General features: G+C 50.7%; 2 protein-coding genes across 3 annotated transcripts in view; both read right to left on the bottom strand.

Annotated features, from left to right (window-relative positions):
• LOC116942568 (cytochrome P450 7A1-like) overlaps positions 1-5,950 on the bottom strand; it is a 7,579-nt gene extending 1,629 nt beyond the window's left edge. Inside the window, exons 1-6 of the mRNA XM_032954630.2 lie at positions 5,757-5,950; positions 3,339-3,579; positions 1,942-2,855; positions 1,686-1,807; positions 1,274-1,452; positions 1-544 (exon numbers count right to left, since the gene is read on the bottom strand). The exon at positions 1-544 is cut by the window's left edge and continues 1,629 nt beyond it. Coding sequence (XP_032810521.2) covers positions 227-544; positions 1,274-1,452; positions 1,686-1,807; positions 1,942-2,855; positions 3,339-3,579; positions 5,757-5,839 — 1,857 coding nt within the window. The 5' untranslated portion in view covers positions 5,840-5,950 and the 3' untranslated portion in view covers positions 1-226. The remainder of the gene's footprint in view (positions 545-1,273; positions 1,453-1,685; positions 1,808-1,941; positions 2,856-3,338; positions 3,580-5,756) is intronic.
• A 23,413-nt stretch (positions 5,951-29,363) lies between these two features.
• On the bottom strand, positions 29,364-49,407 carry LOC116942567 (deubiquitinating protein VCPIP1-like). Of its 2 annotated transcripts, XR_012941736.1 has the most exons (7): positions 49,290-49,407; positions 46,663-46,957; positions 40,748-41,114; positions 38,686-40,068; positions 37,322-37,408; positions 30,004-35,867; positions 29,364-29,633 (listed from the first exon to the last, which is right to left on the bottom strand). XR_012941736.1 is itself a non-coding variant. In XM_032954629.2 (6 exons), exons 2-6 carry the CDS (start codon positions 46,951-46,953, stop codon positions 35,593-35,595), a joined length of 2,403 nt encoding a protein of 800 aa, XP_032810520.2. In that variant the 5' UTR covers positions 46,954-46,957; positions 49,290-49,407; the 3' UTR covers positions 29,364-35,592. The 2 variants fall into 2 exon arrangements, 1 of the variants encoding a protein (XP_032810520.2); XM_032954629.2 differs by having other exon boundaries at positions 29,364-35,867.
• Positions 49,408-71,778: the final 22,371 nt, after the last annotated feature.

The following is a 71,778-nucleotide window of genomic DNA, read 5'->3' as shown; positions in this document are numbered from 1 at the left end:
GTGGTCGGGAAGTGGAACAGAAACGGGGGTGGGGGTGGAGGGGGGTTCCCTTCTTTTTCTCCCTTTTACTATTCTGCACATTATTAATAAATATGGTTAATTATTGGCCACAGCCTTTTCTTGGTAAAGCGCACAGTGCACTGGACTTCCACTCCTACACAGAGATAGAGCTTTATGGAAGAGTTGGGTAATAGTGTATTGTGAAGTGCGATCGTGGCTAGAAGGACTAGAGGTGGACGCTGCGAGACGTGGGTTTGATTCGGTAGCGGAAGGGAACATCTGTAGCGGGCTGCAGGATACCGAGCCCGACCCGGGCCTGGTCCAGGGTTGGCGGGACCTCCTCCGAGTCCAGCAGCTCCATGTCATACAGGCTCATGACCAGCAGCAGGAACTGCTTCATCTCGATCATGGCAAAGAAGCGTCCGGGGCACATGGTGATTCCGGAGCCGAAGGGCATGTAGTAGTACTTGAGCTTCCGCCCGTTCTTATAGAAGTTTGTCCTCTCTTGGCCGTTGTCGTCCAAAAACCGGTCGTGCTTGAATTTCTGTCGAAAGCAAACGCACCATCCATGTTAGCTGCTAAATTTAAACCGATTAAAATGTCAACCTTCGATTAAAATCAGGAACTTTTTTTTTATACCGATGTTTCGAAGCGGTCATAATTAAAATTGTATTCTGAGACGTGTGTACATATATATTGTGGCAGATTAATTTGGTTGTGTTGAACCATTACTGCGGAGATTGTGCACTCCTGGATGGCTGGGTGGTTGAGGGGATGTGTCAGATTTACTCTTAAGCCTTTCCAATTCCAAAACATCTGCAAATTGTAGGGTGTGGTTGTCCCGTTCACCTCTGAATCTCGGAATGCGCACGCGGCTCAGCATTAATTTTATTTACAGAGGCGTAGCGCCGTTGTTTTTAAAGACATCGTACTCCCCACAGAGAATCGTAGCGACACGACCTCCCGCATGGCCTTGTGGGAGCCTCGGTACTGAGAAGTTATTTTATTTTTCTTCCGGTTTCGTTGTGATGATGTACATGTACATTGTCGGAACGGAATCGGAAGAAAAACTAATAACGTACACGTACGTCATCGGAACGGGAAAGGATAACTTTTTACATGGAGAGATACACATAGGTAGGAGGAGCACTGCTTATTTATCTTGGTTTTTATTTACAGTTCATTCTACCGTAGCCCAAAACGTATTGCGCACGGACCGATTAACACGCGAGTGGGGGAATTTAAAGTCACGTTCACGGCTGCGCATATTTACCAGCGGATCGTGGAATATGTCGGGGTCGTAGTGCAGCAGCTGTGGGTACAGCGCGATGACGTCACCCTTGCGGACCCGGTACCCTCTGCTTGAGTCCAGGGCAAGCTCAAAGTCTTCCTTCACCACTCGGACGTTCATGGAGGCGCTGGAGAGCCGCATCGCCTCCTTGATCACGCTCTCTGCAGCAGCAGCAGCAAAAACAACGGACAGCGCATGAGACTCGTGTGGCGCACGCTTGTTTGAAAAAAGTGAGGGCGGTCTGAGGATCGTCCAAAACTGTGAAAAATACAGTTTCATAGCCAAGAGCAGTAATACCCAGATACTACAACACGATCACTTTATTTAAAACGTTGTGTTTGTGAACCGATTAACACCACGTGACAGCGAAGGTTGAGTAAAGGGCGATGTGTACCTAATATGACGAGCCTGTTCAGTTGCTCTTCGCTAAACTTGAGGAGCTCTCCCTCCTTCCAGTGGCAGTCCCCAATGACCTCCTTGATTTCCTTCCTGGCCGCCTGCATTGCCTCCGGAGACCTGGAGAGCAGCGGCGGAGCAAATTCATTTCACCGCTCCGAAGGGCGAGAGCGCTCACGCCACCAACACCCGAGAGTCGCGGCGAGTCGTGGGCGAGGAGGGCGCACACAGAGCTCGGGGAGCCTTCCACATACCTGAGGAGGTAGAAGAGGCTCCAGAAGGCGGCTGGAAGGGTGTTGGCCAGCGAGGCCCACAGCAGGGCCAGGTGGGTGCGTGCCTTGCCCATGTCGTCCATGCGAGACAGCGTGTCATTGAGTTGTATTCGGAGGGCGATGAGCGCCGACATGTTGTGCCGCTCGTACAGCTTCTCCTGCTTGAGCTCCTTGGCGAGCTTCTCGCGCGCGCTGTGCGCCCAGTAGAAGAGCTTGATGGGGAGGCCCGCGACCAGCGCAGGGAAGAAGCTGTCGAAGGTCTTGAAGTTGTTCTGCATGCTGTGGATGTTGGCTCGATGCTCCCTGGGACTGTTCTGCTGATGCAGCTCTTTCCCGAACATGGTCATGAAGCTCGCCTCGAACATGATGCTGTAGCAGAAGAGGTAGAGTCCATTCTGCTGCCAGGCAGTGGGCAGGCCCTGGTGTCCCAGCAGTGGCAATGGCTTGGATTGTGGTGGCCGAATTAGAGCGTCTGTCTGAGCACACCTGTGCCGCGTGATTTGCATGTCACTGGAGCTGCCAACTGATTCGCCCTTATTTGTATAAGCGGTAGTGTCCACATTGTCCCTGTCTGCCTGGCCTCTTGACTCAGATTTAATCAAATTGACACGATTTGGATCGGGGAGGAGATGCGCCGCATCCTCAGCGCAGGGGGGTTGCGCCGCCGAGTTGGGGCTGCGTCTGCGCTGCCTGGCCGCCTCGGGTGGTGACTCGTGCTCGGCTCCCAGCACCGGCTTGGAGCGATCGGAGTCGCGCAGCATGACGCTTTGCATGTTCTCCAGCATGCTCTCGGACATCCCCACCAGGCCCTCTCCCTGCAGCGTACGCAGGAACGTTTGGTGCAGATTCTCCGTGGTGTAGCCGGCGTCCGGGTCCATGCTGTGGTGGCCAAACAGCTACGCACCACAAAACAACATCGATTCACACAAACTATTGAACGAATTTTTTAAAAAAAATTTACCAGGTAAGGCCCGCTGAGTTGTACAGCTCTTTTTCAGAATTCGCTGCCAGCTGTACACGAGCACGTTCGTCGACCACCCGACAGAACAAATCGAACTGTCACCCGGGAAGATATTCCAATTGATTGTTTGTGGTTCATCAACAAACGGGGGCGGGGGGGGGAGAGACCGCTGAAAAGCCCAAGCGAAAACTTCGGCAAATTTTATACGCTGCAGATTACACCCAGCATTGTCGGGCGTTCACAGCGTTCTCGGCTCTGACGAGGAGGCCCTCCGGCGAAACGTCAAATACAATCGCCACCAACTTAGCTTGCCGTGAGTCTCACGACGACGACGAGGACAATGACCGTGGTCATCGTCAACGTTCAGGGGCTCCCGGGGAGGGAGAAGCGTCGGGCGTCCACCTTCACCGTCGCTTACCTTCGACGAGAGCTCGTAGGCGAACTTGTTCCAGTCGAGGTGGCGGCCTCGCCGTGCCACGGCGCTGTAGGAGAATGGGTCCGTGATGAAGTGGATGTATTTGCCGGCGATCCTGCACGTGAAGATGTCCCCGTGCCGCCGCTGGCGCTTGCGCAAGAACTCCAGCGGGTTGACCCCGAACTGCAGCGCGAGGCCGAGGAAGGGCAGCCAGCCATTCTCCAGCGGAGGCTCCCCGGGCGTCCTTCCAGGATACAGCAGCGGGGGGGGGGGGGGAGGCAATGAGCACCATGCGGCCCAAAAGGACTTTTCTGCAGTGGTCAAAAGAGTTCAAGTGATTTGCTGTTGAGTCAACGGTGGAAATTCCACATTCCTATGGCAGGGTGAGCAAGCCTATCCGTTTTCATAACGTAAATTGGATATAATGCGATTGATGTATTAGGGCAGACATTTTTTTCGTACAACGCGGATGCCAACTGGATGTAACGCGATTGAGTGAATGGAATAACATCGCGCGAGTAGGAATGAGCGGTTGTACGGCGGCGTCGGCGTAGCATCGCACGAGACATTGGGATGCTGCTGGATGCTTCTAGATGCTACGCACACGCCTCGGTCTTTGTTCAGCCTGCGTACGCATCGCACGTGTTACGTGACGTAACATCGAATTGTCAGTATTATGTTAATCATTTATTGTACTACAACACTTTTCAGTGTTATTAAACATGGGAACTTAACAGATTGGAAATTTGCCCAATTCTACTGAAGTCACTGAAGCAATAATATTCATATTTGATTTCTTCTGAGCGTACACTCTATGCAGAGGCGATATATGTTGTTTGCGACGAATTGCCATTTAGTGTAAGTGACTGTTATTGTTTGTCCACTTTCATTACGTTACGTTCAATAGTTTATCCTAACAATGTGCGCGTTACAACCTACCAACATATCTTATCGCACCATCTCGTGCACAACATTCCAAATAAACACGACAATGATCAAACAATAATTCTACTGTCGAATGCATGGCCTAACATTTGCTTTATCGTTGATGGAGGGGGTGAGGTGGCGTGGGTTGGGGTGGGGGGTTGCTTGACCAAAAGTTTCGCCGCGCTGCTGGGCACTGGTCGCTGGCGAAGGCTCCTGGCGCCGTTTGCCAGCGGCGTTCGCCGTGGTCGGGGTTCGACTCCAGGTTACGGGATCTGCCGCCACGGGGTGGCAGCAGGCCGTGGCTGGAAGTCAATCGCTCGTTACCTGCTCTGACTTCAGCGTCTGCACATTGGAGTTCGTTTTTTTGCAATCGCCTTGCGATTTTCGCAGCTTGTGCTTGTGTTGTCCTTGCATTCGTGTGCGCGGAAGCGTTTCATGCGGCACTCTTCACTCCAATGCCATCAAATGGCCGAGTCGTTGAAGTTATTAAGGAGATACGATGCAGTATTTGCATTGAGCACCGGGGGTTCCATAAACAAACAAAATCGTGGATGGGTTTTTTGCATCTCCAATGCCTTATTGGGACTCAGTGACATTTAAACCCCAGCATAGAATGCTTCCCCCCTACCCCCAACCACCAACTTTTTGAGGGGTCCAAAGAAATTAAAATTATTTTTTTTTGGTTTCTTGTATAATAGAGGGGGGGTTTTTTGGGTTATATCGCTTAAATATATGTCGTTAAAACCCGCCACCACCCGACACAGCCAACTAGTAAGGATTGTCACGTAAACAGAACGTGGCCAATTCGTCACTAGTACAGCACTAAGCGGTGTGGATGATTATGGATGATATTGGTCGCGAAAACCCTCCTGTTAAACTGACTTGTTTCTTGTAGTTACAAGCATGGACTCGGCTATCAGCGGTCACAAATTTCACCGTTCTAGCCCTTTCTAGGACATCGTCACGCACGGCTGTACCTCGTATTTGCCCAAGAGTTCAAACGTTAGAGGCCATCGGGGGAGATAGCAGAGAACCACGCGAAAACGGTGACGGCGCTTTTCGTGAACACCATTTGGCCACCGCTGTTCACCGAATACGCACCGTCCCAATTACAATGCAGAAATAAACAGGGTTTGTTGCGCGCACGCATAACGGACAAGCTTCTTCTCATTTCATCAACCCACGGTGTGTTTAGCTTCGTTTGAGAACGTCCCTGCTCTAGGACGGACTCGCACCCCTTTCCACAGCTTACGTTCTGGCGCATGGCTCTCGCGAGCCGAACGTGCAGTTGACAATGTACACTTTGGCAACGTTGATTATTTGGGGTACAAAAAAAACCCCAAGACATTTCATCAACATCTGCACTTAAACGTGCACCGCATCAAAAAGGTCACCATCGAAGAGCTCGCGATACGCAGGGGTCTTCCAGGACCACTCGCGTCTTGGTGTTGCCTGTTGCGAGGGCAGCGAGGCACCCGGGAGGGACCGGTTTACCTGCGCCGCAGGCTGAGCAGGATGCAGAGCAGCACGCAGGCGGAGAGCGCGGCGGCGATGGTGAGGGTCACCAGGAGAGGCATCGTCTTTGTCGGAGGCGCCGTCTGCTGTTGGGTCACGGTTGTTTGCTGGCCTGGGGGGGGTCGGGGATGTCTTGCCAGGTGGGGGACCAGGGTGGCGGAACGCAGCACACGGGCGGGCTGGTTAGCTGGGAGGTGCGCGCCGCTCGACTTTTATAAGCAAGGTTCACGCTGAGCGTCGGTGGGTGGGTGGGTGTGGGGGGTTATAATTGCCAATCGCTATCTCGTCGCCCTACTGCCTTCCCCAAACATTTCTCCCCCCCCCACCATCCCCCACCACCCCCACTCCTAATATCATCCCAACCCCAACTCAGTCCCGCTTCTCCTCTCCATCTCTTGCCCACCTCCCTTTGAAGTGATAGGCCAAGGTTATCTTAGTTTGCTAAGCAGCAGCAGCACATTTTTTTGCACGTTTGTGTACGAAGCACTCAACAAGTGAGAGCGGTGGTGCCGCTAGACGATGGCAGTCGAGGCTCACCCGTACGACACGCGCACACGAGTCCCGACAGCTCCGACAGATCGCTCCGTTACTACCCGCGCCTGTGGCGCGCGTTCCGCTGTTGCCCGCTCCTCCGTATGGATCGCATTGATCGTTGTTTTGATGCACCACGGATCTCTCTGGCAAACGAGCTGGGCAACCGGCTACAAGGGACTTTCCGTGCGACGAATGAACATTTATTGATTCATTGATTGTACATGGTGAGCACCATTTATTTATTTATACGCTTGCGAGACTAGGCACTAAGGAAGGCAGTCTTTGGTGGAGGCCAATGAGTTTCAAAGGCAATGCCATAAATTATCAGAGCATGTTTGTTCGGCATGTTGCCCGCAAGCACGTGTGGTTAAGGCAGACTTGATTCCTTGCAACTGGTTTTCTATTTGGTGTTTGAACATCTTAACACTGCCTCTTCCTTTGCCAGAGAGGGCAAAGACCCATTCAAATTTTTTCATAACTGTGATCCCGGCAAAAAAAGGTCCCATTCTGTAGTCCTAAGTTGGGGGTGTGTGGCCAACTCTATCGAAGAGCGTTCATAGCCGTGGGAGGACACCAAAGGACCCGGAGGATACCCACATTTACCGCGTGTCCAGCCTTTTCAAGGCATTTTGCCCGAAGATTTCCATCATAGAGGTTTTATTTGGGTTACATCGGTGTGTTGGAGCGTCACACCGGTGTGTTGGAGGGTCACACCGGTGTGTTGAAGTGGTCACACCGGTGTGTTGAAGTGGTCACACCGGTGTGTTGGAGTGGTCACACCGGTGTGTTGGAGTGGTCACACCGGTGTGTTGGAGGGTCACACCGGTGTGTTGGAGTGGTCACACCGGTGTGTTGAAGTGGTCACACCGGTGTGTTGGAGCGTCACACCGGTGTGTTGGAGTGGTCACACCGGTGTGTTGGAGTGGTCACACCGGTGTGTTGGAGGGTCACACCGGTGTGTTGGTGGGTCACACCGGTGTGTTGGAGCGTCACACCGGTGTGTTGAAGTGGTCACACCGGTGTGTTGGAGGGTCACACCGGTGTGTTGGAGCGTCACACCGGTATGTTGGAGCGTCACACCGGTGTGTTGGAGTGGTCACACCGGTGTGTTGAAGTGGTCACACCGGTGTGTTGAAGTGGTCACACCGGTGTGTTGGAGGGTCACACCGGTGTGTTGGAGCGTCACACCGGTGTGTTGGAGCGTCACACCGGTGTGTTGGAGTGGTCACACCGGGGTGTTGGAGTGTCACACCGGTGTGTTGGAGCGTCACACCGGTGTGTTGGAGTGGTCACACCGGTGTGTTGGAGCGTCACACCGGTGTGTTAGAGTGGTCACACCGGTGTGTTGGAGTAGTCACACCGGTGTGTTGGAGGGTCACACCGGTGTGTTGGAGTGGTCACACCGGTGTGTTGGAGTGGTCACATCGGTGTGTTGGAGCGTCACACCGGTGTGTTGGAGTGGTCACACCGGTGTGTTGAAGTGGTCACACCGGTGTGTTGGAGCGTCACACCGGTGTGTTGGAGCGTCACACCGGTGTGTTGGAGGGTCACACCGGTGTGTTGGAGGGTCACACCGGTGTGTTGGAGCGTCACACCGGTGTGTTGAAGTGGTCACACCGGTGTGTTGAAGTGGTCACACCGGTGTGTTGGAGCGTCACACCGGTGTGTTGGAGCGTCACACCGGTGTGTTGGAGCGTCACACCGGTGTGTTGGAGTGGTCACACCGGTGTGTTGAAGTGGTCACACCGGTATGTTGAAGTGGTCACACCGGTGTGTTGGAGGGTCACACCGGTGTGTTGGAGCGTCACACCGGTGTGTTGGAGCGTCACACCGGTGTGTTGGAGGGTCACACCGGTGTGTTGGAGCGTCACACCGGTGTGTTGGAGTGGTCACACCGGTGTGTTGAAGTGGTCACACCGGTGTGTTGAAGTGGTCACACCGGTGTGTTGGAGCATCACACCGGTGTGTTGGAGCGTCACACCGATGTGTTGAAGCGCTCACACCAGTGTGTTGGAGGGTCACACCGGTGTGTTGGAGCGTCACACCGGTGTGTTGAAGTGGTCACACCGGTGTGTTGGAGCGTCACACCAGTGTGTTGAAGTGGTCACACCGGTGTGTTGGAGTGGTCACACCGGTGTGTTGGAGCGTCACACCGGTGTGTTGGAGTTGTCACACCGGTGTGTTGAAGCGTCACACCGGTGTGTTGGAGCGTCACACTGGTGTGTTGGAGCGTCACACCGGTGTGTTGGAGCGTCACACCAGTGTGTTGGAGTGGTCACACTGGTTTGTTGGAGCGTCACACCGGTGTGTTGGTGTGGTCACACCGGTGTGCTGGAGCGTCACACCGGTGTGTTGGTGGGTCACACCGGTGTGTTGAAGTGGTCACACCGGTGTGTTAGAGGGTCACACCGGTGTGTTGGAGCGTCACACCGGTGTGTTGGAGTGGTCACACCGGTGTGTTGAAGCGTCACACCGGTGTGTTGGAGCGTCACACCGGTGTGTTGAAGTGGTCACACCGGTGAGTTGATGTGGTCACACCGGTGTGTTGGAGCGCTCACACCGGTGTGTTGGAGTGGTCACACCGGTGTGTTGGAGCGTCACACCGGTGTGTTGGAGTGGTCACACCGGTGTGTTAAAGCGTCACACCGGTGTGTTGGAGCGTCACACCGGTGTGTTGGTGTGGTCACACCGGTGTGCTGGAGCGTCACACCGGTGTGTTGGTGGGTCACACCGGTGTGTTGGAGCGTCACACCGGTGTGTTGAAGTGGTCACACCGGTGTGTTGGAGCGTCACACCGGTGTGTTGAAGTGGTCACACCGGTGTGTTGGAGGGTCACACCGGTGTGTTGGAGTGGTCACACCGGTGTGTTAGAGGGTCACACCGGTGTGTTGGAGCGTCGCACCGGTGTGTTGAAGTGGTCACACCGGTGTGTTAGAGGGTCACACCGGTGTGTTGGAGTGTCACACCGGTGTGTTGAAGTGGTCACACCAGTGTGTTGGAGCCTCACACCTGTGTGTTGGAGCGTCACACCGTTGTGTTGGAGTGGTCACACCGGTGTGTTGGAGGGTCACACCGGTGTTGGAGTTGTCACACCGGTGTGTTGGAGCGTCACACCGGTGTGTTGGAGTGGTCACACCGGTGTGTTGGAGTGGTCACACCGGTGTGTTGGAGCGTCACACCGGTGTGTTGGAGGGTCACACCGGTGTGTTGGAGTTGTCACACCGGTGTGTTGGAGCGTCACACCGGTGTGTTGGAGCGTCACACCGGTGTGTTGGAGTGGTCACACCGGTGTGTTGGAGCCTCACACCGGTGTGTTGGAGCCTCACACCGGTGTGTTGGAGTGGTCACACCGGTGTGTTGGAGGGTCACACCGGTGTGTTGGAGTTGTCACACCGGTGTGTTGGAGCGTCACACCGGTGTGTTGGAGCGTCACACCGGTGTGTTGGAGCGTCACACCAGTTTGTTGGAGGGTAAATCCACGGCTTTTACAATTCCACTGCCGTGTGATGTTTCGACGTTCTCTCTGCTGATTCTTGGTGCATGTTCCATGCCGTCCTGCATCCAGTGCTGCTTTACTGCACCCTCGCCCCCACCTGCTCAGCTTCATCACAGATTTTCAGACGCGCCCTTTCATTCCCCATCAACAGTCGTGGTGTATCCTCCGCAGCCTTGGCCTCATCAGGGCCCTGATAGTGAACTTCTGAGAAATGCCGCACAACGCTGCTGACGTTGGCAATATTACAGAGGGAGCCTACGAACCAGATGCGGTGTTTATGACCCTACCTGTGCAATACCCCAGCGACCTTGACTTGCGTGTGGCCTTGAACGATGAGTTCAATCATCTACAACAACAAAAAAAAGTTTATAAACTTCACCGTTAGGTTGCCACCCCCGTGCCGAGCGTGTGCGCGTGTGCGGTAGGGAGATATTAACTACCTCGCCTGGTATGGAGGAGGTTGTGGGTTTCATCCCAACCCTGATGTTTTCTGTATATTTTGAGTTTGTGTGTCTCTCTCCCCGTGGCCTCGTGAATTTTTCTCCAGATCCTCTGGTTTTTCCCTCCGCATTGAGACTCAACATGCGTTTAGAGTATATGGATGTTATACATTTCCACGTGATGAGCCACTGTCTATTGTTTGTGGCCAGGTTGCTTCTCAGAAAGAACTGTGTAGCTCAGTGGGCCTTTCCTGGTCAAATTCTAATTGTAAAAAAAAGATTTATAGATGGGAATTTGAAAATGTTTTCATCACAAACCGCAGGACGTATATTCATATCGTATTCTAATCAAAAGCATTACTCGGCCTCGTAGGTTTGCAAACGCCTGTGATCACCAACACACCAGTGGTGACACCAACACACCAGGAGTGACACCAACACACCAGCGGTGACACCAACACACCAGTGGTGACACCAACACACCAGCGGTGACACCAACACACCAGTAGTGACACCAACACACCAGTGGTGACACCAACACACCAGTGGTGACACCAACACACCAGTAGTGACACCAACACACCAGTGGTGACACCAACACACCAGTAGTGACACCAACACACCAGTAGTGACACCAACACACTAGTGGTGACACCAACACACCAGTGGTGACACCAACACACCAGTGGTGACACCAACACACCAGTAGTGACACCAACACACCAGTAGTGACACCAACACACCAGTGGTGACACCAACACACCAGGAGTGACACCAACACACCAGTAGTGACACTAACACACAGTGGTGACACCAACACACCAGTAGTGACACCAACACACCAGTGGTGACACCAACACACCAGGAGTGACACCAACACACCAGTGGTGACACTAACACACCAGTGGTGACACCAACACACCAGGAGTGACACTAACACACCCAGTAGTGACACCAACACACAGTGGTGACACCAACACACCAGTGGTGACACCAACACACCAGTAGTGACACCAACACACCAGTGGTGACACCAACACACCAGTAGTGACACCAACACACCAGTAGTGACACTAACACACAGTGGTGACACCAACACACCAGCGGTGACACCAACACACCAGTGGTGACACCAACACACCAGGAGTGACACTAACACACCCAGTAGTGACACCAACACACAGTGGTGACACCAACACACCAGTGGTGACACCAACACACCAGGAGTGACACCAACACACCAGTGGTGACACCAACACACCAGTGGTGACACCAACACACCAGTAGTGACACCAACACACCAGTAGTGACACTAACACACAGTGGTGACACCAACACACCAGTAGTGACACCAACACACCAGTGGTGACACCAACACACCAGCGGTGACACCAACACACCAGTGGTGACACCAACACACCAGTGGTGACACCAACACACCAGTGGTGACACCAACACACCAGTGGTGACACCAACACACCAGTGGTGACACCAACACACCAGTAGTGACACCAACACACCAGTGGTCACACCAACACACCAGTGGTGACACCAACACACCAGTAGTGACACCAACACACCAGTGGTGACACCAACACACCAGTGATGACACCAACACACCAGTAGTGACACCAACACACCAGTAGTGACACCAACACACCAGTGGTGACACCAACACACCAGTGGTCACACCAACACACCAGTAGTGACACTAACACACCAGTGATGACACCAACACACCAGTGGTCACACCAACACACCAGTGGTGACACCAACACACCAGTGATGACACCAACACACCAGTGGTGACACCAACACACCAGTGGTCACACCAACACACCAGTGGTCACACCAACACACCAGTGGTCACACCAACACACTAGTGGTGACACCAACACACCAGAAGTGACTCCAACACACTAGTAGTGACACCAACACACCAGTGGTCACACCAACACACCAGTGGTGACACCAACACACCAGTGGTCACACCAACACACCAGTGGTGACACCAACACACTAGTGGTGACACCAACACACCAGGAGTGACACCAACACACCAGTAGTGACACCAACACACCAGTAGTGACACCAACACACCAGTAGTGACACCAACACACCAGTGGTCACACCAACACACCAGCGGTGACACCAACACACCAGTAGTGACACCAACACACCAGTGGTGACACCAACACACCAGCGGTGACATTCTGATTTTTAGGGGAGAGTGCGGTTACTTCAACGGGCATCACGCAATCACCCAACACACGTGGCGAGCGCGGGGTTCAAGGTGACAATTTGCCTCAGGTCGTAGTTCAAGGCTCAGAGCAGCACTGGTTATCACAAAGCATACACTTGTATTCTAGCGAGGGGGCATGACAGCACAGTGTGACGTACAACAGCGGTGTATAAAATGCGTTCAAGGGCATCAATCAAGGCCACCACACCAATCCTCTGCGGAGCTGATAACGACGCTTGGAGTTTTTATTTGCGCAGGTCATAATGAAATGTGATAACTTTGAAAAGTGGTTTTATTGTCACATTTTTGAAATATCATAAAGTCTCTTCTCCTATAACGCGGCGGTAGTTGCATTCCTGAATGACACCGCTTTTATGGGGAAAATATAGAGGGGTAACGCGCAGTTCGCGATAACACGTGAAATGCGTACGCAGGCTGAACAAAGACTGAGGAGCGTGCGTAGCATCTTGAAGCATCCAGCAGCATCCCAATATCTCGTGTGATGCTACGCCGAGGCCGCCGTACAACCGCTCATTCCTACTCGCGCGATGTAGTTCCGTTCACTCGATCGCGTTACATCCAATTCACATCTGTGTTATAAAACATGTGTTTCCTCATACATTCATCACGTTATGTACAATTAAAAATACCCTCACATTACTGATTTCACTTTGGTATGCTTTTTACTATTTGCAGCGCTGTTGTGGTTATACACATTGTCATAAAGTTTGGTAAAATGCAGTATAATATAATGTAATCCAATATAATTTTAGATGAATACACATTTCCATGTCATGCTACCTGAAATGGATTTCCGTGTGTCAATGTTACCATTGCAGGCGCTTGCCAACGCCTTGACAACTGGAGTCTCGAATGAATGCCGTAAGGCAGTGGCCACTTTTCTCACGCCATTCTGACACAGCAATCAGAGTTTGGAAATTCTGTATGTCGATGTCGAGGTCTGTCAGCCGTGATGGGAGAACTCCAGGAGAGTTTGCGTTGTTTTGCTATTGCTGCGTTCTATGAGCGCAGGTTCCTGTAGCTTACCGTGTGGTGCATAGTTGGGGTCGCATGGCCACAATCCCGCAGCCGCGGCTCGTATCTTTAATTCTCCATTCTGTGTCAGAATCTGTATTATAGAGAAATCCGATGAGCTGTGAAGCTCTTTTTCGCAGATGTCCAGTGGTTTTCATCACCAGGCCAATGCACACATTGGCACACGTTGCTCTGATGCGGTTGACGGTTTCCACTCAATGCCTTAGAGGAATCAACACATTTCCGTTCGTAAGAATGGAAGGAAAATCGTCCTCCTAAGTGTGCCAAGACTTACGTGTATGCAGATTGACTTGGCATATTGTTAATGTTCACGTGGCAATTACACCTAACTTGCTAAAGGGACTTCGACGTTCCGCAAAATATTGGAACACTGCGGGTGATGACTCTCGATGGGATCCCGGTATGCCGAGCTTGTCCTGTACGATGTTGGCACACGCGATGCACGTGATGTGTACGATACAGCGAAACTCCGTGGCGATGTATGCGTTTTTGTTTCATTTATTTCGCACCGTGCGTAGCCAACGGTGCTAATCGAATGTGCTCGATGTGTCGAGAATGAGAGAGGTAATCTGTAGAGGGAGAAGATCGCATCCTGTTATCTGCATGCGCCAGAGATGGTAGTGTATATCAACGCTCATTCACGTGGCTCGTCAAACATCCAAATGGAGGACCAAAGAGCTTGGGCAATTGTCGGCACCGCTTCTGGCTGCACTTCATGCTCGTCTCTGGCTTCTCCTCCGTGTGAAAACCACGTGCTTACGTTCTACTGCGGCGTTTCGAAATGCAATTTGCGTCTGTATGTACATATGTTGAACTTCTTTCGCACCGTGCGTATCCAGGCGTGCCAATCGGAGGTGCGTGAGCGACACCGCTGTATAAAGAATAAATATTGGTGTAAGTGGACTCCTGCAATCGGGGTGGTGGCGATATTGATGAGATTACGATCAAGACAACGATGCAGGAAGACCAGAGATAATGAATACGAATGGCGACGGAGATTACCATAAAGTTTTCTGGTGCTGAATAACAAGAACGTCGCCAGATTTCACGGATTTTAATCCAAAGATATTGAACGGAACAGCCACACACACAAAAATTAATCAACATTTAATTCGAATAAAGCTTCCCACGACTTGGCAGGTCCATGTAGATTCTACGCCCGGGTTTAAGTTTGCGAGCCACGTGATAAGTTTTGCGAGCAGCGCGACTGATCAACGCCGTCCAGTGCGCCAGAGAGCGGGCGTCGAAATTCAGCCGCCGTTCAGTGATGTGGCAAGGTGCGTGGTTTGGTTCAGGTGGCCGCAGTCACCACCGAGGGCTCGTCTGTGACGCCCCACGTGTGCACACTACGAGCGGTCGCTCGTCTCAAGCGGCTCGACGGAGAGTCCTGTTGATGTCGCGTGTGTGAATCTTTCCACTCGGGTGGCGGAGAAGAGACAAGGGGGTTCTGGGCTCCTCGTGCCGTGTCCCCGCGTCAGTTGGCCTGCAGGAGGCTCCTTATACGCCTCACGCTCGTGAAAAGCCTTGTGCGGGGATTTCACGACTTCGTCAACTTCGCCGGTGGCACGGAACCAAGGCACCCACGCTAACGACATAAATCAATACCGGCTAACGTAACGGGAGTCAACACGTTTCGAGTTTTGTGGAGCAGAGGAGCTTTGTGGAACTTCTCCCCGAATGCGCTCGCTGGCAGGCGATGCATTCCAGGCTTTGGGGGGCAGAGGCGGGGGGGGGGGCGCTCGTGGCCCACAAAAGCTCACGATCGATTCGCGCGGCTCAGAACAATGTGACCTTGACCGCTCTCCAGCGCTGTCGCGGCCGTGCGTGCGCGTGGTTGACGTTGCGCTCACACCTCTTGTGCAACGCGCGGCGGGGCACGAGATGCCGCGAGGCCGCAAGAGCTCGCGGGAGAAACGTTCCGCAGCCAGACCCAGACCCGTGGCCTGGGGTGCGGCGTTCGCCCCTGTCGTTGGATGCGCTGGAGTTCGGCGGCGAATCGTCGTTCGGAGATGCTGGAGTCTTGCAGGCGGCTCGTGTGTGTGTGTGAGTGTGTGTGCGCGCGCGTGTGTGTGTGTGAGTGCACGCACGTGTGTGTGCGTGTGTGTGTGTGCGCGCGTGTGTGTGTGTGTGCGCGCGCGTGTGTGTGTGTGTGTGAGTGCACGCGCGTGCACGTGTGTGTGTGCACGCGTGTGTGTGTGAGTGCACGCGCGCGTGTGTGTGTGCGCGCGTGTGTGTGTTTGTGAGTGCACGCGCGTGCACGTGTGTGTGTGCACGCGCGTGTGTGTGTGAGTGCACGCGCGTGTGTGTGTGTGTGCACACGCGTGCGCGTGTGTGTGTGAGTGCACGCGCGCGTGTGTGTGTGCGCGCGTGTGTGTGTGTGAGTGCACGCGCGTGCACGTGTGTGAGTGCACGCGCGTGTGTGTGTGTGTGCACACGCGTGCGTGTGTGTGTGTGAGTGCACGCGCGTGCACGTGTGTGTGTGCGCGCGTGTGTGTGTGAGTGCACGCGCGTGCACGTGTGTGTGTGCACACGTACGCGCGTGTGCGTGCGTGCGGTCATTCTGTACAGCTGCGGTCTGTACAGCGGTCAGCGCGCTGTGCTCTAAACCCGCCCACCTGAGTTTGATTCCCGCTCACGACAAATAAACAGCGGCGATTAACTGAACCGGTCCTGAGTCTCCTCTAGGTCGACTCAGCCTCAAATGAGTACATGGTGCGGTGCGTAAACATCGCCACTGTGGAGACAAAGGCGGTCGGGCGTGGTGCTGACCACCCACCCCCTCGTGAGCCGTGCCGACCTTCATAGGTGCTCGCTAACAGCACTTGCCCCTACAGTCTGTCAAGGCTGTACGGGGGATCTTTGTCTTCATCTGTAAAGCTGCACTGTGGCCGAGTTTGTTGCGAGAGACAGCACCGCACGGCAGAAACTGCGAGTTAATATCCGGGCCGTCCATAAATGACGTCACGCACCTGGGGTGGGGGGGTATGTCAGACATTTGTGACGATGTGTGACGAGGGGGGCGGGGGGTGTGAGAAATGTGATGTCACATCAAAATGCGCAACTTTAAATAAATATAGACAACACGTTCTACTTAATTAAATAGACTTTTTAATCAATGTTTTCTCCTACAATATCAGAGTGCAGCGCCACATTAAATACACACTACGATGAAATAGTTTAAAGCGATTTGAAGCATGTTTTAAATGGAAATATGGTTTTGGGGGGGGGGGCAGAGCTTTGTGACGTCATATTTGAGGGGGGGTCTGACTTTTTGTGACGCCGTGTGCCGAGGGTGTGGGAGGGTCAAAAATCGTCCAGAATCGCGTGACGTCATTTATGGACGGCCCCTAAGGGTTCAATGGTGCATGCGATGATATCGATTTAAAGCTTTCGTGACTGCAAGGATTCATCTTCTTGGCTCTGTCGGTAAAGTCACGTAGAATGAGAATAAAACAATAAAACAAAATAAGACAATAAAATTCTCACGACGTTTCGGCCACAACACAAGCAGCCCTCTTCAGGTCGTGAGAATTTTGTTGTCTTATTTTGTTTTATTGTCTTATTCTCATTACACGTGGTGACTTTACCGAAAGGACCAAGAAGATGATATTGATTCTTGAGGCTTGCTTTTTGCATTAAATCACACTGGTAAACATTCATGATCCTCAGCATCTGCAAATTATGTGCTCACTAGCTAGAGTCATTGCTGGACCGCAGACGTGGTGGAGGGAACGGGATCCATAACTCATGGACACCGGGGTGACATCTGTGACCACATCAGGCTAAACTCCTTTTTTTTAAAACACAAATTTCCAAGCAAAGGCCCAAAACATCAGATTGTGAACAACGAATAGCAACAAAGACTGTCAAAGGGGCCGTCCAAAAATGACGTCACGCACCTGGGGGGAGGGGGTTGCGAATGACGTCACATCAAAATGCGCAACTTTAAATAAATAGACAACACGTTCTACTTAATTAAATAGACTTTTTAATAAATGTTTTCTCCCACAACATCAGAGTGCAGCACCACATTAAATACGCACTACAATGACAATAGTTTAAAGCGATTTGAAATTGGGTTTTTTTTTTGGGGGGGGGGTGGGGGCAGAGCTTCGTGACGTCATATTTGAGGGGGGGTCTGACTTTTTGTGACGTCGTGTGCCGAGGGTGGGGGGGGGGTCAAAAATCGTCCAGAAGCGCGTGACGTCATTTATGGACGGTCCCAAAGGTCAACCGACTACACAAAAAGGCAGTTCTAAAGAAATTCGTTTTCTATCTGGATTATTTAAAATTTCGTAGCTCCAGTGGCTTCCTAATATCGGAAGGAAGAGCGTTCCAGACGGCAGCAGAAGCGCATCCAAAAAGCGCGCGATGCAGTGAGCGTGTTTGTTCGATGGGCGGCCTGTATGGGAGTGAGAGGGTGAGTGCGTGAGTGAGTGGGTGACTGTTTGTAGGCGAGTGCGTGAACTGCGGTGTGTGGGTTGAACGCAGCGTGGTGGAAGAGACGAAACGGTCAGCGTCTGGCAACCCGAGTCCTCAGCACGGGGTGGAGGAATCAAGTGAGTGAAGATCATGGGAAGGGTTACCACATTAGTAGCTATATAAGACTGATAAGCGATCTTTGCTGTGACTGTTCCACCTGAAGACGGAAGCTTGTGTTGCCTCCGAAACGTCGTGATTTAATTGTTTTCTTTTATTTTACCTACGTGACTTTACCGAAAAAACCAAAGAGCATGATAAGGTGATGCCTGATCTCCCACGAGTGACTGGAGTCAGTCAGTGCGCTTGATCATCAATTGACCCGACTGATTCACATTGAATCGCGTACATTAGAGCGAGTCAGACGATGAAGCGATTCTCCAGTTTCGAGGCCACAATTGATTTTGCCAGGTCAAAAGCCACAGTTGCCCGTCTGCCTCTCCAGCATCAAGCGGCTTTGTACGGCTGTGCACTCTGCTGCACGGTCCCCACACGAGAGCTCGCCGCGAACTCCAACGAGAAAACGTACGCCGGGCTCCAGATTTTACACCTGGACAATGCCTTTACCAACAATCCACGCGAATTCCAAACGATCCGGCTCAAGGGCCCGCAACGGGCTGCATGCAAACGGCGATTCGCGCGAGATCCGCATGAAGCGAGTGTAGTCACTGCGGGTGGTGACTTTTATTTTTATGTAATACTGGAGCGGATTCATTCGTTGAATTGGAGGCCCCTGGGAGCGCACTTTTTTCAGTACATTTGCACACAATAATTATTCGCGTCGTTGTGGATAATATATGCAGTGTACCTCGCCCGATTTTGTCCCTCCACGCAACGAATAATAATGGACACATTGGGTCGTTTTCACGCCACCCTGTCTTGGTTTGCTCAGGCAGTTGTAGTTCCCCTGGTCGAGCCTGTCTAGAGGTTCTACCTTGTTTGCTAATGATGATGGTACACTGGTTTGTTTTAAGGCAGTGTTAGTGACGAATGGGCGATTTGCAAGCTCGCTCCATTCCATCGGTTCCCTTTGCCACCTCAATCCAGCCCGCAGCTCTTGCTATCTGCGATACTTGTATACGGAATCCAAGGGGTTCAACTGGGAAATCACTTGGCGGCAGGGCGGCAAACACTTTGTGCTTCACAGCAAGACGTCCCTGGGTTCAATTCCTGACTCGGATGCCTCCCTGTGTGGAGTTTGTGTGTCCTTCCCTTGATCTGCAATGGGTTTCCTCTGGGTTCCCTTACAGCGAACTCGTATTGGCAAAAACATCCCAATGCAAAAAAAAACATTAATTATGATAAAATAGCAAAATGAGAACAAAATTTGGCTTTTGTGTGGATGATCTTCTCTGAACCACTGTGGATCCAGACCAGTCTGGTAATGAGCTGGAAATATACCTGCACTTCGGGGTATAAAATAAACCCTAAAAATGTAAATCCTCCCCTGAGTAGCTGCATCTCGAGCCTTCTGCCTTTACCCAGTTATTAAATGCAGAGAGCTTTGTCACATTCAATGTAGTGCATGTTGCATTAATACATTGCCAAAAATGTCAGGGCATCTCCAGATGCAGTACAGAAACAGTGGGACGGGGGGTAATCCTTGGAAATGGAGGCGTGTTATATTTAGAGAAACAAAAATACAATTCGTCAAGGCAGAGGAAAAGAGGAGGGTCTTGAGACCGGACTTGCAGGGATTTCACCACGTGGATGGCGAGAATGTGTCCCCTCCACTTTGGGCTTCTAGTAAGCCTTGGATCCTCGAGCGCAGTGCTTCTCAACCTTTTTTGGCGGCTGTGTACCCCTTGTTGAGTTTAGATTCCACTGACTAACCCCCTTGCTTGACCAAACATGGTTGAAGGAGGAGGTTGTGGGTTCGATCATGACCCTGACACCTGCTGTATATTTGAGTTAACGTGATCTCCCCATGGTCGCGTACATTTTTCTCCAGGTCTTCCGGGTTTTGCCTCCACATTTAGAAACGTGCGCTTAGAGTATTTGGATGCTGTACATTTTCACGTGATAAGCCACTTTCTTGAGCTACCGTTTGTGGCCAGATCGCTTCTGCGAAAGAGCCGCAGTCAACTCGGGATGTGATGGAGGCATCGGTGAGGATCTCGGCGTTAACTTGGGTAAAGGGCACGGCGGATGTGGGAGTTGTGTTGCACAGCGGAGATGTGAGTTCCTGCGTAATTGAGAGATGTGGAAAGAGGAGCGGCGAACGAGATGGACAACGGCTCCGATGCGGCGTTCGAGCGGAAGGCGGTCGCGCGCGTAACGACTCCGGTCCATGTTTGCCGTGCGTAGAGGAAGCTTCGCGCCGCCTCATCAACCTCCGCAGGCCGAAGCTGCGGGCAACCGCTCCCGTTAGCGCTCGATGAGTTCAGCAGCAGCGGTGCGGTCGTCGTTACCCACACGTCGCGAATCACGCTCGCCGCGAGCGCGTGCGGCCGCGTTTGCCGCGCGCGCCGAGAGGCCTCGCGGAGCGCGGGGGGGGGGAAGGGGAGAAGGAGCTGCACGCGTCCTCGTGGCGACAGCGATCTCGCTCGCCGGTGCACGCTGGGAGAGGGCGACGTTGGGACGGCCGACGGGGGGACGGGGAGCCGACGCCACGGAGCCCCCGGGGCGCCGAGCCGGCAGCGCCTTTGCGAAGTGCGAACCGTGGAGTGGCTCCACGAAGCGCGAAGCCGTTGGGGTTTTGGTTCGGTTGGACGCGCGCGTGCGTCGTGGGGAGAGGATCGTATGCCGGAGTTACGACAGGATGCCTACGCCACAGCCCTTTCTTAGGCTTAGCCGCCATCTGCTGCACAAATATGGGGTCCACCTATTTTCCGCACAAAAGCAGAGTCTAAGTATTGGTGGTCGGATGTCCCCGTGTGGGATTTCTGTGTGTGTGTTTTTTTTTCCCGATGGCAACATGCTCGTCTGCAACCTACATTTTTTTTTAGTCCGTTCATGTTTCTGTAACTTTATTGTACTATGAACAGTTTGGTGGTCCAGGTGACTCTTGCCCATGAAATGATGTTGGTCTCTTGCGTGTTCACCTGGTTAAGTTCTCACTAAATGGACTTGACAATGAGCTGGTATTGTGAACCTTTCTACTCACAGGCAAAGCGACTCCCAGCTCAAACCAACATTGAGGCGTTGTACATCTCCTGCTAACAGCCAGTGGTGGAAATCCCACATTCCAATTGTTGACTTCCCAATAAAGTGGTACTCGTTTTGTCGACCCTGGAGGGGTGAAGGGCTGAGTCAATCCCCAACCAAGATGTGAACTTTACATCCTGATTGCGAGCCCGTCGCTCTACCACTGAGTGACTTGGCAAATACTTTTTGGGCACTACGGTGGCAAGATATTAACTACCTCGCCTGGTATGCAGGAAGTTGTGGGTTCGATTCCGACGCGTATGCCTGTATATGGTCGCGTGGATTTTAATCCAGGCCCTCCTGTTTTTCCCTACACATTTAGAAACGTGCGTTTAGAGGATATGGATGCTGTACATTTTCACGTGATAAGCCACTTTCTTGAGCTATCATTTGTGGCCAGGTCGCTTCTGAAAAGGAGCTATATAGCTCAGTGGGCTTTAGCTAAGTCATATCACTTCCTGAGATATTGGCAGGGCTACGTTTGTAATTCCTGATCGGAGAGGTTCGTCGTTGGTGAGAATACATAGGGGCGAAGCAAATCACCGATTGCCATTGTGATAGAGAGGTCAATTCAAGCCAATCAGTCAATCTTTATTTTACGTGTCAATATCACCCTCAATAAAGTAGGCATCAGTGCACATGACAGCAGAACAGGAAAGGTCCCGGGGGCATACAGCAACAGGAATGAAAAAAAACAACTGAGCAAAGTAAATTGGAACTGGACACAAAATAAAGTGCAACCGTACGCAACGAATAGCATAAGCAATATACATAGTAAATAAAATAAATAATAAGTAAATACACTTTTTGGTTTCCTTCTAAAAACTTTAGATGTTCTGTGAAGGCAAGTCTGAATAGACGCGTCTTGTTCTGCACAGACCATGGAATTGAGCGACACTTCGACGCGTTTCGGATGTCTGGCGGCAGGCGAGGGTATTCCACATTTTTGAGGCTGCCCTCGAGAAGGCCTCGTCCATCCCAGCGTTGGGTGAACATTCCTGGGCTGGGCAAATCTCGCCGTTCCCGTGGAGTGGAGTGTATAGAATGTTTCCATGAAGATTGGAGGGAGAGGATGTTTTGCAGGTAGATAGGGGGCCAAGACACGCAGTGCTTTGTAGGTTAGGAGAGCAACCTTTTCATTGGATGTGGGAGCGGATCAGATGCCGGTGCAAGCTGCGGTGGGAAGGCGTGATGGGTTCAAGCGGCTAACCCACCGGATCATCTGGGCAGCTGCATTTTGCACTAACTGGAGCCTCTGCACCAATCTCAGTGGTCGCGCTGCATTGAGAGCATTCCCATAACTCAGGCGTGTTGAGACAAAGACATGAATTCATGATTTCCAGGTCTGGGGCGGAGGCAGTAGAAACTGGCCCTGACCGTAGCTGCGACCTGCGAGTGTGCGGTCAAGCTCTGATGGACCAGCACGCTGAGGTTGGGTATGTTCTAGATTCAATGAATAACGAGAGCAGACAGCAGCGTCTGAGATCAGCAGCCAAGTTCACAAGCCCAGTTCAAAAGACATTCTCAAAGAGCGAATGACGTCGTGCCATGACGTCACGCTACAACGCAATGACGCAATCCCCACACCATGTGACTTGCCAACAGCATGCTTAGGACACAGGGAGAGGGCGAGCTCCGTTAACCAGTGAAGGAGTCGATCTGAGCCCTGCCCCGCTCTCAAACGCCGCTCCGAGCCGACAATCGTGCACTCTTTGTCTTGCCCGGGTTTAGCTTCAGCCAATTGTTGCTCCATCCAAACGACGATTTCAGACAAGCATTCGGATAGGGGAGAGATCGCGGCGTCTGGATTTGACATAAAAGAGATGTATACCTGAGTACTGTGTCATCAGAATATTGATGGCATTGAAAGACCATGTCTACGGATGAGATTACCTTATGGCCGAGCGTAAACATTGAACAGTACAAGGGGCGGGTTATATCGAACCCTGAGGTACTCCGAATAGAGTAGGACGAACAGGAGAGGTACAAGGCCCCATAACGACTTGTTGGGGTTTGTCCTGTAGGAAAGAGGAGAGCCAGCTTAATGCTGAGCCTCGAATTCCAGCGAGGGACTTGGGGCGTCGCAACAACACCTCAATGGTATCAATGGTATCAGCAGGCAGGTTGAGTGTGACAAAGGCAGACAGGCACCCATTATCCATAGCCTGAATGAGATCATCCGTGATGCAGACTAGAGCCGTCTCTGTCCCATGCAGATCTCTAAACCCGGCTTGGGTTGGGCTCAACAATCACGTCTGCTCCTGACAGAATTCCAGTTGGATTGCTACGACTTTTTTTAACACCTTCCCTACAAAAGGGAGGTTTGAGATTGGGCGGTAATTGGCCAGCTGGGCAACATTCAAACCTTTGGCTTCTTGAGTAATGGTGTGTTTTTTTTTTCAATCGGAGGGTGACTGCCCTCAAGGATGGAGGAGTTAATCCGCTCCGCTACCAATGGGACCATTGGACCAAACGCCTCTCGAAGGAGCCAAGAGCGCATCCCCCTGACAATCCGCTCGAAGTCGGGCAGTGGAGTGGACAGGAAGCGGTCGAGACCAAAATGGGGTTCTGTGGCAAAACACGGGGCAGCAGTTGCCACTGGAGTTAATGAATTTCAAGATGAGATCGATGTTTATGGCGAAAAAAGTTTTAAACTCCTTGCAGCGTTCCGTGCATGCGGCGATCTCGACAGAGAGCTTCCCGTCTGCTCTTTGCCAGTGAGATCTTTGAGGCGATATAGGATTTCCTTGTTTCAAAAACCGCCCTAACGTAAGCACGCTGGTAGGCACGGTAACGTACCAGGTTATCATCGTGGCCTCGAGCGCCTCCAGCACCCCTACTCTTTTTGTACCTGCGCACGCAGTGTGGGGGTCTTGTACTGTACGTTGAACTTCTTTCACGCCATACGTAGCCAACCGTGCTAATCGGAAGTGCGGAGGAAGGATAACAAACTCAATGCCAAAAAAAAATCAGTTCTAAAGAAATTAGTTTATAATTTAGGTTGAAAAGTGCACTGCCCCAGTGTAATCCGTTTATTCCAGATGGCTGCAAGACGCGCATCCAAAAGCGCGCAATGCGGTGAGCGTCATTTTTCGATGGCCAGCCAAAAGCCGTTGCGAGAATGAGCGGAGCTTGCATGATGGTCTATGCACCTTGACGAGATTAGGAAGATATTTGTAGTTCATTTTGTGGCAAGCACTTTACGTGTGTAATGAGCATGAAATTAGAATGTGTTCGTTCAGCAACCGAAAGCCAATTGAGCTTGGCGAGCACCGGGCGGACACGGGCGGATCTTGCAGTACCCGTCATGACAGCAGCTTGCTGATGTTATTTTTTGGCAGACGTCCTTTACAGTAGCGAGTTACAATAATAGAGCCTCGTCGATACTACGCTACACATCACCGTGTTGGCCACGTCATGACTCAATATTGGCCGCACGTGTCGCAGAGACCCTAACGTGGACGTTGCAGGAGATATTTTGCACGTGGTTCTCAAACGACATATTCTGGTCGAGTGCGGTGACGAAGCTCTTTAGACGGGTAGAAAACTGAATCCTGGAGTGTGCGACAGCCACAGTGTTCCTCGCCTGAGCCCGAGTCCCAACCAGCAGAACCTCCGATCTTCCTGGGTTAAGCAGCATCTCGTTTCATGCAAACCAAACGGACGGCGCTCGTGTGCAATCTTCCAGGCTCTCCATATCTAAGTTTTACTTTACTGCGGTGCACAATTGTGTATCATCAGTATATTGATGGAACTTGATCTCACGCGTTGACATTACATCGGCGATCTTCTGAGTACCGGGGGGGGGGGGGGGGGTGGGGGGGATTGGTGTTTTGCGAACGGCCACGTGATGAAAGGGTGTGACACTGTCGATGGCGGACCGGAGCACATCCAATCAATCATTGAACCATGGTGTGAGACACAGACGAGAGTGGACTGGAAAAGGCACAGCGTGCCCTCCAACCAATGGGTAGCTAAGAAGAGCAGGGGAATCGGTTAATTTCACAATTTCCTTCCGAGAGAATAATTTGTGGACGATTGCGGAAGGTCAGATGGGGAACCAGGGATGTCCTGAAGCTGCGATGATCGAGGCGCAGAAAACATGGTTTTACGAGTTGCACTCTGCCATCTCTTCCAGGTAGAATTTCTGGTGGAGTCTAATCAGAGACGACGCCAGCTTCGGCCAGCAGGAAATATCTGTGCAAGTCTAGAAAAGGCATGACATTTGGAGTAAGTCAACTACTGAATCTTCATTCAGGGAAGATTACGGTGCCAGATAAATTAGGATAGTATTAGTTGCATTGAGTCAGCAATTTACGTAAGGATTACCCTAAGACTGCAGAATATCTCCATCATCACCTGTTGCCAGTGGTTCCCGACCTTGCAGAGGCACCAGTGGTCTGTGAAACTGTTGCAGTCTATAATTTACAGCGGATTTAATGGCGAATAATGCGTCCCAAAAACATTCTGTGGGTTGACATTGGTCCGCGGGTCCAGAAGGTTTAGGAACTACGAATCTCTACTGAGTTTACCAAGCCAATGAAGGGAATCGGTAGAGGCTTCCTAATGGTTCCAGGTACCTCTTTTAATCATGTATTACATTAAGGGTCACCTGTGCCCCCAGGTGGTTACCTTCTGTTGGTCTCAAGACGAATGGGCATGAGCCAAGAACATGTCGAGGCGGGAGAGAGACGCTCGGGAGTGAAAGTCGTCTACTCGTGTGTTACGTTTGCACGGAGAGATACGAGTGGATATTTCGATAAATCGATATCGGGAGATTAGATGCATGCGGGTCAGCTTTGATACGATAACTTTCTAAAACCCCCAGGATTCCCTCTGCTTTACGCATCGTGACAACTAAAGGTTTTTATGACACCGCAAACAAACGCAGCGATAATGGGCAGCCCTGGCTGGTACCTTTTGCAAAAACCTTAGACAAGTCATACCCTTAGTGCATACATACAGCCACTGACAGATGAAAACACACGAGCCGACAGGAAAATACAAAACGCTCTCCAAAATCCCTCTCCATCCAGCGTTTTCTCAGGACCCACGGCTTAGGCAATCGCATGTTGGTGATGGCATTAGGCGACAATGATTGAGTTGATCAGATCCCACGTGGAATTGGCCAAGAGCCGGCCCTTAATGAACGCTGTCTGTGTGCCATAGATCATACTGGAGCTTCCTTAAATATAAACGCGTGCCACGGTGGTAGGATATGTTAACTACCTGGCCTGGTATACAGAAGGTCATGGATTCGATCCCGACCCTGATGAAATGTGTATTTGGACTTTTGAATGTTCTTCCTTCGGTCACGTGATTTTTTTTCCTCCGGGTCCTCCGGTTTTTCCCCCAACATTTATAAACATGCGTCGAGAGTATTTGGCTGCTTAAATTTCCACATTATAAGCCACTTCGTTGAGCTATCATTTGTGGCCAGGTCTCTTCTGAAAATAGAGCTACTGTATATAGCTCAGTGGGCCTTGTCTAGTAACATAAAATAGATTCCATTGAAAATAGTAAAACTGCTCAGTTTAACACGTAGGCTTTCACGACCAATGTCCATAAGAGGTTTTTTTCTTTCTCTCCTTCACGTTTGTCCCTCTATTTAAGACTTAAACAGGAAGAGGATTTCTCCACAATTTTGGCTGTCGCCTGATGAGGCTGGTTGTACTTACCGTCGAAACGTTGTACTCGAATTGTAAATGTTGTGGGTTTTCTCTCGAACACAGCGGTGTGCTGAACTGTTTGTGTTGTAATGTTCTTACCCGCCCCTACTGGACATCTGTGAAAAAAAGACCTTTATAGCTCATCGGATACCTCCAGTGTAAATATTCATATTCTGAATTGGCATGTTTTGTTTACGTGACAAACCTTACTAATTGGCTTGTGTCTGGTGGTGGCAGATTTTTTTATGACACATTTATATTTACGAGATCCAAGCCAAAAAAACCCCTCTAATTCTAGTAAAACTGCAGATTAATATTCGAGGTTTTGGGGATGATCACAACCCTCTCGTTTCCCTGCATGTACCGCACCGGGTGAATGAGATTGCAACCTGCAGACTCTACACCCTCTGGTCAGGTCTGCCCAGCCTGGTGAAGTCTTATTGTTTGTTTAGAAGTCGATATCATGTACGTTTCACGCGCGTTATTGTGGAGAGAATCCAAAACGACGCTCATTATTATCGTGTGTTGTGTATCATAGAGCTTTGCATCCAACTGTGACCCATATTTAACAGAGAGTGTCCTTGCCAATAAACAGCTGGCAGCACGCCGGCGTCGGTTCAAACGCAGCCTGACCCTGCTGATGAGAAGCCGAATGTTGAAACCGCTCCAGAGTTCGTGTGTTGAACCAATGCTTCTGAAAGTATGTGCTCCCAGAAGGAATTGTGGCTGGTGGGATGTATAAACACATTTTTTTGTTTTACGTGAATACGAACAGATCCGTAAAGCAGAAAAATCGTCTGCTTCTTTAATGTCTCATTTAAGTTTGAGCTCTTTAACAGACACATTTTTCAGTCGCTTGCAATTTTCAAGATTAAGAATTAAAATCTATTTCGCGATAACTACGATTACATTATTAACTACGATTACATTACACGTATGTGCAATCGTGGACGCGGCCAAAGGCGAAGCGCTTCTCACAGAGGTAATGCTCCGTCACGTGGCTCTCTCTCTCTCTCACCTGCAAACATGCGGACGTGGACGCGGAAGATTGATACGGAATACGTTTGCAGCATCGATTGCTTCGAGAGGTTACAATTGGTCAATGAACTGAACCGGGAGAGCTGTTAAGTCTTCGAAAATATTTATCGGCGGCTATCGCATTTGCGGGTCAAGTCTTTGTTATTTTCAAGCATGACAGTGTTAAGTCCCGCAGCCACCCACTAATACTGGGGGGGAGGGGGGGGGCAATTTCAAAGCCTATCGTTATCTCTCACAAGGACGTTAGCGACCCTGTGACCCCCTTCACGAGGATGTGTCAACGTTACCTTCGACACTTATCTTATTCTGAGCGTTGCCCTGTCAGGTGGGGGTCTACTGCCCCCCCCCGCCCCCTCTCTCTCTCTGCACAATCTTTAATCCGTTTAACAAGTAGGCTTTCGCGACCAATATCATCCATCAGGACCGGATCATGGTCCCGTCAGGCCCCTGGTCACGTGTCTATTGGAGCCTCCCCCCTCTCCCCGCTTTCCTATATTGGTGTCTTTACTGCCTTCCTCCCCGCAAAACCATCCACTAGATCGTCAACATCAAGTTGTCTGACAATGTCTGACTCTATCGACACGAGTGGCAATGAGCTGAGACGTCCTTGGCAACGCCGCTACCCCGCAGCTCATTTTTTATTCTGCCTAAAAGGGAGAATGTCCGCTCAACCCTGGCGGTTTGTCACTGGCAAAGTTAGACAAATCCGAAGTTCCACGAGAGCATTGGGGAACACTGACTAGCAGATTAAGGTGCCTGCAACGTCTCAAGTTGGGCACTTCTCACCCTCAGTCAGATATGAAAGAAGTTCATGTCCAGGTCTGATGGATATGCAGCGGAGAGCGCATTTACCTTTCCCACTATGACATCGCTGTTAGACACCTGATCTAACATGAACAGAACTCCAAAGAGTCTGGTCAAACGCTTGTAAGCGTCCAAGCGATGTTCAAGGCATGCCACTAGCTTATCAATGACCACATAAAATGTTTCTATTTTGAACTTCTCCCTCCCCTCAAGTGTCACACCTGGCTCTGAGCTCTCATCTGCAAATGTTTTTGCGTTTCCTCTTTCGCTGAAGATCGTGCTTATATGACTGAGAGACACCTGTCACATTTAAGGCTGCCCTTTCAAAAGCCTCAAACTGGTCTCGCTGTCCCGCCACAAAATTCCTCAACGAAGACAAAAGCTGTGCTGCTACAGAGATGTCAATGTCACTTTTCTGTAGGTGCATGCTTGTAGCGTGGAACCGGTCAAGTATTACGTCCCAGAAATGTGCCCTGAACACCATCTCTAAGGTGTCCAATTTAGCACATAGTCCAGCGGCGTAAATTCGAGTATCTTTTTTCTCATTATCATCATTGCACATACTACCGAAGGCCTCTCTAATGTCCGAGCACTCCATCGAGTACTGGACAGCGATTTTAATGTGCATAGCCAATACAGCCCGGCGCGACATCTGTCGGAGGGACGGAATTCGAAAGAACATCAGAGCACGAATACCCAAAGGCGTTTATTATCGCGGACAGCACAGGGTCGCAATGATCGAATAGAGCGGGCAGACTAGATCAAGCTTTTGAAACACTTGAACTGAATTAAAGATGATTAATCTTGATTTGAAGCTTTCGTGACTGCAGGAATCCATACATATGAATTAAAGATGGTTTAAATTGTCTTGATGAATACATGGAGGCGTGCACGGGGGTGCCTACGCGCAAAGCCAACATCTGCGTCCTTATCTGCAGTGCCATCGTTGTTCTGTTGAGACAATGCGTTGTTAATAAGTCAGCGATGGGCCAGCTATTCCGACCAAACAAAGGCACGCGCTCGTGTTCCATTGGTGCCGGCGGATGTGTTGACGGCGGAGCTGGGCAGAGGCACTCCCACTCCATCGCGCCGATTTGCAGATTTCGTTAAAATAACACTTTAAATAATATTTTTTGCAAATTGTTATATAATTGAACTATGTGACTTGTTTTCATATTTAGTCCCCCCCCTCCGCTCCCCGCCAAAAAAAATAGTAACACGTGCTGCATGTTTATTCTGTGATTCTGCACTTAATCAGCAAACATGTTTTGTTATTTGTTGGATACTTGGGAGTGTTGCGTAACACGCGGCTATGACGTACCATTGACTCTTCGTGACTCCTGTTGGTCCGCTACGTCATCCAGGGCCTGGACGTTACTGTCGGTCACTCTGTGTCGCGGCTCTCGGCCACCATCACTGCGGCAGTCGCGGCTCCTTCGGTCGCAGGGCGTCCATGGCTGTTGCACCACGTGTTCAGTCCGCTTGGGATTAATGAGGTTACATTTCACTAGATTTTCCAAATCCATTGTATAATTTTTAACCCTCCAGCCCGTGTGACCAACCTGCAGCGTGACAGCTCACACACACGAGGCATGCGCGTGCGCGCGTCCACACACACGGGAACACGCACACACAAAAAGACACACACACACATCCTGATCGCCTGAACAGGCTGCAGGGGGCAAGTGCTGAAAGCGAGAAGCCCCTATGAAGGCTGGCACGGCACACGAGGGGGGTGAGTGGCCAGCGCCACGCCCGGCCGCCTTTGTCTCCCCAGTAGTGATGTTTATCCACCACACCAGATACTGGTGTTGGCCGTGAGCAAGAATTGAACTCGGGTCGCCGCTTTCGTAGCGAAGCGTAGCAGCAAACCGCTCCACAGTCACTTTCACACACACACACACGTCCGCACGCACGCACACACACGCCAACACTCACTCCCCCTGAACAAAAACACTTGCGCGTCCCAGTTTGCAATTGCGAGTCCGCGTTTTCAGTCAATGCAATTTTTGTTTTATATCTCATGAGAGCTGGCTCGTAAGTGCGGGTGTTCGTAAGTCGGGCGCTCGTAAGTCGAGGTCTGCCATTTTTTTGTTAAAATATCGATATCCGTAAAACAATTGTGCTACACGTGGGAAGGAACACACGTAGGCACCCACGATGCCCACAACCCGAGTTGGGACACTGGACAAATTGAAAGTGCACAAGGCCGCTCGCCGCCTTCCCCTCCACGACTCCCCCCTCCGCAGCCCCTCTGCCTTTCACGGTCGGGGCGGCTCAGGCTGCAGCATGGTTACCGTGCAGGAGATATAGCGAATGAGCACCCTTAAATCTAGATTGTAAAACTCATTTCTTTAAAACAACTATTTAGTGCGTTCGTTTGTTATCCTGTCCCCACACCTTGGCTACGTACGGTGCAAAAAAAAAGTTCAGCATACACATACATCTCCTGCACGGTGACCACGCCTTAAGTCTCCGTCGCAGCGACAAAACGCAAATAAACCCCGCTTGGCCACTGGCTAAACCGGGACAGAGGCGTCACCGTTGCTTTATGTTCTCGCGCTGCGGCAATGAACACATGTCAGCCGCCGCCACGTGACGCCTACTCATGCTCACTTGAGGAGCACTGCACTATAAACCAGGGGACCGGACCGATACCGGCACGTGGCCTGTTAGGGACCGGGCAGCACAGCAGGAGGTGAGAGCGGTGAGTCCGCGCGTGGAACCCGCCCACATTATTTTATTATTTACCACTTCCGTCCGCGCCTGTCTCAGTCACAGTGTTGGTATGAAGCACACAAGCTAACCCCCCTAGTAGCCAAAATGAGTAAAAAAAACAAACGTCGCTGGAGAGCTTCTTTGAAAAGGGGGGAAAGACCCAATGATGAACCCCCCCCCCCCCCCGGTCCGTGAAAAAATGGTCTTCCACGAAACCGGTCCCTGGTGCCAAAAACGTTGGGGACCGCTGCCAGTATAAACAACTATTTAGTGCGTTCGAACTCTGGTCATCCAAGAGTATGTCTGGTCATCCTCGCAGCAGCAGCAGCAGCAGCGGCGGCGGCTTTTGTAAGGCTAGTCGTCAAAGACGGTGGTCACTGCTTTGCATTGCGCTTTAAGACGCGCTCCTGCGGCCGTCTGGAACGCTCTTCCTTCTGATATTAAGGTAGCCACTGTAGACTGAAAACTAATTTCTTTAAAGCTGCCTTTTGCGTTCAGCTTTCTTGTCGTTCCCCTGTACCTCCGATAGTCACGGCTGGCTACGTACGGTGAGAAAGAAGTGCAACATACATACGTACACTAGACATCGGACAACAGCTCACGGCAGGGAATTGTTGATTTGTTCAATTTTGGTGCTTTCTATTCTCAGCAGTCATTCACTGCCCGCCCACCCCGGGGTATGTTTGTTACATTCACATGGTTTGATTAAACAATATCAGTGCTGTCACGCACTTTCATGTCTGTACAAAAGCAACATTTTTCACTGGTGCCTACATGCCAAAGACCCATGCCGACAACAATGGGTAATCACAGTGCAATGATGTAACCTGCTTCTCGTATTGCTGTAACACGGGCAACAGGGGGCACGATGGTGATGATGTAAAACAATGTTATCGTACTTTAGAGCCCTTCAAGATGTGCAGGCAACTCTCTTGCTAAATGCATGTCGGAAATATGTTGGCCAAAGATCCCCTTTGCCATACGAGACTTTCCGCTGGAAATCTGAGCTCCTGGTAATTAAACCAAAACATGAAGCTAAACTCGTTTATTTTTTTATTTTTATACCAGGTAAGGCCCACTGAGCTATATAACTCTTTTTCAGAAGCTAACTGGCCTCAAATGACAGCCCAACGAAGTTGCTTATCACGTGGAAATTTATAGCAGCCAAACTCAACGAACGTTGATTCTAAACGCAGAGGGAAACATCGGAGGACCCGGAGAAAAATCCACGCGGCCACGGGGAGAGAGACGCGGACTCCAAATATACAGCAGGTGTCAGGGTTGGGATCGAACCCACGACCTCTTGCATTATTACCAGGCGAGGTAGTTGACATCTCGCCACCTGATTATGCTTGGTGTCATCTCCAGCGAAACGTCGCTTGCATTTAAATGTTGAGGTTGCTCTTCAACAACGACGCTAGGGGTGCTGCTGAAGTCACGTGTGAATCACGTGACACTTTTATCAATTCGCTGTCGGGTGGAGGAGGGGGTTTGACGACACACATGACACAACCCGAAAAAAAACACAATAATCATATCGGTCATGAAGGCCTATGTATAGAAGAGTAATGCATTCAGAATAGAGTAGTTCCTTTAGAATAGAGATAGGAGAGAGAGAAATGTATTCAGAAAACAGAAGAGATATTTATATAAGGCGTGTGTGTGTGTATAAAGTGGGGAGCGGTGGTGTATTGCTTAGCGAGTTGCGCTATGAACCTGGCGACCCGAGTTGGATTCCCGCTCATGGCCAACATCAATGACGATGATCTGAACTGGTCATGGGCCTCCCCTAGGTCGACTCATACTCAAATGAGTACCTGGTGCGGTGTGTAAACATCGCCACTAGGGAGACAAAGGCGGTCGGGCGTGGTGTTGGCCACCCACCCCCTCGTGTGCCGTGCCAGCCTTCATAGGTGCTACTCGCTGAACAGAAATTTCCCCAACAGTCTGTTAAGGCGGCTGTGGGCACAGCACCGAGCCGTGTCGACGTTTGTGTCCCAGGCAGCCGTGCACACTACCCATAACACCCTCAAACATCACGTGACTGCAAGAGACGACATCGAGCGCTCGACAATGCAAAACTAATTGTATTTCAAAGCCACAAAGGGAGGCTTCTAATAAGAAATCTCGGGACACCGCAGGGCAGATTTAGCTCACTGGGCAGCCCGAACGCAGCTGGTTTGTGGTATCAGCTATCATGCACATCAATACTAATCCCTGTATCATCCTCATGTATAGCGATTATTTAGTGAATGTCTTTGTGTGCCGCCTATGCAGAAACATGCCAGGGGAATTGTAAGTCATCAATAAAAAATAATTATCATGTCTTAAGCAGCAATTGTAAAATAAGACGTTGCCTAGAGATTAACGACATTTCACATATGCGCCAAACATCACCCAAGACTAATTATAAAATATTTTCAGACAGTAGTGCACTACCCATAACCAAGCTTACAACTAGATATCTACGCAGATTCCTAAGAGTCCGTACAGTGTAGTTAAAATGTACCCCTACATGTGGATTGAAGGAAAAAAACACTCGAGAATATGCACCTTCTGCTTCTGCATCCTGCAATGGGCTTCCTGCTTGTAAATATTAAATTGCGCTCTTTTACCCAGGAAGCATCGTCGAGTCTCTCGACAGGAGACTCCCGCCAAGTCTGTTGCCGTCGAAGTACGTTGCAGTCGGGGGACGATGAATGCTATGTTTTTATTTAATTGGAATAATTTGTGGATATTTCTTTTAATTATGCAAATTTGGATGACATGAGCACACAATGGGCGACTCTTGCGAACGACGTCACGGGATCTGTGATGTCGCCCTGCGAAGCGGCCATCGCCGTAGTATTTTAGGGGTCTGATGCACTCTGCAGTAATAACCAGGGCGGCCGGTGGATCAAACCGCAAACCTCTCCAAAAACTGGCCAAACGCGCCACAGAGGGCCGTTTAGAAATGGTTGCAGCAATGTACGCAGTCGTCTTCCAAATATGCTGTAGGGAGAAGTGCTATGGTAGTATGGTTACTACTCAGTCCCGTTTACATGGGTACGATGCATGTAAAGGTGGTATGTACTTGGGTTGAGTTTAGCATTTAAACATTTAGAATTTTGTCTTTTTAAGGACAATTACAGTTTTATTTATTTACCAGGTGAGGCCCAATAAGCTATGTAGCTCTTTTTTAGAAGCGACCTGGCCACAATTAATAGCTCAACAAAGTGGCTTATCATCGTGTGGACATTTATAGCAGCCAAGATACTCTCAATGCGTGACGTTGATTCTAAATGTGGAGGGAAAAACCGGAGGACCTGGATAAATATCCACGCGACCACGGGGAGAGAGAGACACGCAAACTCCAAATATAGAGCAGGCATCAGGGTAGGGATCGAACCCACGACCTCCTGTGTACCAGGCGAGGTAATTAACATCTCATGGGAGTGATCCAGACATATTGCGCCGATGTCTGCATCACTGGCATTCTGTACGAATGTAAAATATCTTGGTGCCAATGACGTGACTCCGATATTTGTGGGGAAAGCGTTGCAAGTGAAGTCTTGAGATTCGTGACGTTAATTCGAAACGAACACGTTTTACATATCATCCAAATTTTTGTATCTCAGCTGGATTTTTCGGATTTATCCGGAATTTAGAAGCTCGTCCATACTATGTACGCACGGTAACTATGAACTTGACGTATATTAAATTTCGATTTAAAGCTTTCGTGACTGCAAGGATTCATCTTCTTTGGTTCTTTCTGTAAAGTCACGTAGAATGAGAATAAAATAATAAATTGATAAAATAAAATAACACAATCATATTCTCACGACGTGACTTTACCGAAAGAACCAAAGAAGATTGACGTATATTGTCTGTTAACACACGAGTGTCATGTTCACCCGAAGTCCATTTTGATGTTTTTGTTACTTAATTTTACTGTAAACGGTTCTGAAAAGTAATTGATCCGATCAAACTTTCTGTTCAAGAAAATAATTTGATTAAATAATTTAATTTAATTATGTCATTTATTTGGTTGACTTTGTTCCGATTGATATCGACTGCACGGTTGTACTTTCTTTAATAACATTGCTTGTTATTTTTGACAACCGAGGTCACTCGTGAAGGTGACACTCATGCCGGTCTCCCCCCCGAGTCACCCCCCCCCCCCCGCAGTTCAACAAAACAAACAAACTCGCCACTAAACTTTAGCCTCCTGCCTTAAGACGTCGTGAAAACACGGCTCGGAGCGAGCGCGAGTTTCACCTCCACGCCCGGCAGCCCGGAGGTCCGCGGAACGGAGGCTCCCCGCCAATGCCTCCGGCGACCCCGGGCCCTCCCGGTCGTCAAGCTCCGGGCCCACCGGCCGGTGGCCTCTCTCCAGCAGGCAGATGTCCAGCCGTTGGCGGCTCTCGTTATAGACAAACACTCGGCCGGGTAGACACGGGAAGCTGCAGTGCACGCCATCCGCCAACTCTGAGAACGACACGCACGCACACAGTGTGGAAGGGCTATTCTATTTAGGATGTATACAGCGTCCTTTCCAGGGCACTTTGCAGCACAAGCCGACGGTGGTACTCGAGGGGCAAAAGGGGAGCAACGGATGGGGTGGAGCGGCTGTCAGTGAGGGAGGTGACGGAAGGGATGGGACTGGGCCTGGGAATGGAGCTGCTGATGGTGCAAGTGTAGGGAAGGAGGAATAAGGTGGGAGTGTGATAGTGAATGAGGGTGACAGATGGATGCAACGTGGATGAGGCAGCGGGGTATGGGGCACATACGTGAAATATCTCAACGATTCTTTTTTTACTGCTAATTACTCAGTATTCTTGGGTCTTTCGGTAAAGTCACGTAGATAGGTTCAAAGAAAATAACAAAATACTACGACGTTTCGATCGCAACACAAGCAATCGTCATCAGGAAGAAAAAAGAGGGGGACAGCTGTGATGTTAATGTGAGAGATGAGCGTGTTAATGGGAGATCGGAGAGCGGCCTCCAAGTGGGCGTGGAGGTGGCTATGTTAATGTGAGAGATTGGCGTGTTAATGGGAGATCGTAGAGCGGCAACGTCGAGCTCGTGAGCGAGGTGGCTGTTTTGGTGTGGGAAATGTAACCTGTTAATGTAAAATCAGAGACGGTTCAATTTTGATTTGAAGCTTTCGTGACTGCAGGAATTCATACTCTTTGGTTCTTTCGGTGATGTCACGTTAAATCAAATAAATCACGACGTTTCGATCGCAAGACAAGCGATCAAAACGTCGTAGTTTCTTTTATTATTTTGTGTTATTTTATTTGAACCTATCTACGTGACTTTACCGAAAGACCCAAGAATATGAATTCCTGCAGTCACGAAAGCTTTAAGTCAAGATTACTCAGTAGCGTAACGACGTGGCCAAAGCTACGAGTTGGGCCCCCTTTCCAACCACCATGAGATTTGTGTTCAACAAAAGTGTAAAAAACAAAACACTTATTTAAAACACGATAAATCTATTTTTTAATGAAAATACTTTTATTATGTTCCACGTTTTATTTTACTTTAATTAGAGCAGCAACGTTTGGCTTTCGCAAATTGCGCAAATCATATATTGGGCCCCCACCTAACCGATTGCCGCACCCCCCCGAGCTGACATTGTAGTTGCTCCACCACGGACATTACTCAATTGGGTTCACACACAGCGGCAACATCATTGCCCCCTGCTGTGAAAAACTTGGCAGGACTCTCCTGAAAAAGAGTTGAGACTCGGCGAGGCCCTGCTGCGCAAATAAGTGGAGCAACAATAACTAAAACAAGAAACAGCGTTGAAACTACATTCACTCATTTTCAATTAATATCACAACTTCAGAACCTGTGACAAGTGACAAAATTGTTTCAAGAGTTCACTCTTGTATGTGCAGTACAGTATGTTGAACTTCTTAATGAGTGGTGCTGCATACCCAAGTCGTCGCTGGCCTTACGGCAAAACACTCCGTTGTCGCAGAACGTGTACGGAAGTTTCTTGACAAACGACCACAAACTGTCTCCTGCAACACAAGTTAGCCAAACATCAGGTACCGTGCGGACGATTCATCGAGGGGACTGCATTCAGTGTCAGTCACTCGACGCTCACAGAGGGCTTTGAATATCCTTTAAATGGTACACCGTAAGCGGTGGTGGAATTGTCGGTATATTTACGTTGAATTTTCTTTCACAGCGTACGTAGCCAACCGTGCTAATCGGGCGTGCTGTATACCACATGGTGGTATACCGGACCATAACACCACACAACGTGTTCCGGCACCTTTAAAACCGGTTCCTATTCCTATTCAACTTGTTTTCCGCAGAGGGCAGTGACCAGGGGCCGCAGAACGCATGGGTGCTGAGACTGGCACGTCGTCAGCTCCAATTGTCAGAAAAAAACATTCCATGAAGGCGTATTTTGAAATCTGTAAATTAGATATGAGATGTGTAAATTGTTTGCTGATATCGACCAACGAATTGAAAATTTAAGGGTGGGGATTTTAAATCCACCCAAAATAACGAGGCCGGTATAGGAATTGTCACACACTTGTACATGTCTGCTTACACACAGGTACTCGAACTTACCATTTTCACTATTTTTATTTTACCAGGGAAGGTCCACTGAGCTATTATAGCTCTTTTTCAGAAGCGACCTGGCTGTCACAAATGGTTCATCATGTGGAAATAAATAGCAGCCCAATATTCTAAAGGCGTGTTTCCAAATGCGGAGGGAAAAACCGGAGGACCTGGAGAAAAGTCCACGTGACCACGGAAAGAGAGACACGCAGACTCCAAAAATGCAGCAGACGTCATGGTCGAGATTGAACCCACGACATCCTGTATACCAGGCGAGGTAGTTAGCATCTCCTAGACACTGTGGCGCCCAAATCCTGGTTGAGGGTTGACTCAGCCCATCATCATCATCATCCCTCCATCTGGGGTGGATGAAATGAGCACCACTCTGTGGGGACCATCAAAGCAGTTGTCCTACGGATAGCCCCGTCCGACCCACTGGCTCAGGGCTGTAAACGGGAGATGAGCAAAATCTCAAAGCTCGTTTGTGCAACAGGGATGCCCTCCGAGTTTGAGCCGCGGCCGGGTGGCAATGCCGACTGCGGGTGACGTGCCTGGTATTTTCAGCTCGCCCGTCCTCGTTCGCATCCCGGCATCCTGGCAAGTTGCGAATGAGTGGATCTATTGTGCGGCTTTACCAATCCTTGCATGTAATGCTGTCAACATAAACTGTCACACTATTCAATAGCCACCGCAATAATAACAAGTCCATTGTGTTTTTTCTCACCCAAAACGTTGGCCATCGTGTTGAGTAAAATGAGCTCCTGCATGCAATCTGCCTGCAGACGCACGACGACTCCCTGGGGCTCGTCAGTGCGAGCGCTGCCACGCTTCACCCCGACATGTTCCGAGGCAGGTGACGAGTTCCGCGCGGCGTGCGGAGCAGCATTTGGCGCTTGATTCTGCACGAGGCATTGGCTCCCAGAAGCTGCGGCTGCTGCGTCTGCAGCTGCGGCTGCTGCATTCGATACGGTCCCACCCTGGGATGTGCTTTGCCAGCCAGGCTGGCGCGCCTGTTCTTTGCCCGCGGGTTCCTCGGCGCTGCCCAGAGCGTCTGTGCCCTCGGCACGGTCTTTTGACAGCGGGGCGCCGTTGGGCTTCGCGTTTTCTGCCGCGTCGTCTGCACGCGTCTCTCTGTCGCCGGCGTCGACGCTACGGTCGCCCCGCTCTGTGGCCAACAGCTGCTGCTGCTTGTACAGGATGAGAGTGGCTAGAGTCTCCAGCTCACCGCTCACCTCTGCGCCCGGAAAATGTTTGAGCTGCAAATACTGAGCCATCTTCTGCGCATTTGTGTTGAGCCCGGGGTCACTCTGGTCCTTGAACACCACCACGGTGTCCTCGATCCGCTTGCCATGCAAGCTGAAGGAGACCCCCAAGAGCTGCGGCAGCCCATCGTACTCCTGACCGTCCCAGTAGTGCTTAAATCCACATTTACACGTGCCGGAGGGGGTTGACGTTCGGTCGGTATTTTCATATTGCGTGGAGCCGTCCTCGCGGATCATTCGGACCCTTTCCGAGCAACAGCTTCTGCAAGGCGAAGGGGCACGAGCGCCCGATGGTGCGCCCGCCCCGACCGCGCAGGGTTGCTGCTCTTCGTCCTGGACACCTGCTGCCCTGTCGCCGTCGGTCGTTTCATTCCCAACCACGAATACGCCCGTGCAGTCGATGCACCGATACAGCTGGCCCTTGCTCAAATACACCTTCAGCGTCGTGATCATTTCTCCGTCCGTCTTCCACGATCCCATGTTGAGCGACTCTTGACAGTCAACCACAAAGGAAGGGGGAATTCCGTGTACTTCGGTAAACATCTCCTGCATGGACGAGATGAGACGTTCGACGTAGCTGTCGGTCAGCATTCGGTCTCCACCGATGACGCAGCAGTCGCCCTCGCTGAAGTCGATGTAATCTTCCAGGGCCTTGTCGGTAAATCCCCAGACCGTGGGCAGCATTTCTTTGGGCAGAACAGGAGGCACAAGGCCCCTGACTCCGACGAGAGGAACAAAGTGAATGTGCTCCAGGTTGGCCCACGCCACGCACAGCGGCCGGTGTAACTTGCCGTCGCTCGGTCTGCGACGCTGTTCGGAAGGAACTAAGCCCGGGAGGAACGTCCCTGAAACACACACATCGCCGCTGTGTGATAACAACCACTGAAACTCTCACATTTGATTTTTTGTTTTAATTGCAGAAACGTTTTCCATACGAGGGTATTTTGGGTTACGAACTCTTGGGCATGGTTCCTGATTCGCCGCTATGTCTACTGGTTCTGATCATGAGTGCAAAATGAATTGGGGGTGACAAAGATAAAGATCCCCCGTATAGCCTTAACAGACTGTCGGGGCAAGTGCCGTTAGCGAGCACCTATGAAGGCCAGAACGGTACACCGAGGGGGTGGGGGGGCGATGATTTTTACACACTGCACTCATTTGAGACTGAGTTGACCTAGCGGAGGCCCAGGATCGGTTGAGATAATCGTCACCAGTGTTTTGGTGGCCATGAGCGGGACTCGAACTCAGGCCGCCAGGTTCATAGCGCAGCGCGCTAGCCGCTACGCCACCGCTCCCCATCCATACACTCACACACACACACACACCACGTGTTGTGACAGTGGCGCTCGGCTGTGCGGTCACACGGCCTTTCGGCGAGTCACTCGCTCGTGCAATGTGACGACTCTCCCTCGCAATTTCACGCAGGGCTCTAGTTTAACACGTGGGCGATGTATACGCGCGCATCGTGATGCGCACACGCGGGCAACCCTCAAGAGCCATCCCCGCAACGCCCGCGGCCACCACCTGCGTAGTCCCCCGAAGAAGCCATGCCGCCGTCCGAGTCCAGCAGGATGATGGGCCGTCGCAGCACGCTGGACAGGCCCAGCAGGTGCACGTTTCTCAGGCCGTGCAGGGTGCCCCGCAGCGGCCTGTAGTCGGGCTCGCTCTCGCGCACGATCTCGTCCCACTCGTCGTCCACCAAGAAGTCGGCGAGCAGCGCGCGGTACGTGTCCCTCTCCTCCGCCAGGTGGGCGCGCAGCGCCGTGCGCAGCGCGTGCCAGAAGAGCTCGCGGCCCACCAGCGCCCGCGAGATGGCGTGCACCAGGCAGTGGCCGTCCCCGTCCACGTGCAGCGGGACCAGGCGCGAGTCCCCGCTGTTGGCCTGCTGCACCTGGTGGGCGAGAGGCACCGGCGGCGTCAGAGGCTGCCGCGCGACGGCTCCGGGGTCGATTCGCGGCTGATGAGTGCCAGGGGCGCCACGGTGGCGAGATGTTGACTACCTCGCCTGGTTTGCAGGGTGTCGTGGGTTCAATCCCGAGCGTGACGCCTGCGTTATATTTGGAGTTTGCGTGTTTCTCTCTCCCCGTGGTCGCGTGGATTTTTCTCTGGGTCCTCCGGTTCTTCCCTCCATATTTTAGAATCAACATCACCACGCGTTTAGAGTATTGCTGCTGCTGTAAATTTCCACGTGATGATGATAAGCCATTTCGTTGAGCTATCATTTGCGGCCAGGTCACTGCTATAAAATAACGGCAAAGCTCAGTGGGGCTTGAGTAAAATATAATTTTATATTAAAAATTGTTTCATTTATCTCACATTTACAGCCACCGTTTGCAGCCATGAGCTAAGTGCAGTGTAAATTCCGCATTCTCATGGCCGGGGCGAGTCCATCCATAGGACAACCACTGTTGACTAGCCCACAAAGTGGTGCTCGTTGAGCTTCGAAGGGTCAAGTCGACCAACCAATCAGGAGTTGAACTCACAGCCTTCCCACTGCCGAGCCGCGTAGCCGGTGGTGTTGATGACTTCCCTGTGCGGAGTGTTGCTATGCAAAGTAAACAATGCAGCAGTTCTTGTTTGTTATGAACGTATTGACATTCCTTCAGACGTTATAAATGGACAAGTTTATGACATTTTATAATTAATGGTTTAAAAGTTATTTTTCACCTGGAATAAGTGACCCCCCCCCCCCGGGCCATTTTTCCCAGGCCTCCAGGGACCTCTGTGGTCCTGCTGAGAACATACTAACCCCATCTTACATGACCCTTGTGTGTGAAAATGCTTTCACCTCAATTCATTACCAAAATGTGCCCAGCCGGTTCAGCCGCACATCCATAAACAACAAGCATAGCCGCCAGCACCACAACAAATGAAATGTAGATCAACTCTCATACCAAGGTGACGGAACACACTGCCCATAATAAACACCAAATACAAGATCCCCCAATGTGGCAAGTGCTGTGAGCGAGCACCTGTGAAGGCCGGCACGGCACACGAGGAGGTGGATGGCTATCGCAATGTCCAAATGCCTTTGTCTCCCAAGTGCTGATGGTTACATGTCGCACCAGCCACTGTGCTAATTTCAGACTGAGTCGATCTAGGGGAGGCCCAGGACCATTTCAGACAATCATCACTGGTGTTGCTGATTGTGAGTGGAAATCAGACTCGGGTCGCCGGGTTCGTAGCACAGTGCACTAACTGTCACACTTCCGCTCCCCACCATAGACACCACGCACACAGACGTCGGGAATTATAAATGTGCTAAATTAAGAGCGAGCGCCAAGCCCTTAGGGGCGCTGCTGCAGATGGCAGCTGGGAGCGATGTGCGAGGGGGCTGGAGCACAGGAGGACCAACGATCGCGTATCACCAACAACAAAAGCATTCCCAAGGCGGATCGTGGTGCGCGGTATATATTTTGCGAAATAAATAACGTCACCTTGTTCTACCAGGATCGCTCATTCAAAGTTGTTGAGATGAAATTATTCATTCACTTTATTGAAGTAAAACGGGGCTCGTGGCATCACTGTCTGGTGCCGTTCTCTCTGCCAGCTGTGAAAGCCCCAAATTGAAATTCCCTCGACTAATGGCGACGCGTTCTCAGTTTCGACCGATATCGTGAATAAAATTTAATTTAATAAGCGAAAAACCTGAAAGGAACACGCGATCGCCCATCGCCATTTGGCTACGAACAACTACACAGGGCCACGCAGGTATGAAGACACAGACACATGGATATAATACAAAAACCCTTCACAGAGACACACAGAGAGACAGGAACACTGAGACAAGCACACAGATAACAAGAAAGAGTAAATATTTTACCAAGGCCCACTGAGTCTAATAGCTCTTTTTCAGATGCGACCCAGACGCAAATGATAGCTCAACGAAGTGGCTTATCATCACGTGGACATTTATAGTAGCAGCCAAATAATCTAAACTCATGTTTCTAAATGTAGAGGGAAAACCCGGAGGACCTTGAGGAAATTCCACGCGACAACGGGGAGAACACGCAAACTCCATGTATACAGGCATCGGGGTCGAACCCACGACCTCATGTACACCAGGCGAGGTACTTAACATCTCGCCATTGAAACACCTGGGGAGTGCCTAATCCTGTGCTTGACTGGAATGATCGCTGGAGTCACGCGAACACAACGTGTAAATATGGGTCCATGGAAACAACGGCTCTTCATAAAACTGTACTGTCAGGACATATTTTTACTATTTAAAACATTTCGATTGCATCATACATGACCCAATCAGCTGATCAGGATGCCATCTAATCCCCATTGCATCACATCGCATGGATGACCACTCCCACCGTACGCGATCCGGCCACTGCTAGCTGACCACACACCTGTTTGAACCAACTCGTTGCATCATACCACTGTGCTAGTTATAGGGGGCACGCTGCTGTTTAGGAATGCCTCGTGCCTTTCCAATCAGGCCACCCCCTTAGGATTCCTATAACAGGACAAGTGCTACTGGGGCTCAAGATGCAGGTTTATTTTGATTAACCAGGTGAGAACTCAAGAGACCAAGCGTGTCCCTTTGCAAGAGTGACCTGGGCCTAGTCTGCCAGTAGGAGGCGATCATTGCGAATAGTTTTCAAATGCAGGTGTCCCACAAAAAGGAGCTCATAGCTGACGTCATCACATCTATTTAAGGAACGACACAGAAGGAGGATTTCTCCACAATTCTGGCCGCCGCCTGATGATGCCGGTTGTAATTACTGCCGAAACGTCGTACTCCGATTGTAAATGTTGTGGATTTTCTCTCCAACACACCGGTGTGCTGTACTAATAACGAATTGGCATTTTCTGTTCACGTTCCAAAACCTTACTAATTGGCTGTGTCGGGTAGTGGCGGGTTTAACGACACATTTATATTTAAGCGACCTAACCCAAAAAACCTGGATTATGAAAGGGATGCGTAAAAAAACACAGGTAAAAAGAAATGTCATTAATTTTAAACGAACAATTATGGATGTGTTTCGGACAGTCATTCCAACTCTACTCCTAACCTAAAACTATACAGCTACAGTGAGGGAAAAAAGTATTTGATCCCCTGCTGATTTTGTACGTTTGCCCACTGACAAAGAAATGATCAGTGTATAATTTTATTGGAATATTTTATTTGAACAGCGAGAGACAGAATAACAACAAGAAAATCCAGGAAAACGCATGTCAAAAATGTTATAAATTGATTTGCATTTTAATGAGGGAAATGAGTATTTGACTCCTCTGCAAAACATGACTTAGTACTTGGTGGCAAAACCCTTGTTGGCAATCACAGAGGTCAGACGTTTCTTGTAGTTGGCCACCAGGTTTGTACACATCTCAGGAGAGATTTTGTCCTACTCCTCTTTGCAGATCTTCTCCAAGTCATTAAGGTTTCGAGGCTGACGTTTGGCAACTCGAACCTTCAGCTCCCTCCACAGATTTTCTATGGTATTAAGGTCTGGAGACTGGCTAGGCCACTCCAGGACCTTAATGTGCTTCTTCTTGAGCCACTCCTTTGTTGCCTTGGCCGTGTGTTTTGGGTCATTGTCATGCTGGAATACCCATCGACGACCCATTTTCAATGCCCTGGCTGAGGGAAGGAGGTTCTCACCCAAGTTTTGACGGTACATGGCCCCGTCCATCGTCCCTTTGATGCGGTGAAGTTGTCCTGTCCCCTTAGCAGAAAAACACCCCCAAAGCATAATATTTCCACCTCCATGTTTGACGGTGGGGATGGTGTTCTTGGGGTCATAGGCAGCATTCCTCCTCCTCCAAACACGGCGAGTTGAGTTGATGCCAAACAGCTCCATTTTGGTCTCATCTGACCACAACACTTTCACCCAGTTGTCCTCTGAATCATTCAGGTGTTCATTGGCAAACTTTAGATGGGCATGTATATGTGCTTTCTTGAGCAGGGGGACCTTGCGGGCGCTGCAGGATTTCAGTCCATGGCAGAGTGTGTTACCAATTGTTTTCTTGATGACTATGGTCCCAGCTGCCTTGAGATCATCTGGGCTGATTCCTCACCGTTCTCATGATCATTGCAACTCCACGAGGTGAGATCTTGCATGGAGCCCCAGGCCGAGGGAGATTGACAGTTCTTTTGTGTTTCTTCCATTTGCGAATAATCAAACCAACTGTTGTCACCTTCTCACCAAGCTGCTTGGCAATGGTCTTGTAACCCATTCCAGCCTTGTGTAGGTCTACAATCTTGTCCCTGACATCCTTGGAGAGCTTTTGGTCTTGGCCATGGTGGAGAGTTTGGAATCTGATTGATTGCTTCTGTGGACAGGTGTCATTTATACAGGTAACAAGCTGAGATTAGGAACAATCCCTTTAAGAGTGTGCTCCTAATCTCAGCTCGTTACCTGTATAAAAGACACCTGAGAGCCATCTGAATTTGATGTCCTACTTGGCTACCGCGCAATGCGACCTGTTAGTACATCTAACTTACACTTCTCTACTTGCTGTGCTGCAGGCTACTATCCCCACCACTCCTCACCCTCACTCTCTCATCTCACTCGCCGGGCTCTCCCAGTCATCCCCGTTTCTCTCCAGGCCTCTCCTTTCGCTCGCTTTGTTGTTCTCTCACTTGCAGAACCTGGTTCACTTTATCCAACAATACACGGACCTGACCACTCACACCCTGCTTCATATGTCCATCACTTCGTTACTCTGACCACGCAGTTTGCTCTACGTGGCAGGTACCCGTGACTGTTCACACACGCACACACACGTGCGATAATCACCATCAACCAAATCTGATGATTCCGCGACTTAATTATGGCGCCACAGTGACAAGATGTTAACTACCTTGCCTGGTATACAGGAGGTCGTGAGGTCGATTCCGACCCTAACGCCTGTATATTTGAAGTTCGCAAGTTCCCCCTGTGGTCGCGTGGATTTTTGTGTTCCCCCTCCATATTTAGAATCAACACACGTTTAGAGTATTTGTCTGCCATAAATGTCCACAGAAGCCACTTCGTTGAGCTATCATTTGTGATAGAACGCGACTGAAAAAGAGCTGTATGGCTCAATGGGCCTTACCTGGTAAAATAAAAATAGTTTGTATTATTAATCATTTTTTAAAAGTACAAATTTTCAAGACTTTTGTTACAAGAAACATGTTTGTGTTCTGTTTTTTTTCCTTTATTCAGTAGCGCGGGTGTTTTTGCTCTAATTTCTATTAGCTTAATTGTTGTACTTTTATTGCATTGCTGTTGTAATTTTGGTGACCCATTCCACTTGAAAATGGGACCATACCCTAGTCTCGTGAGTTCGGACCAGGCTAAACAAAATTAAGGTGGAACTCGTTCATCCGACAATCGCTATATATCCCATTTGTCTCGGCCTCTCCCCGCACATCCATCCGACCGATTCTCAGGTCCGTTCGCGTCGTACGCACGGCATATTTGGCGCAGGCGAGCGCCCCGTACCTTGTCGAGTGTCGCGCACAGGTAGTCTGTGCTGCCTGTGCGGTCGATGCCGTAGCCCGGGCACCTCAGTAGCTCGGGCCGCACCTGGAAGGCTCGGTCAGCCAGGGAGCTGCAGTCGAACGCCTCGCGTCCCAGCAGCTGCGTGAGCGGCAAAGCCTTCCCCGTGCGCCTGTCCATGCCGTGCGTGGTGAGCAGCGGAGAGAGCAGCTTGCACAGCAGGGATGACGTGTGCAGCTTGCTCGCAGCTACCGTAACTGAGCCCTTTACGCCGCACGATCCTGTGCCCGCCATGACCCTATTGCCAGGGGAAAAAAAAAAAGACGTGATTTATAATGAAGGCAATTTGCGTTAAAAAAATGTTGTTTCCGCACCAAACTTATTTTTTCCCCCTCTTTTTTCATTTTACCAGGCGAAGCCCCACGGAGCTCTTAGAACGTTTTCAGAAGCGACGTGGCCATAAATGAAAGCTCAACGAAGTGGCTAACCTCAAGTTTCTAACTGTGGAGGGAAAACCCGAAGGAACCAGAGAAAAATTCTACGTGACCCCGGGGAGAACACGCAAACTCCAAATATCGAGGCGTCAGGGTCGGCATCAAACCCACAACCTTCTGTATACCAGATGAGGGAGTTAAACATCTCACCACCGCGGAATGTTTGTTGAACTTCTTTCGCACAGTACGCAGCCAACCGTGCCAATCGGCGCCCCTAGGCAAACGGTCACGTCCGACCCAGCCAGCCAGCAATACTTTGTTTAATATGGTATGATGCAGATATGCTGCTGCCACGCTATAATGGTTATCACACTGCGTTTGCAATGCAGAGTTCTCCGTTTCGTTCACCCGGCGCGGAAATGACATGGGGCACGTGTATTAAATCTCTCCGCCTCTGTCCACCCAGCAGTGTCAATGGGTAACACCACAGTTAGTTGATCGCCTTACCAGGCCTTAGGGGCCGTCCATAAATGACGTCACGCACCGAGGGGGGGGGGAGGGGAGGTCAGACATTTGTGACGATGTGTGACGAGGGGGGGAGGGGGCGGGGATCAAAAATCGGCCAAAATCGCGTGACGTCATTTATGGACGGCCCCTTATGTCTTAACAGAGGTCATTGTCTATAACATCTGGCAGTTTCATCAGCGTTGATCAAGCGAGCTTGACTCTGCCACTGATGAGACACCGAATGTCGAAACCGATCCAAAGTGTTGCGTGCACTGAATCAACGTTGCTTTAAAATATATATTTTGTATTTTGTAACGATAGAATATAGTATTGTCATCAGTATGACATACGTTTAATCAAGTTTGCAGTCGATACCACATTGGGAAGTGTGTTAAAATTGAGTTACAAGATTTGAGGATACAACGACAACAGGCAGAGTGAGTTAATAAAAAGCGTGTAATAATAAATGCATGTTTTTTGCTTGTTCTCTAATGCGGGAGACGGAGATGCTTAGTCGACGTCGTTACTCGCCCACAGTACTGGGTCGCTCTCTCAGAGGCGCTCACTCGAGCGGTGAGGCCCTTTCGCCAGCAGTCGCTTTGGGGCGCGCAATTGCAGGGCCTGCGCCTCTACCATACGAACGTCTTCATGTACTGATGTACACAGCACCAGCGTACTACAGTGTAATCATTCACCAACTTGCACCCCTTCAAATATGTCCCTGCACATACAAAAAACAACAACCCCAATATGAGTTTTACACTTCCCAATCGGCCACACGACGTTCAGGAGGTGATACATTTCAGCAGTACCAGCAGCGTGGTTTCCACATGCAGCGTCTCATCAGCAGTGCTGCGGTGTGCACGCGCTCGCTGCTCGATTTTGTTTTCACTGAACCGAGGTCTACTCCACGATACTGCAGCGGGACACAACGAGAAAAAAAACTACGTTCCCCATCACCACCAACTAAGCAACCACCACCATCATCATCACAGAATGCCAGCAGTGGAGGTCGCCACACACTCGTAGGGATCTGGCACAACCACAGAGGTTGTGGTGAGTGTGGTCAAGGCTACCTGGGGTAGCTCTACCTTTGTGTGTGGTCAAGGCTACCTGGGGTAGCTCTACCTGTGTGTGTGTGTGGTCAAGGCTACCTGGGGGCGCTCTACCTCTACCTGTGAGTGTGTGTGAGTGTGCTCTGTTAACGTAGGACAGCGCCTCCCCGTCACTGCCCTGGGCCATCGCTCCTCTGCCGCACACAAAACGCGAAGTGAAACCGAAAGCGGGCGGGCGAGTTGCGTTGTTTTCCTGGCTGTGGTTTCGCCTTCTTCAACCGCCGACGACGTCGTCAACATTTGTTTGCGCACTCTGTTGACTAAAAGTCGCCTGGCGGCTCGTGGCATCGTGCACACAAACACAACAAACTCGCAATCGTGTGCGGAGAGACGATGATTCTTCTGCTGCTCGCGATGACTCCGCCGACACCGTCGCTAACCGCGGAACGACGCCGAATGATGTTTTTGCGTTGCAGGAAAAAAAACACACACACACACCCAAAGAGTATGAATCCTCGCAGTCACGAAAGCTTTCAAATCTAGAATTGCGTTGCAGGTGACCTGCGGTGAGCCTCGGGCTGGCTCTGGCTGGCTCGCAGGCGAGGGGAGAGAGAGAGGTGGCGGTGTCTCTTGCCTGGGAGTCGTCCGAGCGCCTTGCCCGTGCGTGCTCCCCGATGTGGTCCCAGGGGTGGTGCCGTGGAGGAAGATCCCCGCAGCTCAACACGCTGGGGGGGGGGGGGGGCAGCTGGAGCCGCCGCACCGGGGAAGTGACCCGCGGGGTGCAGTTCCGTGTCGTGACGACAGCAACAGCGAGCACGCGGGCCGCCCCTGTGCGTGTACTGTGTGTGTGTACTGTGTGTGTGTACTGTGTACTGTGTGAGTGTACTGTGTATGTACTGTGTGTGTACTCTGTGTGTGTGTACTCTGTACTGTGTACTGTGTGTACTGTGTGTGTGTACTGTGTGTGTACTCTGTACTGTGTGTACTCTGTGTGTGTACTCTGTACTGTGTGTGTACTCTGTACTGTGTGTGTACTCTGTGTGTGTACTCTGTACTGTGTGTACTGTGTGTGTACTCTGTACTGTGTGTGTACTGTGTACTGTGTGAGTGTACTCTGTACTGTGTGTACTCTGTGTGTGTGTACTGTGTGTGTACTCTGTGTGTGTGTACTCTGTACTGTGTACTGTGTGTACTGTGTGTGTATACTGTGTGTGTGTACTCTGTACTGTGTGTGTACTCTGTACTGTGTGTGTACTCTGTGTGTGTACTCTGTACTGTGTGTACTGTGTGTGTACTCTGTACTGTGTGTGTACTGTGTGTGTACTCTGTGTAGTGTGTGTGTACTGTGTGTACTGTGTGTGTGTACTCTGTACTGTGTGCACTCTGTACTGTGTGTACTCTATACTGTGTGTACTGTGTGTGTGTGTACTGTGTGTGTACTCTGTACTGTGTGTACTGTGTGTGTACTCTGTGTGTGTACTCTGTGTGTGCTATGTACTGTGTGTGTACTCTGTACTGTGTGTGTACTGTGTGTGTACTGTGTGTGTGTACTCTGTACTGTGTGTGTGTACTGTGTGTGTACTCTGTACTGTGTGTACTCTGTGTGTGTACTCTGTACTGTGTGTGTACTGTGTGTGTACTTTGTACTATGTGTGTACTCTGCGTGTGTACTATGTGTGTGTACTCTGTACTGTGTGTACTGTGTACTGTGTGCGTGTACTCTGTACTGTATTTACTGTGTGTGTACTCTGTACCGTGTGCACTCTGTACTGTGTGTACGCTATACTGTGCTTATTGTGTGTGTGTACTCTGTACTGTGTGTACTGTGTGTGTACACTGTGCATTGTGTACTGTGTGTGTGTACTCTGGTTTGTTTTTTTCCGAAAACGCAGTAAAATGGTTACAAAATTACCTCTTTTCTCGCACCCAAACTGTATTCACAGATGGTTGGAGGTCAAACAGTGTTAAGATAACAATAGGGGTTCCACAGGGTTCCATCCTCAGCCCCCTTTTGTTCTCTCTTTATGTCAATGACTTGGGCACTGAACTGGATCATTCCAGGGTAAATCTTTTTGCAGATGACACGATACTGATTACTGCTGGCCGCTCTCCGGATGACGTGTTTGCTAAGCTACAGGGTGATTTCAACAAACTACAACATCAACTAGTTCTGAATACCTCCAAAACCAAGGTGCTATGCTTCTCACCAGGACTAAAGCAGGAAATTATTTTTCCCCAATTACATTCCTTAAATAATTATCAAATAGAGCAAGTCAAGATCTATAAGTATCTTGGGGCCATCCTGGATTCAAAACTGAATTTTGAAGATCACATTGATTATATTGGTAAAAAGACAAAAATAAAAATTGGTTTTCTGTATCGACACAAGCACTGCTTCCCCCCAATGTTCCGTTTGGAATTGATAAAAGACTACTGTGACATTGTGTATAAATCAGCACCAAGTACTGTACTGAAGAAGCTTGATTCCATCTATCACTCGGCCTTAAGGTTTACATTGAACTGCCCAAATAGGACTCACCACTGTGATCTCTACATTGGGTCAAACTTAACATCTCTTAATGTTGGACGGCTTGTGCACCAGATCTTATTTATTCACGATGTACTTACAAAAAAAATCTGCAGACTACCTGCTGGATCTCCTCTCTGTTTCAAAGAACAAATTTGACCTCAGGTCTTCGCTCATTTACCAGCTTCACATTCCCTATTGCCGTACAAAAACTGGAGGAAGGGCCTTTGCTATTGATGCCCCCAGGGTCTGGAATGCTATTGCCAATAAACTGCAACTTGAATCGCTAACAATGAGATCTTCTCTCAAAACTGCTCTAGAGGAGTTGTACACCCCTAGCTGCCACTGCTATTAATTGGCGTAAAATAAAATAAAATGTTTCGCTCCGGATGATGCTGCAAAGTATTATCTGTATTTTGATTTAGCGTGCTGATCTTAAAGGTGCATTTAAAAATTTGATACTCCGACTGATGCTTCTATTGTTGTGGAGTAACTCATGCAGCCAGCTATGGCTCTAGGATTTGGTGTTACATGTTATTTATGTAGTTTATTGTAAAAATTCGGTCACAGTCCCTGTGATTACTGTTACGTTGCAATTATGGATTTATTTTTTGGTGATTTCGAAAAGTTTTTTTTGGTTTGGACATGTTTGTTTTGTTGTAGTACGGAGTTATACTGATGGCCTTAATCTAAGTTTTCTTGTGGTTGTTGTTTGACTTGCATCCCACTGGGATTTTTTGCACACAGCGTTGGTGTACGGTGCTTTAATCAGGAATATTTTTGCTGTTTTTTTCATGGATTTTCTGTTTGCACAGTCACATAGTTACTTTAAGATGTTTTCTTGTTCGTGTTTTTGTTTTTTTGTTTGTTGTGGTTGCACCCGATTCAAGAGCCGAATGGCTCACAGGGCTATACCAAAATAAATTAACTGAAAACTGAAAATGTGTACTGAGTGTGTGTACTCTGTACTGTGTGTACTGTGTACGTGTACTCTGTACTGTGTTTACTCTGTGTGTGTGTAGTCTGTACTGTGTTTACTCTGTACTGTGTGCGTGTACTCTGTACTGTGTGTACTATGTACTGTGTTTACTCTGTGTGTGTACTCTGCGCTGTGTGTGTACTATGTACTGTGTTTACTCTGTGTGTGTACTCTGGGCTGTGTGTGTACTGTGTACTGTGTTTACTCTGTGTGTGTACTCTGCGCTGTGTGTGTACTATGTACTGTATTTACTCTGTGTGTGTACTCTGCGCTGTGTGTGTACTATGTACTGTGTTTACTCTGTGTGTGTACTCTGGGCTGTGTGTGTACTGTGTACTGTGTTTACTCTGTGTGTGTACTCTGCGCTGTGTGTGTACTATGTACTGTGTTTACTCTGTGTGTGTACTCTGGGCTGTGTGTTTACTGTGTACTGTGTTTACTCTGTGTGTGTACTCTGCGCTGTGTGTGTACTATGTACTGTGTTTACTCTGTGTGTGTACTATGTACTGTGTGTGTACTATGTACTGTGTTTACTCTGTGTGTGTGTACTCTACGCTGTGTGTGTACTATGTACTGTGTTTACTCTGTGTGTGTACTCTGGGCTGTATGCACCAAGGTCGTAGCCATGGAGTCAACATTGGGGGGGACCAAATCTTCCAGGGTGTCTGGGGGTCCCAACCCAGAAAAAATATCTACATTTGAAAACTCATTTCGTGCATAAATTATAAAAAAAAAACTTCACTAACACATGGGATGGACTTTTTTGTTTACAATAATGTCTAATAGTGTGTTTTGTATTACATTGCTCTGTTTTTACTTTTTTACCATTTCTTGTTTCATTGTATGTAATGGCAGAGATTAGGGATTAATAAAGTACAACCATAACCACAATCATATAAACAGAAATCTATGCATTGTTATATGAAGACAAGTCCAGATATTGTGGCCAAGGTTTAGCAAATTGTTCTTTCTATTTACATAGCATCGCAATTATTGTTTTATATAAATATATTGGGGGGGGGGGACTTTTTGAGCATATTTGAATATTGGGGGGGAATATGTCTGCACTATGGAGACTCAAATTCCGTGCCATTGAGCGCCGGGAGCTACATCAAACGGCAGGGTAGCAGTGTCGTCTGGTCATCCCTAAAGCAATGATGACACGTGCGCCTGTTGTTGTCAGTTCATAGAGTTCAGCAGGAAGGATCCCAAATGGAGCAACCACCGTGCATGTATGTTGAACTTCGTTCGCACCGTACGTAGCCTAACGTGCTAATCGGGAGGTGGAGATGAAGCAATGAGAGATCAGAAAAAAAAATCTAAATTTGAAAATGAATTTCCTGCCTAAAATATATTTTAAAAATCACTAACACACAGGATGGACTTTTTTTTTTTACAATAATGGCTAATAATGTAATTGTATGACATTGCCCTGTTTTTTTTTACCTTTTCTCGTTTCATTGTATGTAATGGCAGAGCTTAGGGATTAATAAAGTACAACCATAACCACAATCATATAAACAGAAATCTATTTTATAGCAATATATTGGGGGGGACATTTTGAGCATATTTGAATATTGGGGGGGGTCCCCCAATACATATGTAAAGGAGTTCCCGACGACTCACTCGGAGGCTAAGGTAAGGTAAGGGCTTCCGCCAAGGTTTTATTACAAATCTTTAACAATACACAGGGGTGAACAACTCCCCAGGGGTTAGGGGTCCCGGGCTAGGTCCCGACACAGCCGGCTGCCCTGTGCTGTCTCCTCTGCCCCGGCCGTGGGATCAACCAAAACGTCCGACCGAGGAGCACAGCCACGTCTAGCCTGGCACTGTGCTCTCCCCTATCCCTACCCTCTTGCCCCTGGCTCCCCGTTCCACCCTTCTCAGACCCTACTCTCCAGCTACGACCCCGCTTACGTCACGGGGTCCCCCCTTTATCCTTGAGGAGCCGTGATGTCACTCTGCTGCCCCGAGCACCTGACATCACGTCATCGCCCTGGACAGCACAAGTGACGCCACTTCCCCATTCTACTCCTCTACATTACCCCGCCCTGTGAAAAAAAACAGCCGACCCGGCTGCAACCACCATGTCAACGGGGCACAACCCCCCCATTGAAAGCCGAACAACTAACCGTGCACGTACCCGAAGGTAAAACCGGCTGCTAGAAAACCCCAACCTTATGGCAGCACGGCATCCCAAGCATCACAATAACAACAACAACAACCAAATGAACGGGAAAAGTAAGACGGCCTCTTCCGGCCGGCAGTGCCGAGCGGGCGCCGGGGCTGGGCCCTACGAACGTCCGCCCAAGCCATCACCGGAGCCGCATCCCCCTTGAACGGGTATGCGCTGCCGGCCCGCTTCCCCGTGTGGCGTCCGCCGCCGGTGCAGGTGGGCTGTCCGCAGGCAACAGGCCCACTGCCGTAGCCTCCGGTGGCCGGGGGGTCCTCGCCGGCGCTACTTGGAAGGGCCCTAGGGGCACACAAACAGGGCGAACGCCGCCCCCGTCAACAGGACCCGGCCGGACAGGCACGACGGACGCATAACCCGCCAGGCCGCCCTGGAGTTGGGGGTGGATCCCCCAGGGTAGATGGAATATAGCGTTTGAGCCGGGACGGGTACATTATCCACCGCTGGCGTCCAAACCGAATCCGGACGCACTGCGGCCGGGGGACTTCCACGACCTCAACGGGACCCTGCCAAGGGCGGTGCAATTTGGCAGATGTGCCAACCGGGACCTAGGGACAATCCAGCCACACTTTTTTAGCCCGCTACCCACGGGAGACCCGCTGCCTGGTGTTTGGGCAGCCGCTCATTAGCCGCCTGCCGGCCGGCGGAGTTCTCGGCAGTGGCCTGCCGTGCCTCGCGCAGCCGGTCAAGCGCGACTTTCAAAGGGACCGGCACAGCCGACCCCTTCCTGGAGGACCCCACGTCCAGTTGGACGTGCACCAGGGGCTCCGGCTCCCTCCCATACATTAAATAAAAAGGCGAAAATCCCGTTGAGGCGTGAGGAGCTAACCGATATGCTGCCAAGACCCCCGGGATGAACAGGTCCCAGTCCGATTGAGACGTATTCACATGGTGGCACAGCATGAAAGTGAGGGTGCGGTTCAAGCGCTCTACCATCCCGTCCGATTGGGGGTGGTAGGGCGAGGTGCGGATTTTCTTGGTGCCAAGGAGGTCACACACCTCCTTGAGCAGCTTAGACGAGAAATTCCGCCCCTGATCCGTCAACATTTCTTCCGGCTGCGCCCTTGTCCAACACGTACCCCTGGACGAACGCCTCGGTGATAGAAGAGGCCGACTGATCGACCAAAGGCCACGCCACAGGCCAACGTGTGAGGCACTCAACGCCCACCAAGAGGTATTAATGGCCCCGTTGGGATGCAGGGAATGGGCCCAAGATGTTGGGCGCCACGAGGTCTTTAACGCGAGAAACCCGGATGGACTGCAGCGGGGCCCGGTCCTGGACAACTGGGGCCTTCCTCCGCGCGCAGTCGTGGCAACCCTTCAAAATGAGTGCCACGTCACCCTCCACACCTGGCCAGTAATAGTCCCGCTTAAGGGTCAATATGGTCTTGTGGTAGCCAAGGTGCATAAGCTTCTCGTGAATGGCTCGGGTTAATTTACCACGAAGGCTAGTGGGCACAACCACACAATAGCATTCCAATTGGGCATCCCAACGCATGAGGAGTCCGTCATGCCCCGGGCCGTACGTCCGACGCGTCGCCGTAGCTTCAGCAGAGAGGAATCCTCCATCTGCAAGCTGGACCATACCTCCCGGCGGGGTCCCAGGTCGAAATCCGCAGATGTCACCGCACCTGGGGGGTGGCCGTCGCGGCCGACGTAACCAACTGGGCCGCGACGTCCCTTGGGGCCTTGCAACGGCTAGAGCCCAGGGCACAAGCACACCCGCCGCCTGCCGGCAATCTGGACAAACCGTCCGCATTTCCATGCAGTGCCCCCTTTCTGTGGATTACGTCAAAGGGGTAATCCTGGAGCATCTCGAGCCAGCGGGACAGCTGACCCGAGGGCTGACCAATCCTCAGCAAATATTGCAGGGCCGCGCGGTCGGTTCGGACTGTAAACCGCCTACCGTACAAGTAGGGCCTATACAATTGAACAAAAAAAACTATGGCCAAAAGCTCCCTCTGAGTCACGCAGTATCGCTGTTCCGTCGGGGACAGAACCCGACTGCCGTAGGCTACCACCCTCTCCACCCCGTCGACCACCTGGGCCAGGACTGCCCCAATGCCCGTGTCGCTGGCATCGGTGTCAAGCAGAAAGGGCTTCGAGAAATCGGGGTACCCCAAGGGTGGCGCATCCGCCAAGGCCGTGCGAAGCGTCGCAAAAGCAGCCTCCTCCTCCGCGCCTCAGTAAAACCTTTGGCCTTTGGCGGAGAGGGCGTGCAGCGGCTTCGCAATCGTCGCAAAATCACGGACAAACCGGCGATAGTACGATGCGAAGCCGACGAAGCTACGCACCTCCGCGACAGATGTGGGAGTCAGCCACGTCCAGACACAAGCCGTTTTCTCCAGGTTCGTGGCGACACCTGACGCACTAACGATGTGTCCCAAATACTTCACCGATGGTTGTAGCAAATGGCATTTCTGGGGTTTAAATTTCAAGCCCGCAGCGCACACTTTTATGAACACAGCCTCGAGGCGTTGCAAGTGCTCGTCAAACGTACGCCCAAAAACAATAACGTCGTCCAAGTAGATTAAACAAGACTCCCACTGCAGCCCCGCCAAAACCATCTCCATGAGACGCTGGAAGGTGGCTGGGTCCGAATAAAGACCCATAGGAAGCCGATTGAACTCGAACAGCCCCTGGGGTGTGTGGAACGCTGTCTTGGGTCTAGAGGCATTGTCAAGCGGCAAATTGCCAGAAGCCGGAGAGCAAATCTAGAGTCGAAAAGAACCGCGCGCCCGAGAGGGCGTCCAGGGAATCATCCATCCGAGGTAATGGATATGCGTCAGCCACCGAGATCTTGTTCAATTTACGGAAATCGACGTAGAACCGGAGACTCCTGTCCCGTTTCTTGACTAGCACAATGGGGGCACCCCAAGGGCTAGTGGAAGGGGAGACGATGTCCGCTGCCAACATTTTGTCGACAGTCGAGCGGACATGCTCCTTTTCCGCAGGGCTAAAGCGGTGGTAATTAAGCTGAATACAGGCTGAGTTGCCCGTATCTATGTGGTGTTCCAAAAGAGTAGTGCAACCCAGATCAAACTTACTTTGGCTAAACACATCGGTGAACCTCTCGATGAGTTCGCGGAGTTGCTGACGCTCCCCGGTGGACAACGAGGCATTCTCGTCGCACAATGTGGTGATCCACGATGCGTCGGAGTCCCCCACGCACATCACGCCCGCCACGACTTCTCCATCCGGGGCAGCGCTCTCGGGTGGGGGAGCCGGGGTCGCGTGCGCCAGGACGGCACCGGCCGGGATTACGATCGGCGTGGGCCCCGAATTGAGGACCTGTAGAAAAAGGTCCTGGCCCCCCGACACGGCCGTCAAGGCGTCCACCAATCCCATCGTCCTTGAAAAGTAACTCGACGGGGACAGGAGGATACCTGTCTCCGTGGAGCCCCCTTCGAGCGGTCTGCGCAACCTAAGGGGTAGCAAGATTTGTGACGCCGGCGGCACGGTCACCGCCACCCTATTCAAGGCCCAAACACTGGCAACCAAGGGAGACAGGACGGTGGGCGATTGTAGGAATTGCAGCCGCCTCCCTGACGGCAATTCCACACAGCCCTGGTCAACGAGAATTCGAATGGGCATTCTAGACAAAAAGTCGGTCCCCAAGAGGCATGGAACTGCCAAGGTCTTGGAGACCAAAATAGGCCCGGCCAACTCAATCTCGTCAACCCGAACCAACGCTATAACTTGGCCCAATATGCCCAAACTGCTGCCATTCGGGGCGGCACAAGCCCCACGAACCGGCCCTAACGGACCGACGCTGCGGGGTAGGAGCTTGAAAATGGCCTCTGAAATAATGGTGGCAGACGCCCCCGTATCCACCAAGAAGCGAACGCGCACCCCCTGCACGCAACCCGCCAACGCTGAGGAGCCAGCAGCTGCCGCCACCATCCGATGCGCCAGCACGTTACAGTGGCGGGTCAGCCTGGGCCATCCAGTGGGTGACAATGGTGGTGCACACGACCCCTCGAGGACAACCCCCTGACGATGGGCCCTAGCCCCGCTAGATGCATGAGGTGAGGGGGGCGGCCGCGCCGGTGATGCGTCGCGACTCGCCTGGGGCCCTGGGCTCGATGCCGATGAGGGTTGGAGGAGTTGGAGCCCCCTTGCTGAAGGCCCCCGGGGCATTCCTACACCCCCGCTCAATGTGGCCCTGCTGACCACAGCGGAAGCAGGTCACCGTGGCAATGTCCTGTGGGCGGGAAGGTCCCGGCCGCCCCCGCTGCTCCGGACGGCGATCACCCGCCCCCCTCCCGCGATGACCGGGCATTGCCAGGGCCGCGAGGGTGTCCACACCCCGAGAGGCGGCCTTCTCTTCTGGCGCCGGGATCCCCGCGCACGCCGCCATCCGGGGCTGTTGGCGGAGGGAGAGGTGCGCCTGGATGTTTTCGGCCACCGCCAACGACGTGATCTGGCGATCGCTATTTATGGACAAAGCGATCCCCAGCTCACGTGCCAGGTCGGAAGAGTAGCCTTATCGGCCGGGGGAATGGACTTGAAGACCTGCATCGCCTTCTCGTCCAGGTAGGTCGGAAGGGCCCCCAACGCCTCCTCCATGGACCAGCCGACCGACATATACGCCGCGTCGAACCGGTCCTGGAAGGCCAACCAGTCGCCCGCTTTCGTGACAAACGGCGCGATGTGGGGAAACCGGCGCAGCCCCTGGCCGCGCGGTGCGGCGAGGTATGGAAGCCCCCCGACCCTGCAACCACGGCGTGGTGCGGCAGCGTTGCGGCCCCCATAGGCCACGCCGAAGACGCGGCAAGGTGCGGTAGCGCTGCGGCCCCCGTAGGCCACGCCGGAGACGCGGCGGCATAACACGGCCCCGCGGTGGCCCCTGCGGGCCACCCCGCAGGCACGGCGACGGATCGATCTGCAGCCGCAGCCGCGGCAACCTCCCGCGATGCGGCGAGGGGCGGCGGCGTTGCGGCCTCCCCAGGCCACGCCGTAGACGCGGCGAGGTGTGGAGGCGCCACAGCACCCGCAACCCACCTGTCCGCAGCGCCGTACGGAGCCGCGGTGCCGGCGTGTGTTCCTGCGGCGGCCTCCGCAGCCGCGGCAACCTCCCGCGACGCGGCATGGTGCGGTAGCGTTGCGGCCCCCGTGGGCCACGCCGGAGACGCGGCGGGATGCGGAGGTGCAGCAGCGGCTGCCGCCCACCCCGCCGGCGCGGCGGGATGCGGAGGCGCACTAGCGCCCGTGACCCACCTTGAAGGCGCGACAAGGTGCGGGCCCGCGGCATCGCCAACGGCCAGCCCCGCGGCCCCGCCCGCGTGCTGAGCCGCGGCAGCCCCCGCGGCCCCTCCCACAGACGTGACGAGGGCCGGCACGGCGGGATGAGGAGCCGCAGCGGCGCCCGCGAGCCACCTCGCAATTGCGGCGGAATCCGCGGCAGCATCCGCGGCCAAGCTCGCAGCCACGGCGAGGTGCGGAGCCGCGGCGGCATCCGCAGCCGCATCCGCGGCAGCCATGGCCGTAACAATGGCTGCCGCTTCCCGCGTTGCAGCGGAAATGACGTCCGCTTGCGGCTCCCCCACCAACATGGCCGCCACCTCCGGCGGCGCATGAAAAATGGCGCCGACTTCCAAATTGGCGGGCGGAAAAACGGCGGGAATCCATTCGGTGCAACGCAGGGTGTGGGCCGGGTGGGTGCGTCCGCGCTCCCACCTCTGTAAGGGCGGTGGTGAGCTGCTCGATCACCTGCAGGAGCAGCTGCGACAGCTCCTCGGCATCGCCCCCCGCCACCGGCGGTGGTGTGCTGGGACCCCCAGCTGCCGACACCACCTGCCCCGCCGAGTCCATCTCCACGGCGACGGACTGCCCCCGGGTCGCAGCCGGAGCCTCCCCGACGTCGTCAGCACTCTCCCGGCGTCCCGCCGGTGGATTCTTACGCCGCCCGCCCGATTTAGGCATAGCGACGGCAGCGTAACCACTCCTGACACCAGTTGTAAAGGAGTTCCCGACGACTCACTCGGAGGCTAAGGTAAGGTAAGGGCTTCCGCCAAGGTTTTATTACAAATCTTTAACAATACACAGGGGTGAACAACTCCCCAGGGGTTAGGGGTCCCGGGCTAGGTCCCGACACAGCCGGCTGCCCTGTGCTGTCTCCTCTGCCCTGGCCGTGGGATCAACCAACACGGCCGACCGAGGAGCACAGCCACGTCTAGCCTGGCACTGTGCTCTCTCCTATCCCTACCCTCTTGCCCCTGGCTCCCCGTTCCACCCTTCTCAGACCCTACTCTCCAGCTACGACCCCGCTTACGGCACGGGGTCCCCCCTTTATCCTTGAGGAGCCGCGACGTCACTCTGCTGCCCCGAGCGCCTGACGTCACGTCATCGCCCTGGACAGCACAAGTGACGCCACTTCCCCATTCTACTCCTCTACACATATTATAATTACGGCCTTGAAATAGACACCATTTGCTGTTGTTGTTGTTGTTTGCCCGTATTGAAACGTCTGTACGCCGCGTGGACCTGAAGACTCAATTCCCCTGCACGAGAAGAATTTGGGGTTCAACTCGTGCGGGTTGACGGGCATGGACTGATGACGAGCGTGAAGGAAAATTCAAGCGCCGAGTGGCATCGAATCTCACCGCCTGTCATCTCCTCCTCAATGTGGCTGACACGACTGGCACCTGCAACGGCGCGGAATAAGCGTGAGCCGTGATGTTCGGGATGGAACTTCGCGTGCCTCGGCTCCCTGCGTGGATACCAAGGGCAAAGAGTTGTGCCATCGAACAGAATCGGGATGTGTATACTGGAGGAATCCCATGAGCTATGAAGCTCTTTTTCACAGATGCCCAGCAGATAAAAGTCAGTCAGTCCGGTAGTTTACAGTCAGTCACGTGCTTTACATACGTGTCATTTGGGAACTAGCCTAATGACGCAATCCTCGCCCAAGGTTGGCAATGATAATTTTGTATAGTTTATACAATGTGTTTAACTTTCTTTCGCACCGTACGTCGCCAACCGCGCTAATCGGAGGTGCGCTTTGGCAGCCGTGTGGTAGTTCTGTGGTAGTTCTGTGGTAACCATGTGGTAGTCGTGTGGTAGTTCTGTGGTAGCCCTGTGGCAGTTCTGTGGTAGTTCTGTGGTAGTTCTGTGGTAGTTCTGTGGTAACCATGTGGTAGTCGTGTGGTAGTTCTGTGGTAGTTCTGTGGTAGTCGTGTGGTAGTTCTGTGGTAGTTCTGTGGTAGTCGTGTGGTAGTTCTGTGGTAGTTCTGTGGTAGTTCTGTGGTAACCATGTGGTAGTTCTGTGGTAGTCGTGTGGTAGTTCTGTAGTAGCCGTGTGGTAGTTCTGTGGTAGTTCTATGGTAGTTCTGTGGTAGTTCTGTGGTAACCATGTGGTATATCTGTGATAGTCGTGTGGTAGTTCTGTAGTAGCCGTGTGGTAGTTCTGTGGTAGCCGTGTGGTAGTTCTGTGGTAGTTCTGTGGTAGTTCTGTGGTAGCCGTGTGGTAGTTCTGTGATAGTCGTGTGGTAGTTCTATGATAGTCGTGTGGTAGTTCTGTGATAGTCGTGTGGTAGTTCTATGATAGTCGTGTGGTAGTTCTGTGATAGTCGTGTGGTAGTTCTGCGGTAGTTCTGTGGTAGTCGTGTGGTAGCCGTGTGGTAGTTTTGTGGTAGCCGTGTGGTAGTTCTGTGGTAGTTCTATGGTAGTTCTGTGGTAGTTCTGTGGTAACCATGTGGTATATCTGTGATAGTCGTGTGGTAGTTCTGTAGTAGCCGTGTGGTAGTTCTGTGGTAGCCGTGTGGTAGTTCTGTGGTAGTTCGGTGGTAGTTCTTACCTTCTCTGCCTATTTAAGGCGACTTCACTGTGTGCTTGTCTCTATGCTGGCTCGCTCTACTTGGATGTCTGTGTGTGTGTGTGTGCGGTCTGAATTTTGAGTTTCATACTTAACTTGCAATTTAGCAATCTTTGAAATAGCGTGATCAACCGGACTCTGCGTTAATTGTGTTTTGACCGACCGTCTGTGTTGCTTTATATGGTTTCCAAAATTTTGCTAAACCCTGTTTGTCTGGTATGCTTCTCTCTCTGTGTCCCCTGTTGTATCTGGGCTAGTTCCCCCTACTTGGGTGTCTGTATATACATCTGGGGTTATGTGTTTCCCCTCTCTCATAAATTTAGCTCTTCTGTACCTGATGATGGCTGCTTGTGTTGCAACCGAAACGTCGTACGCTAATATGTTATTTAATTATTTCTTATTTATACGTGACTTTACCGAAAAAAACAAAGAACAACAACACACTTTTAATCTTGATTTGAAGCTTTCGTGACTGCAGGAATCCATACTCTTTGGTTCTTTCGGTAAAGTCATGTAGGCAGAAAAGAATAACACTCTTTTAATGTCACCTGTCGTTGCTGTCCACCAGACATGTGTCCAAGACGAGGCACGGTCCCTCAATGGCAGCGGCAGAGCCAGCGCGGGCCACCGATGTCTGCCGACGAAGGGACGGCAAATCGAGGGCCCGCGTTTTAGCGCAACGAGCATGAAGCTTGCCAGTCGGACATCATCAGCCGCACGCGAGGCAACAGTTACGTTTATTGTATTTATTCAAAGATTTCACGTGGAAAATCAAATGGCGAATGGAACGTCTCTTCGTTTGCAAGGGGTGCCCAGGCTTTCAAGGCTCGTGATTTGGTGAAAGCTCATATCTCTGTCTGACCTGTACAGGTGCACCAAGCATGATTGTAACATATAAGAATAGGGTTTTACCCTTTCTGTTAATAAAACAGTTGTGTTGAGATGTTGAAACACTAAACAGAAACCTTTTTTCAAGGAATCATGTCTGCATTAAGCACACATGTTTGTGGTGAACATGTAAGCTAACAAAAAAACATGCTCTGATAGTTTATGCATTGTCGATGCATTGTCTTTGAAACTGATTGGTCCACACCAGAGACAGCCTTCTATTCATGTCCACCACAAGTACCACGTGTGGTTGATGCAGACATGATTCCTTGCAATAGGTTCCTGTTTAGTGTTTAAACGTTTGAACACAAACTATTTTATTGCCAGAAATGGTAAAACCTATTCTTGTATGTTGATGCTGGCAAGTGAGGTCCCATGATGATTATAACAATAATACGTATTGTCGGTTAGCCCAATGTAACGTTGAATCGTAATTTAATTTTGGACAAATTTTTGTCGTTAAAACCCTCCAACACCTGACACCACCCACTAACTGAAAAATCAATTATGAATCACATTTGGCTGCAAACACCGACGTGTTAAATCAAATGCGACTTTTGTTAATTTAATCTTAATTTTAAAAAATAAAGTCTTGTTCTGAGTGGTGTGTGAGTGTTATTGAGCATTTGTGTTCACCAGTTGATAACTTTAAACACGATATTGGATTGACCCCAGTTTGAACGCGGGCAAAATGTGAGTGATTAGTGGCTACATCTGATGTGGAAATCTAAAATGATATAATTTACTCATCTCCATTACAAATACTCTAGTCACTTCCTAAATATCAAAGCAGATGAAAATATTAAGGCATTTATACACATACCAAAATTGTATGTCACGCTGCTACACAGATGCCCACTGGAATGTTAATTCCGATGTTGGTTTACGTATTATGATTCATACTGCGGTCTGTTATTTCACAACGGTCAAGACTCAAACGTCTGGGGTCGTTGTTTCACACGACTCGTCGCGTCTCTCTCGAACGCCAGGCAGACACGGCGGCTACGATTCACCGCGCAACCAAATGCCAGCTGGTAACTGGGAGTCGGAGAGTTATAAAACGAAAACGACGTTTCTTTATCAGGCACGAATGCTTCATCACGTGACCCATTAAGAGGATATGAGCAACTGTAATCAATGCGATTTCCTTCCACTGACGCAACAGCCTCCGGAGTCTATCGCACCAGTGCTCGCCGATGATTATTGCTCCGCAGATCGTGACGGTAGCGTACAAATGAGAGCTGAATAATAATAATGATGATGATACATCGACGGTGCAACACTGTGGCATACTCGACTGTACGTTTCAGATCGTGGTCGTTAAAAGCGTACACGGGCAAGCACTTTATTTGGTGATACTGCTGCTACGTTTCGAGTGGTGCACAATCAATAAGATGCTGTACAACATGCGTCAACAACGCTGCTTCACATACCTGCCAACCCATATGGTTTACCCCGTATTCTTGTACTGGGAAATTTGAGTTTTCAGGTCCATACGGCGTACAGCCGTTTCAATACGGGCAACATTTTTGTTTTGTGTTTCTCCCTCGTGTTGCGACTTTGTAGGATGAACGTTGAGATTTATAAGGGGCACGGAGTGACCAATAAGGTCTGAATTGGCCTGTAATAAGGTAGGCACTGCTAAGGGGTTGACAGGTATGACTTTACAAGAATGTATAATTATACATTAGTAGTATAATTATAGATTTAAACAATCAGCGACGTTTGTAATCGGCGACGTTTAGGGAAATGCGCTATGAAGTCGGGCCATTGCCCAAAACGTCGCCGATTATATATTTTTCCTTTAAGGCCACAGTGCTGTTGACGAGCGTGTTGAGTTTTTTTTTCTACAGATAAACACTGGTTACGTAATTTTTCACAATACATGATCTCTCTGTCATTCGGGGTGATAGGGGGTGGGGGGTGGTGGTGGCCCAGGTGAAGCGAAACACGAATAATGCAAAACGGTAGGTTAATCAGACTCCACTAAACACAGATATTGTTTATACCCAAGCAGAACGGGAGGGGGGGGGAGAGGGTGGCATGGATACTTCGAATGCCCTGCGTGTTTCTATTGCGACAAATTGGTCAGCTTCATTCTGCTCACGCGGGCACCGAGTCACGTGCCTGTGAAGAGCGGCTCCGTCATGGAGCCAGCAATGCACTCACGGACAGCTCAAAGAGTTGACCGGAGTAGCTTTTTTAACGCTGCATCGCTCGTTACACTGTGGTGTACGGTTCATGGTGTTGAATCGTGCATGTGCGATCAGCTCGTAAATACGATCCCCGCAACGTTGCTGGGTGAGCTTTTGAGGAACGTTTGACTTCTCCCCGAGACAAAAAAACAGCCCCTGCGCTATCTGTCACAATGCTGCACGCCTCTCCGCGGAATGTCAACCCATACCGCATAGGGAGAAGGATCGATAACAGTCCGATAGCCGACAGGCCGCGGCGTACTTCGCTCCGCAGCGTTGGCGCGTCGCCAGCGGCGGTCATCGCCGAGGGGGTCAGGAAGGTCACGACGCCGAGAAGCGCTCGGGAGTTAATTCGCGTGCGCCCTGAGCTCGCGCGCGTCGGCGACGGCTGCGTTGTCTTCGTGCGGCGCGGGGTCGGGCGCGGGGTCGCCGAGTCTGTCGCGGGCGTGGCTCGCAGCGCGGGGCTCCGTCGTGCTCTCCCGCAGGTACTGCTGCACCGCGCGGCTGATGGCCGTCTCGACGACGCGCCGGCTCACGCTCGCCAGCGTCGTGTCCTCTGCGGATTTCTGGGATTGCCATCCACCTGCCGTTCACAGTGGCGACGGCGACGGTGATCAGTTCAACACGTGGCAGGCCTGTCGCGGACAATATTATTCACAATGAAGGGGTTTTTTTTGTTTGTTGGGGGGGGGGGGGTTGATCGTGTAAATATAAATGTGTCGTTAACTCACCACCACCCGACACGGCCAATTAGTCAGATTTGTCGCGTTAACAAAACATGCCAATTCGTTGCTACTTCAGCCCCCCGGTGTGTTGGAGTAAATCCACAAGATAATCGCGTGATGAAGCGGGATGTAATTACCATTGAAACGTCACGGCACTCAGATTGTAAATGTCGTGGTGGGTTTACTCTCCAACACGCAACCGGTGAGCTGAACGAGTAACTCATTGACACGTTTTGTTTACGTACCAAACCTTACTAATTGGCTGTGTTGGGTGGTGGTGGGTTAACGACACATTTGTATTTTACACAATCGAACCCCCGAAAAAAACCTCGATTATGAATGATGACGACGATGAACCACAGAGGCCATCTGCTCACGGTGACACTTAACAGAACAAACAATTCGCGTCGTTGTGGAGAATGTAGGGAGCCGAACGAATGAGCAGACAATATTGCCTCCTTCCCGCATCTGTCCCTTGACATCGGATAAAATAAACATTTATTTTACTGAAAATACTGAGTTAAATCGCTCGCAAAAAGCCCGTGCAACTAAATGGGAAGTGAAAACTAAAATCTTTACGTGTGGAGAGACAGATCCGTACTACTTCCATAACCCCACAAGCTTTACGCTTTAAACTGACGCCATGTCACATATATGAACTCACTTGGACATTTCCCATGCCCAGTATGTAATTTAAATAAGTCAGTGGATGAGAGATTTGCAATGTATGCTGTGTTTCTCGCACATCTGTAACAAATACGCTCCCTGTTTTGCAGGCACACGGTATGAGCGTTTCAACGTGACGCATCAATAACACGCAGTGTTGTGTTCTACCCTTTGGCGTGTAATTTGTTGTGAAACTCGCATTGAACAGCTGTTTACCTCCGTCGGGAATTCAACCTTGGTCCCTTCCTGCACAAATCTCTCGCGTTACCAGTGATGCTACACGCGCATACATTTGACACAAAGACAAAGACCCCCCCCCCCCCTTATAGCCTAAACAGACTGTTGGGGCTGGTGCTGCTAGCGAGCACCTATGAAGGCCGGCACAGCACACGATGGGGTGGGTGGCCAGCACCACGCCGCGCCGCCTTTACACACACCGCACCAGGGACTAATTTACTGCCGAGCCGACCTAGGCGAGGCCCAGGACCGATGTTCCCCATGAGCGGGAATCGACCTTGTAGAACTCCTAGCGCAGCGCGCTCACTGCTACCCTATCACTTCTACATTTGGCATACACACACGCGTCTTTCACACTCGTGTAATAATGCACATGCATATATGCCACACGCGTGATTGGCACACACATACACGGTATACACCAGACACACACACACTTAGCACATGCCAGACACACGTGCCATGGTACATGCAATCCACCCCCAACCCACCCCCCAAATCAGGATTTGCGACGGATTCAGCACAATTATAGCTAATTTGAAACCCTATTTTTATTCATTGGCCTTTCCTGTAGTCTGATTAGGTTTAAACCTCAATGTGTAGTTTTATTATTGTCTTTTATCATAGCTGTTCATGTTATGTGTATTGCGAGTGTCGTTATCATTGTCATTATGATCAGAATTTATTGCCTTTCCTTTGGAATGTATTCATACTTGGAAGTTTTTGTTTATTATTGTAAAGCGTATTGAGATTTCGTCATGAAAGGCGCTACATAAAATATCGATAATTATTATCATTCTTAGCTCGCCCGACTCGGGTGCTTGAGCAGCAAAGTCAAAGTGATGGTAAATTCCACGTTGCTATGGCGAGGGCCACTGTTGGCTTTCCCTAACCCTGTTCCGAGCCCACGCTCGATGCCCTCATTTCTGGCTGTCAGAATTCTCTCGCTCACTCCTCCAGGAAAGCCTCGTAGAGCCTCAAGACATCAGAGTCATAATCTGTATTTCTACTGCAGAAGAGGAATCCGATGAGCTATAAAGCTCTTTTTCGCAGATGTCCAGTCGGGGCACGGGGTCAGAACGTTACAACAACAAACAGGAAAACACGGTAGGAGTGCAAAATATTGGAAAAGTAAACACATCACTTACAAATATACAAAAATAAACTAGTTTTATATTACAAGGTAAAGCCCACTGAGGTATTTACAGCTTTGTCAGAAGCGACCTGGCCACAAATAATAGCTCAACAAAGTGGCATATCACGTGGAAATTTATAGCAGCTAAATAATCTCAATGCGTGTTTCTAAATATGGAGAGAAAAATATCAAGCGACCACGGGGAGAACATGCAAACTCCAAGTATACAGGCATCAGGGTTGGGATCGAACCCACGACCTCCATCACACCAGGCGAGGTAGTTAACATCTCGACACCAAAACACCTCGGCACTGCCTAATGCTGTGCTTGACTGGAATCATCGCTGGGGTTACAGTGAGAGAAAAACGTATTTGATCCCCTGCTGATTTTGGACGTTTGCCCACTGACAAAGAAATTATCAGTCTATAATTTTAATGGTAGGTTTATTTGAACAGTGAGAGACAGAATAACAACAACAAAATCCAGAAAAACGCATGTCAAAAATGTTATGAATTGATTTGCATTTTAATGAGGGAAATAAGTATTTGACCCCCTCTCAATCAGAAAGATTTCTGGCTCCCAGGTGTCTTTTATACAGGTAACGAGCTGAGATTGGGAGCACACTCTAAAAGGGAGTGCTCCTAATCTCAGCTTGTTACCTGTATAAAATACACCTGTCCACAGAAGCAATCAATCAATCAGATTCCAAACTCTCCACCATGGCCAAGACCAAAGAGTTCTCAAAGGATGTCAGGGACAAGATTGTAGACCTACACAAGGCTGGAATGGGCTACAAGACCATTGCCAAGCAGCTTGGTGAGAAGGTGACAACAGTTGGTGCGATTATTCGCAAATGGAAGAAACACAAAAGAACTGTCAATCTCCCTCGGCCTGGGGCTCCATGCAAAATCTCACCTCGTGGAGTTGCAATGATTATGAGAACGGTGAGGAATCAGCCCAGAACTACACGGGAGGATCTTGTCAATGATCTCAAGGCAGCTGGGACCATAGTCACCAAGAAAACAATTGGTAACACACTACGCCGTGAAGGACTGAAATCCTGCAGCGCCTGCAAGGTCCCCCTGCTCAAGAAAGCACATATACATGCCCGTCTGAAGTTTGCCAATGAACATCTGAATGATTCAGATGACAACTGGGTGAAAGTGGTGTGGTCAGATGAGACCAAAATGGAGCTCTTTGGCATCAACTCAACTTGCCGTGTTTGGAGGAGGAGGAATGCTGCCTATGACCCCAAGAATACCATCCCCACCGTCAAACATGGAGGTCGAAACATTATGCTTTGGGGGTGTTTTTCTGATAAGGGGACAGGACAACTTCACCGCATCAAAGGTACGATGGACGGGGCCATGTACCGTCAAATCTTGGGTGAGAACCTCCTTCCCTCAGCCAGGGCATTGAAAATGGGTCGTGGATGGGTATTCCAGCATGACAATAACCCAAAACACACCGCCAAGGCAACAAAGGAGTGGCTCAAGAAGAAGCACATTAAGGTCCTCGAGTGGCCTAGCCAGTCTCCAGACCTTGATCCCATAGAAAATCTGTGGAGGGAGCTGAAGGTTCGAGTTGCCAAACGTCAGCCTCGAAACCTTAATGACTTGGAGAAGATCTGCAAAGAGGAGTGGGACAAAATCCCTCCTGAGATGTGTGCAAAGCTGGTGGCCAACTACAAGAAACGTCTGACCTCTGTGATTGCCAACAAGGGTTTTGCCACCAAGTACTAAGTCATGTTTTGCAGAGGGGTCAAATACTTATTTCCCTCATTAAAATGCAAATCAATTTATAACATTTTTGACATGCGTTTTTCTGGATTTTGTTGTTGTTATTCTGTCTCTCACTGTTCAAATAAACCTACCATTAAAATGATAGTCTGATCATTTCTTTGTCAGTTGGGCAAACGTACAAAATCAGCAGGGGATCAAATACTTTTTTTCCCTCACTGTATGCGAACACAACGTGTGAACGTGCACCCTGAATTGAGATGCTGGGCCAGTTCGTTTTTGGCGAGCATTTTGTTTCTAAATCCGTCGTGAAAATTTTACAACCCCCGTGGTGCCGTTCGTGATGAGTGTTTTTGCATATTGGCAAGTGTTACCGAGCGCTGATGAGTGCTGATGAGTAAGCATTGCATGTATTGTCAGGTGCAGCAAAAAGTCCTTTGTTATTCCGTTATCATGTTGCATGCATTATATTCCTTGTTTAATTACAATTTGTTGGACTCACTCCGATGTGAATATTACGTTCATAATGAAAGTCACATTGGGCAATATTTGCTTATAAACCCTCTCATAGATCCATCGTGTGTTTACAACCTTGAATTATACGGATTTTATTTATGGTCATGAATTTGTTATTAATGGTAAAGCACACCACGTGGTCAATCCACTGCTGGATGAACGCCTCCCCATGCCGTGTTGGTCATGGGGATTGTTTGACCAGACTTCCCCCACGCTGGTCAGCGCACGTTTGTCCAGGTCGATGCCTAGGACCAGTTCAGCTGTCACCTGCCACTCGTTTACGCCACGGCCACGAATCCAACTCAGGTGATGGGGTCTATTCAAGCGTGGTGCACTAACAGCCGCACCGCCGTTCCCACGCATTATTCATTGCTGACATTCCAATTAAATAGTTTTCTTAATTAATGACTGAACTCTTATTTGGAACGCAGGAATGTAAACGTGCAAGAGAGGATTCCTTTACATTTCAGCTGTCGTTGGACATGTCATTAAAATAACGAGGGGCCATGGAAGTGCCAAATTACAAGGTCGGGGCACCGCGTGCCACTTGCTGCGCGCGCCTGGCTGTGATCTATGGGTGCATTTGAACGCTATATTACTGCAGTCCTAAAAATAACCACATCTGTTATGAAGTCAAATGGAATGGCAAAGGGCGTGTCTCGAAGATAATAATTTATGACCCCGTGCCGTTAGGGGGCACGGGAGCGACGTGGCCGCTGGTAATAGAGGTTCAGGGATGGATTCGGCCTTGGTGACGCAAGGCATGAGGAAGGTAGCATCGGACAATGCGGCCGAGGCAATTTCTCGTTGCAGGATTACACTCGATATCTAATTTAACGCGAATTTGATGGAGGACCGAGCGCAATTTGGAGACGGCTGTCCGCTGCGCAGGGCAGCGCCGGCCCTGCCGCTGCCACTTCTGCGACGCTGCTGCTGCTGCTGTTGCTGCTTCTGCTGCGCTGCTACTTCGGCTTTGCTGCTGCTTTACAGTCCGCGCGGCTTGACAGAGCGATGGTCTCCGTGTGCTCCGCAGTAGCCCCACCCCCCCCCCGGCTCGTGAAAGTGACTCGCCGTACGGATTTTGCGTTCGCTACAAACCAGACGTATTATTATGGTAAAGTAAAGTTTCATTCGAATGTGGTTTTGAACATTGTACACCGAGCTGCAGTGGCTAGGAGATGTTAACTAGCTCGCCTGGTATGCAGGAGGTCGTCGGTTCGACCCTGACCCAGACACCTGCTGTATATTTGGAGTTTGCGTGTCTCTATCCCCGTGGTCACGTGGATATATCTCCGGGTCCCCCGGTTTTTCCCTCCACATTTAGAAACAGACGTTTAGAGTATTTGGCTGCTACTGTATACATTTCCACGTGATAAGCCACTTCGTTGAGCTATCATTTGTGGCCAGGTCGCTTCTGAAAAAGAGCTACATAGCTCAGTGGTCCTCACCTGGTAAAATAAAAAATAGCAACATTTTATTTTGATTTAAAGCTTTCGTGACTGCAGGGAT

The sequence above is a fragment of the Petromyzon marinus genome, chromosome 15 (genome assembly GCF_048934315.1).
Source record: "Petromyzon marinus isolate PM22_M1 ecotype Great Lakes invasive population chromosome 15, UKy_Petmar_22M1.pri1.0, whole genome shotgun sequence".
Lineage (NCBI taxonomy): Eukaryota > Metazoa > Chordata > Hyperoartia > Petromyzontiformes > Petromyzontidae > Petromyzon > Petromyzon marinus.
This window is presented reverse-complemented; position numbering and strand designations above follow the sequence as displayed.

Excerpts from the sequence above, each read along its gene's own strand:
- LOC116942567 (XM_032954629.2), bottom strand. The coding sequence starts at position 46,953 with ATGGCGGGCACAGGATCGTGCGGCGTAAAGGGCTCAGTTACGGTAGCT. Across the intron at positions 41,115-46,662 it reads TGTGCGCGACACTCGACAAG|GTGCAGCAGGCCAACAGCGG; the intron begins GTACGGGGCGCT and ends CTCGCCCACCAG. Across the intron at positions 35,868-37,321 it reads TAAGGCCAGCGACGACTTGG|AGTTGGCGGATGGCGTGCAC; the intron begins GTATGCAGCACC and ends TGTCGTTCTCAG.